We start from the raw sequence: 72,089 nt of genomic DNA, 5'->3' as shown, positions 1-72,089 counted from the left end.
TTATTGATGAAAATAGATGAATCCCAAAATGATACTAAATAAACAAGAAATAAAAGTCACTAATGGTCACTGGCCTTATTACATTTGGAAGGCGAGTAAACCTAATCTATTTGGCCTCAAAAGGACCTTCCTCAGGTTGAATGCTCTCGTTTATCAAATCCTCCAGCTCGCGTAGGTTCACCAGTAAAAATGCCTTTGCCAGGTGTTCTCCTTCGTTTCCCTCAGCATTCTGGCAGTCAGCGACTCTATTCCTCACTTTTCCTTCCATTTCCAGCAGATTGTATTCTAGATATTCCAAATTTTCGCTAGCTTTGGCGGCCCTCTCTTTCCACTCATTGATTTGGTCATTTGATGGAAGACTCCTCCACCAGTCTAGTAAGAGTGAGGGTGTGCTAAGCTTACCGAAGCTGGGGACCTCGTTCTTCATTTTCTGCAAAACAAAAGGGTTAAGACCATACCCCCACCAGACTCAACTATTTAACATCAACAATTAGCATGAAGCATTTAGTTCTCCAATAAATGCATAGAACGTGATGATGTCCATTTGGGTTTAGAGAAACCCAGTGGACTTTTGGACAAGGCTATCTTAAGGATCATTAGGTTTGACCATGATGCATGCACAATTTAACAGAGTAAGGTTTCTAAGGGGTTTTAGACTGGTACCCTTGAGCAGACAACTCAAGGGGGAAGGCACGGAGCCGTCGACTGCACCGCTGATCGACTAGTTTTATCGCAAATATGCCTTTCCGAATTTAGGGGTAATGATATAGGAAGAGCACAATCACTCATCAAGCGTTGCTATAGTATTTGTTTGGCACGAATGAAGTATGATGTTGAGCATGATTATGCAATAATTAAAAGCATGTTGACATGTATTTGCACGTTAAAAAAATGATAAATACAGCAGTTTCATAATTTAAAGCAGTTATAAAGGAAGGAAACAAGAAAGATATGTCAGATTTGCTTTTGAAAACGAAATTAAACACTTAAAGGAATTAAAAAAGTCTAAATATCCCCAGCAGAACCAGATTTCGACTTTGGGAGAGGGGTACAAATTCACAAAAATGGTATGAAATGGAATGGTAAAAGCCTAAATATTCCCAGTAGAGTCGCCATGCTGTCACGCCCCCTTTTCCCTCCGCGGATATCAGGTTTATGACATTTTGGTATGGGACAACTCTTTCTTTCTGGGAAAGGGTGTGAGCACGTGATTTTTGCCTCACGAAAATTACTCCAAAATAAATAAAAAATAATAATAAAACAATTTTTGCTTAGTGTGCAATTTTTAGAATTTGTGTGGCTTTTATTAAATATTTGTGTTATGTCCGTAAATGTCTACTTTGTTTGTTAAAATGAAAAATAAAATAAAAACACACGTTGCATGCATAATTAGGATTTAATTATGCATTTAAGAGTTAATTTAAAGAAAATCACAAAAATAGACATTTATCTTATTTTGGTCATTTAATTTTGTCATTGTGTGATTAATGTTTTGTCTATGTATTAATAAAAGGTAATTAATATTTTAAAGGGTAATTTAGATTTTTTATAAATTAAAATTAGGAATTAAGGTGTAAAGAAAAACGGATTGGGCCGTTTTAATTATCAAAAAATTCAGGCCCAAAGAAAAGCATTTACCCAGCCCAGATCTGTCAACCCAAAAGACATCAAACGACGTAGTATAGGGCAGAAACTACGTCGTTTTGATGGTACCCATTCAGCTGATTCCCAGACAGTCAACGACGCCGTATTGGTATGTTTATCTGGACCGTTGATCAAGTTGATCTAACGGTCCAGTTCAGCTCTTTCACTAAACCAAACGGCGACGTATGGTCATATTTAATCAGATCCGTTCAGTGTATTTGATCCAAGGGCTCTTAGAGTTTTGACCATACCCGTAACCCTTACCCGACCCATTGCCCTGACTCAGCCCGACCCTGACAATAAACCAAACGACATCGTTTGGTTTAATGAACTAATCTCGACCGTGAATCTTGCTTGATCAGACGGTCAATATCCATCCACCCATTCCCTATATAAATCCTAAACCCATACCCCGGCCCCCTAACCGAACACCCCCCCTTCCTCTCCTGTTCATCATCATCTTCAAACATACCCCTAACCCTAGCCGCCCTAATTCCCCATTGCCTGAAACCCGGCGACAACAACGCCGCCGGTCACCACCTGAACACCCTCGACTCCTCACAAACCCCTCTTCACAGATCTAGTGTTAGTTTCCTTCAAATCAGGCCCCAACTCTTCGAATCTTAAATCGAAGGTTGGTCTGAAAACTCAACACTTTCCGATGACTTCCAGATTAACACCGTAGCTTCCCCTAACTACCCTAGCTACGGATCTGGTGTTGGTTTGGTTCGAATCACCTTAGAGTGCTTCGAATCATCTTTTGAAGGTTCGAACCAAATATGAACTCACTCAGATTCCTTCCAAATTAACACCAAATGACCCCTAGGCTTCCCTCACCCTTGTGTCATCTTTGGTTCCCTTCGAATCTGCCTAGAAGTGTTCGAATTTAAGATCCTCAAAATCTGAAACCCTAAAAAATTTCCAATCTTGGAATTTTTTCAATTCAAGCGAGGGATTGATGTCTAAGAGACTTTAATCGAGGTATTCTCAACTGAGAATACTTCGAATAAAGTCTGTTCAGCCTAAAAAATGTCCGAATCCAAGTTGAGTCTGTGTCTGAATAAATTTGAAGATTCAGAGGTATTTTTTCTATTTCTTTTGTGTATTCTAAGTGTATTTTATGATTGTTTCATTAGTCTGTGTAATTTTTCATATTTTTCTAGTCAATTCTCTGATTCTGCCCTATACCCGTCTATTTGATCCTAATTATACTATTGTTTCTGTTAATTATGATTGTTTATAATATGTGTAATCGACTCGATTAAGTTCGTCGATTAGTTGTTTTGTAAATTCTTTTTGTCTTTAATGCTGATTGTAATACTCTGTTGTCTGTTTTGGTTGTAAACATTTTGTTGAAGTCAGTTAATTAGTTCTTCACAACTAGTTATTTCTTGTTTAATAATTCAGAAAGATTGTCGATCATTTATGTATTGATTTCTGGGCAGTTGGTTTCAAAACTGACAATGCTCCTGTATTTGTTTGATTTTAGTCCAATGTTGAAATTCAGTTTGATTGATATGCTGAATTCAGTATAATGTTGTTGTGATGTTAGGTTTAAATTCAATTTCACAAATGTTGGGTTGATACAACTGTGTTAGGAACTTAAGAGAATTGGTATTAGCTGTTTTAAATCAGGTTGATAATTAGGTTTGAACAGATTTTTAAATCTGTTTCGTAATAGATTCTGATTTTTGTATTAATGGGCAATAATAACAGTAGGATTTTAGGGCATTTCTGGGAATGAAACAGTAAAAAACAGTGTTAGTGCTAGTGTGCTAGAAATGGAATGTTAGTGGCTGTTAATCTTATAGGATAATAGGAAACCAAAGGAAGTGGTGGGGCTGAAAATAAAGTAAAGGTATCCTTAGTGCTGTTTGAATAAGAAAAAGCAGTTCAGTGGCAGATTTTAAGGGAAAATCTGCCTTAGATAACAAAAGGGGGGTCCAGGCAGCACTTAAGGGAAGAGGGACAGACCTGTATAAGATAGAGGGGATTGGAACTGATTTTAGGACTCAGATATTAAGGGAGATTTTAAGAGAGATTTTAAGGAAGAAGAGATTTTAGAGCAGATTTTTTTTAAGAGAGAGACTGAGATTTTAATACACACAGAAATACATATACATAGAGAGAAAAATCTGGATAGAATTTAAGAAAGGAAAACAGAAACAGTAAAACAGAATTCTACATCGGAAACTAGTATTGAAGCTGATTCTGTGTTTTGAAATTGAAAGCTTTTCAGTCTGCTTTGTCCTAAGTCTCAAAATCAGAAATATTATTATTTCATTGAATCTGTCCGTATTTATTTGATCCCATTGTTCAGTTAAAAATCTGAAATTTCTTAAAAATACTGTTACTGTGCATCTGGGTTCCTCGGGTCCTATTATTGCTCAAATCTGTGGAAATACTGGTACTCTGCTGATTTTGTTACTACTGCTACTGCTGAAATTTATTCCTTCTACCTTCATTTCCTGGTACATATCTTTTAAACTCATGTTGTGAAGAGCTTCAACATGACAAATAAATGAAGCTTGGAAATTATAATTCTGTTTTCCATTCGTCTAAGTTCATTAGTTTAAATTTCAGCTTTGTTTCATGTTGGTTAACTAGTAGTGAGTTCGACACGATGGCTATAAGTTAATTGTCTTATTTTGAAATTCGTATAAAAGCTTTGTAATAATGTTATCCATTTCGAAATCTCATTAGTTTAGTTATATTTGAACTGTCAAAATAAGGAACATGGTAGAAAGTTGGCCATTATTCAAACTTTATGGTATTATTAGTTAGGTACAGCATAATATGGAAATATCAAGGAAAACATACATTATTGGTTTATTTTGTTAGTTAGTTAGTTGTTGTTTAAAGCTAGGTGATGTTGGTTGCATTTTGCTATATTGTGGCATAACAATGGTTATGTTTACAATCAATAGTTGAAAGTTGCATTAGTAAAATCCGCTATGTTCACAATGTCAAAATATGGCGAATAATGTTGTATACAATATCATTTTATTAAGTCAACAGGTAGATTTGTTCTCTTTCTTAATAAAATGGCCTAGGAATTTTACAATGCGAAAGTCAGCGTTCGTCAATAGTTCGCGTAGGTTGAGAATAGAAATCGTTTCGATTATGTATATCCCAAACTCAATCATTAGCAGAATTAACCAAAACAATCATGCATATCGGATTAAGAACAAGTGATATAGAAGTAGATTAGATTTATAACGTGTAACAATTTTAAGAGTGTAAAAATAGCATTCGTTGCAAAAAGAATAATGAGAATTCTTCGAAAATATCATTTCCTTTCAAGAATTGATTTTTTTTAGTTTCATGCGCTATTCACATTTTTAGTATACATATGTTGTATTTACTAAAAGATAGTGTTAATTATATGTTTATTCTTTTCTTTAAATTTGAATAGCTTAGAGGAATGTAATTCATACGCGAAAAATATAATCAGCGGTCAACATTTAATAAATTGTGAATTCTTTTCAAAGAATTTAAGGGCACCTTAAATGGGGATTTCTCACGATTTTTACATAAAAATGTATGGATATAATAAACAATTTGTGGAAAATATATACTACCATTAAGAATATTTTGCGTAATTAGGGATGCGTTCGCGTAACCTGATTATATTTCTAAAAGCAATTCGAATTATGCGTTCGCGCAACTTCGAGGGAACATTTTAATAAAAAAAAGGGGTTTCTCCGAGGATGTTGAAATAATTTCACATAACTCGAGATGTGCAGTTCATTGTTTACATACAAGGGCGACGATGTTCTTAATTTTATTTCTAACTTCGAACGTATGATTTTTTTTATAATAAAAAAAAATATAAAAAAATATTATCAACCTTTTTATGTACATGTATGCGTGGCATGATTCTTTATGATTATAAAAAATATATAAGGCGAATATACGTACGCGTGATTCGTTTCAAGAAAATCTCTAATTTGGTAAACAATCTAAACGAAAGCGGTAACCAAGTCATGCAATGAAAGTGTATTTAATAAATCAAGATAATTAAGGCCAAAAATAAAAAACAGTTAAGCGACCGTGCTAGAACCACGGAATTCGGAAATGCCTAACACCTTCTTCTGGATTAACAGAATTCCTTACTCAGGATTTCTGGTTCGCAGAATAACAAACAGAGTCATATTCTCCTCGATTCAGGGATTAAAACCGGTGACTTGGGACGCCTTAAAATTCCCAGGTGGCGACTCTGAAACAAATAAATAAATCCCGTTTCGAGTGTCCTTCAATTGGAGAAAACTCCCTACGCGCCCCGCGGGCGCGGGAAAAGGATGTGTGACAGCTCTGGCGACTCTGCTGGAGATATAAGTGTAACCCAGAACCACTAGTTCAGGGTTTAAAGAATTCGAGCTTAAAATAACTGTGATAATTGGCTTTATTTATTATATGATTTTCAACTGTTTATATGCTTAATATGCCAAATGTTGCTTTTTAGCGCTTTAATATTATTTGAATTATGAATATATACAATTGCTACGAAACCCCCTTCTTTCTGAGTCTTCTGAATTTATGGTGTACATGTGCGCGTGGCCCACCTTTCTGTTAAAGTCATACCCAATAAGACGAAATTGGGACAAGTAACTAGGCCGGGTAGACTTTCGTGCTCCCGGTACGTTGCCCCCACTTCGGCTCAAACTGTCCGTTTGGGTAGGCCAGGTTTAGAACAATCAACCTCAGGTTTTTCACTTAGAATAACTCAGCCATGTACCGGATCCCTAGTAGGAGCGTATATTTGCATCATATGCATTTGGCCTTGGAGACTCAACACAGGGGTTGAGTCTGTCTAGGACAGGTGAACCCAAAATGAAAAGACCATCCTGATGCATCCTACTTGCTACCTGTACATTCATTTGCCTCGGATTTGCTTGTTAACCAGCTTGATTGAAAAAAAAATCAGTGTGAGAGCCGAGGAATAAAATGGGTTATTTTTTTTAAAAAAATAAATAAAAATAAAAATAAAAAATATATTTTTATATATATGTATATATAGCGTCTATTTTTGAGTCTGATTTTTATTAAAATTAATTTCAGATACAAAATAAGCGCCACCCAAAATCAACCATGAGCAGATGATTCATTGATTGAAAAAAAAATGAGTTGTTAAAAGCTATGTCTTTTATTTGATTTGGGGTGTGTGTCGGGTTTTAAACCATTTTTCATATAATGTTTTCCAAATATAACTCCTGTTCCATCTTTGTATTATTTCAAGAAATAAATAAAAGTGATTGCCTTTTGACCGAACTACGCAAGGTCTGATTCATGCGGGGGCATGATACGTAGGCAATCTCTATAAGATTCACCACAATAAGGAATATAATAAATAAAATAAAAGTGAATAACAATAAAAATTTCAAGAAAGCTGGGACGACACAAGCAGCCGAGCAAATGCATAATAGAAAGGGGATATTTGTCTAGGAGCATTGCATCTCAACATGTAATTATATATGTGTTAAACTCTCAAAACTAACAAGTTTGTTCATTTCCAGAATTCAACCAGTTAGTTTCTCTAAAGAGTATACTGGCATATTATCATTATCACACGAGATCAAAAGGACCAATAACCGAAAGTATATCTATCCCAGATGTTGACACAGGTATTGAGCTAGAGGAGATGGATGTCGGGAAAATGAAAGAAGAGATGTTTAAACTCAAGCAGCAAATGGCTGAAATGTACCAGGCCTGGTCTACAGGCCAGTTACCCCCATCTTACCCAACTAACCCTGCTCCATCAATGACCCAAACTCAGGATAATATTACCACTGAATTATCCCCAAATTTCCCCATTTACCAACACTACCGATGAACCACCTCTCAGACACCGCAGTCTCCCCCTCCTAAACCAGTTCCATACTTTCCTCCACCTGTAACTCCTGTCTTTGTGGCACCTCCCACAGCTACACTCCACAAATCTCCTAGTGAGCCTACATTCCAAGCCCAGGACAACCAATATTACCCCCTGGAGCCCACCCTCAAAGCCTCCGAAATCCATTCAACTACTCCTCGTTTTGACCTCCCAACCGAAAGTGACAAGCCAGCCAAAAATGCTGAACAAGAAGAGATGTTCAAGAAGGTCAAAAGTCTAGAACAATCATTCCGAGACATGCGAGGGTTAGGTGGGCAAGTCAGTGTAGCATACAAGGATTTGTGTTTGTTCCCAAATGTACAATTACCAGTTGGCTTCAAAATGCCTAAATTTGACCTATACAATGGGCACGACGACCCAGTAGCCCACTTAAGGGGTTTCTGCAGCAAGATGCGAGGAGCCGGGGGAAAGGACGAATTATTAATGGCTTACTTCAGTCAAAGTTTAAGCGGATCAGCTTTGGAGTGGTATACACGCCAGTACCATGGGTGATGGTACACCTGGGATGACCTGGCACAGGCATTCGCATACCATTTCCAATACAATCTGGAAATCATCCCAGATCGACTATCTTTGACAAAATTTGAGAAGAAACACAATGAAAGTTTCAGAGAGTATGGCTTCCGGTGGAGAGAACAGGCAGCAAGAGTGGATCCTCCTATGAAGGAGAGTGAAATGGTAGACTACTTCCTCCAAGCCTTGGAACCAACTTACTATGCCCATCTGGTTTCAGCAGTAGGGAAATCATTCAACGAAGTAGTGAAGATGAGAGGTATGGTAGAGAAAGGTCTCAAGACAAATAAAATCATGAGATATTCAGCAATTAAGGCAACTACTCAAGCTATTCAAGGCGGAGTAGGAGGAATCGGAAGAAAAAAGAGAGAGGAAGCAGCGGTAGTTGATTCAGGAATTTGGTCGGGACCCAGAGGTTCACCGCCTTACTATAATCAACAACGACCTCGCCCATCAATTTACCACCACGATTCATCCCAACACTACTATCACCCTTCGGAGCCTCATTTTTCCATTAACCATACACAAGCATACAATCAGCCACCTGTTCACGCTAATTGGCGTGCTCCTGCCATACCAGGTACTTACCCACGAGCCTATCCCGGACCAGGTTTCAGGCCTAGGCCAGCATTCAGGGGAGAAAGGGAACAGAAAAAGAAAACCTACACTCCATTGGGAGAGTCTTACACTAGTCTGTTCCACAGGCTGAGACAGCTGGACATGCTAAGACCAATACAATCCAAGCTACCCAATCCTCCTCCAAAGAATCTGGACTACACCATTAGCTGTGAGTATTGTTCCGGTACACCAGGCCATGATACGGAAAAATGCTGGCATTTAAAAAATGCAATACAAGAGCTGATTGATACTAATAAAATCGAGGTTCAAACCCCCGAAGCTCCCAATATCAATAGAAATCCAATGCCAGCCCATCAGGATGCCAATATGATAGAAATCATACAAGTTGATGGGGAGACAAAGAAGCCGTCACAAACTGTCATGATGACCAGGTCTCATGAAGCCAAGACAGATAAGCAGTTAACAGAGAAGAAGCCGGTACCTAAGCAGAACAGAAATGGTGATGAACCATCTGTGGTAGACGAGAAGGGGTCTTCGAGCAAAGTTGCCACAAAGCAAGAAAGGCTGAAAGTGATAGTACCAGGGGTTGCCAGTAAACCTATTGTAGTCGTGGAAGGAGCCCGTATAGATTGGGTTATTATCAAACCTGTAACCCAGCTACCAGTGATCAACAACAAAGCTATTCCATGGAACTATGAACAGGTGACTGTAATGTACAAGGGAAAAGAAGTCAAGGAAGAAGTCTATGAGGTGTAAGGCTTGACTCGTTCGGGAAGATGTTTTACTCCCGAAGAATTAAGAAAAACTAAAAATAATCCAACACCAATAAAGAAAGCTGTGACGGAAGAACAAGCGGAAGAGTTTTTAAGAAAAATGAAACTCCATGACTATTCTGTTTTGGATCAACTGAAGAAGACACCCGCTCAAATTTCATTGTTGTCATTACTGATCCATTCAGAGGAGCACCGTCTGGCTTTGATGAAAATCCTGAATGAGGCTCATGTTCCTGAAAAAATCTCTGTAAATCATTTGGGAAGAATAGCCAACAGAATCTTTGAGGCAAACAGAATTACATTTTCTGATGAGGAATTGCCTGTGGAAGGTACTGAGCACAACAGAGCTCTTTACCTCACCGTGAAATGTGAAAACTCCGTAGTAACCCAGGTATTGGTTGACAACGGGTCAAGTGCAAACATCTGCCCTCTCTCCACTTTAAGCAAATTGAAAATCAAAGAGGAGAGGATCCAGAAGAATAGTATTTGCGTACGGGGGTTTGACGGTGGAAGCAGAGATTCATTTGGCGACATAGTGTTGGAACTGACAATAGGGCCAGTTGAATTCACAATGGAGTTTCAAGTACTGGACATAACTGTTTCTTATAATTTGTTGTTGGGTCGACCATGGATCCATGCTGCTAAAGCAGTCCCGTCAACACTACACCAGGCGGTCAAGTTTGAATGAGATCATCAAGAAATAGTTGTGCATGGGGAATAAAGTATAAATGCTCACAGTAGTGCCATTGTACCGGTCAAGGGAACAGAAAATGACCAGGGACCATGGGTATACCAAGTGTCCGACACAGTGTCGGTAGAGAAAATTCCAGAGGGAAAGTACCTTCCGAATCCAAAGATAACCTCTGCATCAGTCATGGTAGCCTATGAAATGTTAAAAAATGGTTTTATACCCGGCAAAGGTCTGGGCTCATCTTTGCAAGGAATTATACAACCGGTATCTCTCCCCGAAAACTGGGGAACATTCGGTTTGGGGTTCATACCCACTGTCACCGACGTGAAAAAGGCTAGAAAGCTGAAACACAAGGCATGGGTTCTTCCAAAACCAGTCCCACATCTATCAAAGTCTTTTGTCAAGACCGGTGCTAAAAATTGCCCGATAACAACAATTCCTATATCCCTGGTCAATCCTGAGGAGGAATTAATTAAAAATTTCGAGAAATTGTTTGACGATGTGAATATGGTGGAAAGAGGGGAAGGTTGTAGCAACGCAGAAGTTCAATTCGTTGGGCCAGAAACAAAGCTTAATAATTGGAAAGCCACTCCTCTCCCCATTCGAAAGGAGTCTTGGTAGTTTATTTTAATTTTCTTTCAGTTTGTTTGGGTTACCTCAGGGTTGTAATCCCAATACTTATCTTACAGTTTGTTTGAAGTGTGCAAACCTTGTTATCTTTCAGCATCCAATAAAATACAGTTTCCTTTTTTCATTATCATTCCTGATAGTTTTCTTTTCCTTTTCTTCTTTTTCTGTACAGTTCTTTTTACGCTGGCTCTAGTGATATGGCATGCATGAGGAATCCTCAGCCCAGTCTTAAAAATCAATCTGGTTCCGAAATAATAATTCAAGAAATATATTGTGATTATAAATCAGAATATGATGAAGATGAGGTCTTTGAAGAGATTAGTAAAGAGTTAATTCTCTTTGAGGAAAAAACCAAACCTAACCTGAGTGATACCGAGGACATCAATATAGGGGACACGGGTAATATCCGGGAAACTAAAATAAGTGTTCATCTCGAACCAAGGATCCGAGAAGAGTTAATTAAAGCACTCATAGAATTCAAAGATGTTTTTGCATGGTCATATGACGACATGCCGGGCCTGAGCACTGATTTAGTGGTTCACAAATTGGCCACCGATCCAACGGTGCCTCCTGTCAAGCAGAGGCTGAGAAAATTCAAGCCTGATATGAGTGTGAGAATTAAGGAAGAAATCACCAAACAGTTGGAAGCAAAGGTCATTCGAGTCACTCGATATTCTGTTTGGTTAGCTAATATTGTTCCTATACCAAAGAAAGACGGCAAAATTAGAGTATGCGTCGACTACCGCAATCTCAACAAAGCAAGTCCGAAGGATAATTTCCCATTAGCCAATATCTATATTTTGATCGATAATTGTGCCAAGCATGATATAGGATCTTTCGTGGATTGTTATGCCGGGTATCATCAAATTCTAATGGATGAAGAAGATGCAGAAAAGACGGCATTCATCACACCATGGGTAACTTATTGCTACTGGGTAATGCCATTCGGTTTGAAGAACGCCAGAGCAACCTACATGAGAGCGATGACCACAGTGTTTCATGATATGATACACAAGGAGATTGAGGTATACGTGGACGATGTGATCATAAAATCAAAGCATCAGGCCGACCACGTTGGGGATTTGAGGAAATTCTTCTTAAGACTTCGCAGGTACAACCTCAAGCTTAACCCTGCCAAATGCGCATTTGGAGTTCCGTCTGGAAAGTTGCTGGGATTCATAGTCAGTCGGCGAGGCATCGAGCTAGACCCATCAAAAATCAAAGCCATCCAAGAATTTCCACCTCCAAAGAACAAAACTGAAGTACTGAGTTTGTTGGGAAGGTTGAATTACATCAGCAGGTTTATTGCTCAGCTTACGACAACCTGTGAGCCTATTTTCAAATTGTTGAAAAAGGATGCTGCGGTCGAATGGACCGATGAGTGTCAGGAGGTGTTTGATAAGATAAAAGGATACCCGTCAAAACCCACCCGTGTTAGTCCCGCCAGAGCCAGGAAGACCTCTGATTCCTTACTTAACGGTCTTGGAAAATTCATTTGGTTGTGTATTGGGGCAACATGACCTCACCGGCAGAAAAGAACAGGCCATATACTACCTTAGCAAGAAATTCACAGCTTATGAGGTTAAGTATACTCATCTGGAGAAGACATGTTGCGCCCTGACTTGGGTAGCTCAAAAATTGAAACACTATTTGTAATCCTACACTGCTTACCTCATTTCTCGTCTGGATCCATTGAAATATATTTTTCAAAAGCCTATGCCAACAGGGAAACTTGCAAAGTGGCAGATATTGCTCACAGAATTTGACATCATCTATGTGACTCGAACTGCAATGAAAGCCCAAGCACTGGCTGATCATTTAGCTGAAAACCCGGTCGACGAGGAGTACGAGCCGTTGAAAACCTATTTTCCCGATGAAGAAATAATGCATATCGATGAGGTCGAGCAAATTGAAAAACCTGGCTGGAAACTTTTCTTTGATGGGGCTGCTAACATGAAAGGAGTCAGGATAGGAGCTGTAATCATTTCTGAAACAGGGCATCACTATCCTATTACAACTCAACTGCGATTTTATTGCACCAATAATATGGCTGAATATGAAGCTTGTATTATGGGGTTAAGGCTAGCCGCAGACATGGGTATCTAAGAAATCTTAGTCATGGGAGATTCGGATCTTCTGGTACATCAAATTCAAGGAGAATGGGAAACCCGAGATTTGAAGCTCATACCATACCGACAATGTCTACATGATCTTTGTCAGCGGTTTCGATCAGTGGAGTTTCGGCATATTTCAAGGATCCATAATGAGGTTGCCGATGCATTGGCTACCCTGGCATCAATGTTGCACCATCCGGACAAAGCTTATATGGATCCACTACATATTCAAAGTCTACGATCAGCATGCCTATTGCAATAGTATTGAGGAGGAATTTGACGGTGAACCATGGTTCCACGACATCAAGGAATATATCAGAATGGGGATATATCCAGCACAAGCCACAGGGGATCAAAAGAGAACCATTAGGCGATTGGCAAATGGATTCTTCTTAAGCGGAGGAGTTTTGTATAAAAGAATACCAGATCTTGGATTATTAAGATGCATAGATGCCCGACAAGCTACGACTGTCATGTCTGAAGTACATTCGGGAGTTTGTGGACCCCACATGAGCGGATATGTACTGGCAAAGAAAATCCTCCGAGCTGGTTATTATTGGCTTACCATGGAGCAAGATTGTATCAGTTTTGTGCGCAAGTGTCATCAATGCCAGATACACGGAGATTTGATTTATCCTCCACCATCCGAGTTGCACACAATGTCGGCACCATGGCCCTTCATTGCCTGGGGCATGGATGTGATTGGACCAATTGAGCCGGCAGCATCCAATGGGCACAGGTTCATTCTGGTAGCCATTGATTATTTTACCAAATGGGTTGAGGCTAAAACATTCAAATCAGTGACCAAGAAAGCTGTGGTCGATTTGGTCCACTCAAATATCATATGTCGATTCGGAATTCCAAAGGTGATCATCACAGATAATGGTGCTAATCTTAACAGTATCTTAATGAAGGAAGTATGTCAACAGTTTAAGATTACACATCGCAACTCTACCCCATATCGGCCCAAGGCGAATGGAGCAGTCGAGGCAGCCAACAAAAACATAAAGAAGATACTTCGGAAAATGGTAGAAGGTTCAAGACAATGGCATGAAAAACTACCATTTGCGTTATTGGGATATCACACTACTGTTCGCACTTCAGTAGGAGCAATTCCTTATTTGTTGGTATATGGCACTGAAGCAGTAATTCCTGCAGAAGTCGAGATTCCTTCCCTTCGGATCATCGCCGAAGCAAAGATTGATGATGATGAATGGGTCAAAACCCATCTAGAACAGTTAAACTTGATTGATGAAAAACGATTGGCCGCAGTATGTCATGGCCAATTGTATCAAAGAAGAATAGCAAGAGCATATAACAAAAAGGTGCGTACACGGAAGTTTGAAGTAGGTCAACATGTGCTGAAACGTATTCTTCCACATCAGGTTGAGGCAAAAGGCAAATTTGCCCCGAATTGGCAAGGACCATTCATTGTGACTAGAGTATTATCAAATGGTGCACTATACTTAACAGATATTGAAGGAAAATGCATAGACATGGCTATCAATTCTGACGCAGTAAAGAGATATTATGCATAACTTTTTGAATGTTTGTATTTAGCATTATTTCGAAGATTGGAATGACAAAGACAATTTATTCTGCTATCCAAACACTATACCCTTTGCTTCCCCTTTGAGCCATATTTGTTTTTTTTCCTACCCTCTCTTGGAATCAATGAAAATCAAATATGCAATAATTATTAAAAAAAAAGAGATCACTATTAATTAGTGAACTATGTTTGACTTGATTCCTCAAAGAAGGATACGTAGGCGCCTCACGGCTCGGTCATAGGGTGCACAATAAGAATAATGTGCACAAAAAGAAACATCAAAAGACCCCAATCAAGAAACTGGGGCAGGAATTGTATTGGTAATAAGAAAAGATTCCAAGAGTTGTAATTTTAAACCCATATCAAAACTGTTTAACTTTTGATACATTTCCATTTCCAACCACATACCAAAAAGACCTTTCGATCAATCTTAGAAAAATACTGAGTCAAGCAAATGAAGATGGTTCATAACACTCTGGTACAAACAAGAAAAGAAAGTAAAAATGAGAGAGTCTTATAGGTGAAAACCCACACGGGCACCATAAGATGACGGAAGTTGAGAGAAAGTAAAATGAGAGAGTCTTATTGGTGAAAACCTTCGCAGGCACCATAAGGCGAAAAGGAAGTAAGAAATGAACAAATGAAGAAGGTTTGTCGGTGAAAACTCTTTGAGATATTGCAAGTCAAACAGGTCTGTAAAATGGAAATATGAAGTTGGGATATGGAATTGTGGGAAAACAAAATGAGACAATTGAAAGGAGATTGATTAAAAGACTGGGTTGATTAATCCAAATTGCATACCATGATCATTGGCGCCAGTGACTCTAATCAGATAAGTCCTTTATTCCTTCTTCAACAATCATCCAAATTTGGATTTTTCTTTTCATTCTAGATTGTCGAAATCATCATGTTTTCGTCATTAATAATCTTACTCTTCTAAATCTTTTGAGATGGGTTTTGTTCCAAACAAACAAGAAAGAATGTCAAGGTATACTACCAAGATTCAAGGTTGCATAGGACAAAAATACGGCCATGATGGGCAGGAGGTAATAAAAAGTAATAGTATATGGGTGTAAGAAAAATCAAAAGCGGATCAGCAATGTCAGGAGAACATATGATTACGGTTAAAAAGGGTTTGAAGGAAAACATACAGATGGGGATCCTATAGTTAAGGATCAATTACAAGGACAAACAGTCTTTTCAACCATTCCAAGGCAACAAAACAAGACGAAGAAAAGCCCCACCGTCGGCAAGAATGCCCCAGTTAACCATCCTGTTTTAAAACTAATAAAGTTTTTTTTTGATTAAAAACAGGGGCAAAAACAACATTTGTGTCAGGCTTCCACCTGGAGAATGAGGATGGGGAATTTAAGAAGTAGTCAGGTGTCCACCTGAAGAATGAGGATGAAGAATTTAAGAATAAGTCAGGCGTCCACCTGGAGAATGAGGATGAAGAATTAAAAAGAAATCAGGCGTCCACCTGGAGAATGAGGATGGAGGATTAAAAAGAAGTCAGGCGTCCACCTGGAGAATGAGGATGAAGAATTAAAAGAAGTCAGGCGTCCACCTGGAGAATGAGGATGAAGAATTTAAGAAGAAGTCAGGCGTCCACCTAGAGAATGAGGATGGAGGATTAAAAAAGAAGTCAGGCGTCCACCTGGAGAATGAGGATGAAGAAATAAAAAGAAGTCAGGCGTCCACCTGGAGAATGAGGATGAAGAATTTAAGAAGAAGTCAGGCGTCCACCTGGAGAATGAGGATGGAGGATTAAAAAAGAAATCAGGCGTCCACCTGGAGAATGAGGATGAAGAATTAAAAAGAAGTCAGGCGTCCACCTGGAGAATGAGGATGAAGAATTTAAGAAGAAGTCAGGCGTCCACCTGGAGAATGAGGATGAAGAATTGAAGAAGAAATCAGGCGTCCACCTGGAGAATGAGGATGAAGAATTTAAGAAGAAGTCAGGCGTCCACCTGGAGAATGAGGATGAAGAATTTAAGAAGAAGTCAGGCGTCCACCTGGAGAATGAGGATGAAGAATTTAAGAAGAAGTCAGGCGTCCACCTGGAGAATGAGGATGAAGAATTTAAGAAGAAGTCAGGCGTCCACCTGGAGAAGCTGTGAGCACGTGATTTTTGCCTCACGAAAATTACTCCAAAATAAATAAAAAATAATAATAAAACAATTTTTGCTTAGTGTGCAATTTTTAGAATTTGTGTGGCTTTTATTAAATATTTGTGTTATGTCCGTAAATGTCTACTTTGTTTGTTAAAATGAAAAATAAAATAAAAACACACGTTGCATGCATAATTAGGATTTAATTATGCATTTAAGAGTTAATTTAAAGAAAATCACAAAAATAGGCATTTATCTTATTTTGGTCATTTAATTTTGTCATTGTGTGATTAATGTTTTGTCTATGTATTAATAAAAGGTAATTAATATTTTAAAGGGTAATTTAGATTTTTTATAAATTAAAATTAGGAATTAAGGTGTAAAGAAAAACGGATTGGGCCGTTTTAATTAACAAAAAATTCAGGCCCAAAGCAAAGCATTTACCCAGCCCAGATCTGTCAACCCAAAAGACATCAAACGACGTAGTATAGGGCAGAAGCTACGTCGTTTTGATGGTACCCATTCAGCTGATTCCCAGACAGTCAACGACGCCGTATTGGTATGTTTATCTGGACCATTGATCAAGTTGATCTAACGGTCCAGTTCAGCTCTTTCACTAAACCAAACGGCGACGTATGGTCATATTTAATCAGATCCGTTCAGTGTATTTGATCCAAGGGCTCTTAGAGTTTTGACCATACCCGTAACCCTTACCCGACCCATTGCCCCGACTCAGCCCGACGCTGACAATAAACCAAACGACATCGTTTAGTTTAATGAACTAATCTCTACCGTGAATCTTGCTTGATCAGACGGTCAATATCCATCCACCCCTTCCCTATATAAATCCTAAACCCATACCCCGGCCCCCTAACCGAACACCCTCCCTTCCTCTCCTATTCATCATCATCTTCAAACATACCCCTAACCCTAGCCGCCCTAATTCCCCATTGCCTGAAACCCGGCGACAACAACGCCGCCGGTCACCACCTGAACACCCTCGACTCCTCACAAACCCCTCTTCACAGATCTAGTGTTAGTTTCCTTCAAATCAGGCCCCAACTCTTCGAATCTTAAATCGAAGGTTGGTCTGAAAACTCAACACTTTCCGATGACTTCCAGATTAACACCGTAGCTTCCCCTAACTACCTTAGCTACGGATCTGGTGTTGGTTTGGTTCGAATCACCTTAGAGTGCTTCGAATCTTCTTTTGAAGGTTCGAACCAAATATGAACTCACTCAGATTCCTTCCAAATTAACACCAAATGACCCCTAGGCTTCCCTCACCCTTGTGTCATCTTTGGTTCCCTTCGAATCTGCCCAGAAGTGTTCGAATTTAAGATCCTCGAAATCTGAAACCCTAAAAAATTTCCAATCTTGGAATTTTTTCAATTCAAGCGAGGGATTGAGGTCTAAGAGACTTTAATCGAGGTATTCTCAACTGAGAATACTTCGAATAAAGTCTGCTCAGCCTCAAAAATGTCCGAATCCAAGTTGAGTCTGTGTCTGAATAAATTTGAAGATTCAGAGGTATTTTTCTATTTCTTTTGTGTATTCTACGTGTATTTTATGTTTGTTTCATTAGTCTGTGTAATTTTTCATATTTTTCTAGTCAATTCTGTGATTCTGCCCTATACCCGTCTATTTGATCCTAATTATACTATTGTTTATGTTAATTATGATTGTTTATAATATGTGTAATCGACTCGATTAAGTTCGTCGATTAGTTGTTTTGTAAATTCTTATTGTCTTTAATGCTGATTGTAATACTCTGTTGTCTGTTTTGGTTGTTAACATTTTGTTGAAGTCAGTTAATTAGTTCTTCCCAACTAGTTATTTCTTGTTTAATAATTCAGAAAGATTTTCGATCATTTATGTATTGATTTCTTGGCAGTTGGTTTCAAAACTGACAATGCTCCTGTGTTTGTTTGATTTTAGTCCAATGTTGAAATTCAGTTTGATTGATATGCTGAATTCAGTATAATGTTGTTGTGATGTTAGGTTTAAATTCAATTTCACAAATGTTGGGTAGATACAACTGTGTTAGGAACTTAAGAGAATTGGTATTAGCTGTTTTAAATCAGGTTGATAATTAGGTTTGAACAGATTTTTAAATCTATTTCATAATAGATTCTGATTTTTGTATTAATGGGCAGTAATAACAGTAGGCTTTCAGGGCATTTCTGGGAATGAAACAGTAAAAAACAGTGTTAGTGCTAGTGTGCTGGAAGTGGAATGTTAGTGGCTGTTAATCTAATAGGATAATAGGAAACCAAAGGAAGTGGAGGGGCTGAAAATAATGTAAAGGTATCCTTAGTGCTGTTTGAATAAGAAAAAGCAGTTCAGTGCCAGATTTTAAGGGAAAATCTGCCTTATATAACAAACGGGGGGTCCAGGCAGCACTTAAGGAAAGAGGGGCAGACCTGTATAAGATAGAGGGGATTGGAACTGATTTTAGGACTCAGATTTTAAGGGAGATTTTAAGAGAGATTTTAAGGAAGAAGAGATTTTAGAGCAGATTTTTTTTAAGAGAGAGACTGAGATTTTAATACACACAGAAATACATATACATAGAGAGAAAAATCTGGATAGAAGTTAAGAAAGGAAAACAGAAACAGTAAAACAGAATTCTACATCGGAAACTAGTATTGAAGCTGATTCTGTGTTTTGAAATTGAAAGCTTTTCAGTCTGCTTTGTCCTAAGTCTCAAAATCAGAAATATTATTATTTCATTGAATCTGTCCGGATTTATTTGATCCCATTGTTCAGTTAAAAATCTGAAATTTCTTAAAAATACTGTTACTGTGCATCTGGGTTCCTCAGGTCCTATTATTGCTCAAATCTGTGGAAATACTGGTACTCTGCTGATTTTGTTACTGCTGCTACTGCTGAAATTTATTTCTTCTACCTTCATTTCCAGGTACATATCTTTTAAACTCATGTTGTGAAGAGCTTCAACATGACAAATAAATGAAGCTTGGAAATTATAATTCTGTTTTTCATTCGTCTAAGTTCATTAGTTTAAATTTCAGCTTTGTTTCATGTTGGTTAACTAGTAGTGAGTTCGACACGATGGCTATAAGTTAATTGTCTTATTTTGAAATTCATATAAAAGCTTTGTAATAATGTTATCCATTTCGAAATCTCATTAGTTTAGTTATATTTGAACTGTCAAAATAAGGAACATGGTAGAAAGTTGGCCATTATTCAAACTTTATGGTATTGTTAGTTAGGTACAGCATAATATGGAAATATCAAGGAAAACATACATTATTGGTTTATTTTGTTAGTTAGTTAGTTGCTGTTTAAAGCTAGGTGATGTTGGTTGCATTTTGCTATATTATGGCATAACAATGGTTATGTTTACAATCAATAGTTGAAAGTTGTATTAGTAAAATCCGCTATGTTCACAATGTCAAAATATGGCGAATAATGTTGTATACAATATCATTTTATTAAGTCAACAGGTAGATTTGTTCTCTTTCTTAATAACAAATGGCCTAGGAATTTTACAATGCGAAAGTCAGCGTTCGTCAATAGTTCGCGTAGGTTGAGAATAGAAATCGTTTCGATTATGTATATCCCAAACTCAATCATAAGCAGAATTAACCAAAACAATCATGCATATCGGATTAAGAACAAGTGATATAGAAGTAGATTAGATTTATAACGTGTAACAATTTTATGAGTGTAAAAATAGCATTCGTTGCAAAAAGAATAATGAGAATTCTTCGAAAATATCATTTCCTTTCAAGAATTGATTTTTTTTAGTTTCATGCGCTATTCACATTTTTAGTATACATATGTTGTATTTACTAAAAGATAGTGTTAATCATATGTTTATTCTTTTCTTTAAATTTGAATAGCTTAGAGGAATGTAATTCATACGCGAAAAATATAATCAGCGGTCAACATTTAATAAATTGTGAATTCTTTTCAAAGAATTTAAGGGCACCTTAAATGGGGATTTCTCATGATTTTTACATAAAAATGTATGGATATAATAAACAATTTGTGGAAAATCTATACTACCATTAATAATATTTTGCGTAATTAGGGATGCGTTCGCGTAACCTGATTATATTTCTAAAAGCAATTCGAATTATGCGTTCGCGCAACTTCGAGCGAACATTTTAATAAAAAAAAGGGGTTTCTCCGAGGATGTTGAAATAATTTCACATAACTCGAGATGTGCAGTTCATTGTTTACATACAAGGGCGACGATGTTCTTAATTTTATTTCTAACTTCGAACGAATGATTTTTTTATAATAAAAAAAAATATAAAAAAATATTATCAACCTTTTTCTGTACACGTATGCGTGGCATGATTCTTTATGATTATAAAAAATATATAAGGCGAATATATGTACGCGTGATTCGTTTCAAGAAAATCTCTAATTTGGTAAACAATCTAAACGAAAGCGGTAACCAAATCATGCAATAAAAGTGTATTTAATAAATCAAGATAATTAAGGCCAAAAATAAAAAACAGTTAAGCGACCGTGCTAGAACCACGGAATTCATAAATGCCTAACACCTTCTTCCGGATTAACAGAATTCCTTACTCAGGATTTCTGGTTCGCAGAATAACAAACAGAGTCATATTCTCCTCGATTCAGGGATTAAAACCGGTGACTTGGGACGCCTTAAAATTCCCAGGTGGTGACTCTGAAACAAATAAACAAATCCCGTTTCGACTGTCCTTTAATTGGAGAAAACTCCCTAAGCGCCCCGCGGGTGCGGAAAAAGGAGGTGTGACAATTGGGTTTGACTGGAAGAGTCGCCACCTAATGATTAAGGTGCATTTGGACACCAAGAGGGTTTGATTTGAGTAACCAGAGGTTGGGTAAGGGCTTGAAATTATCCCAAGGGGAAGGTGTTAGGCACCCCTCAGGATCGACTAGTGTGGTTCCCGGTTAGACTATTCTTGTGAATTTAGGTGCCAATAACATGTAGGCAAATGAAACATCAAATAAGAGGGGATTTTCACGTAATGGCTTACAAATAAACAAAGTTGGAAAGAAAAGAGTTACAATCTAAAGCATGCTTATGAATGTAAAGCGTTGTCCTAGGTTTGCTTGTAATATGGATCATATCAATGCAATACCCGGTACGACACTCCTCAAAAGAGGGGCTATACGTGGTATTAGCGCACAAGTCATCATATCCATATCTACCCTTTCCAGCCAGTGAAGGTAATTAAAGCGAGGGTTGTTCTCGATCCCTATTGCATGCTGTTACCTGTCCCTTCCTATTAGTCCCGAAGGAATTTAGGACTTCTATCCTATACAAAGGAGGTTCTAGGCAGACCCTCAGGTTTAAAGGGGCAAAATACTAAGGCGACATACAAAACAAGTAGGACTGCATTTAAAGGGGAAAACATAGAAACAAGTAGAAAGCTCAGATATACCTCCACAAATAATGCACATAGACAACATGACCCATACACAATTAAGGTCCATATTTGAATTCTAAAGCATGGTATCTAAGTGATAACAGCAGAACCAGATTTATTACATGACTCAGAAAAGAAGTCCGAGTCAGGTTTGCCTACTGATTTTAATAGTTGATAATTAAACAAAGGCGGTTCTAATTTTATTTAATTTATTACCTACAGCTTGCCAAGGCATAAAACAATGTGCAGTAGTTATTCAGAATTATTGAGAGAGGGTTTGGAAATTATTTTACCCTAAGAGCATGTTGTTCTAGTCAAATGCAGAGATTATTATCAGCTAATGTAAACGGGATAATCAAGTGTGAAGCTGTTTTTACCTCTTTTATAATCAACAATTTACAGTAAGTGTGAATGCAAGTGCGAATAAGATCCTACAACATGGTATCTAATATGCATGTAGAAAACTCATGACGCAGAATTCCTAGAGCACGATTTCTTAATGCATATGGCAGGATTGCAGAATTTCCTAAGAGTAGGATTTCTAGATACACATGGCAGGATTGCAGAATTTCCTAAGAGCAGGATTTCTAAATGCATATGGCAGGATTGCAGATAATAGTAAAGTGCTAATTATTAACAGATTTTAACACATGATTTTGAAAGGGTGCACATGCTGAAACAATAACATGAGACCTAAAGGCATGATTTCTAATGTATGCATGACCCCTAAGCATGGTTTCTATTGCACAATTAGAAATATAAACCTAATAACATATTTTCTACCCTTAACAACTATAACATGCATATTTACCCCATCCCTTTTTACTAGCAAACCCCAATACTTGTTTACAACAAGTTATTATAGACCAATATTGAAATGAATTATATAATAAAAATAAGAAGTTACACTATAGGAAGCCTGATTAGGACTTCCTCTCTGAGTTATGTAATAAACCACCTTAAGTGCCAATGTTATTCCATAACCCTTCTCATATCTAGGTGTGTTAGAGTTCCCTAAGGACCTCAATGGATCCCGGACAGTGCTTACACCTAGATTTCATAATCAAAACAGAGTGAGTACAGTGTGGAAGGGCCAACTTTTATGTGTCCAGGTTTAGAGGGAGCTCAAGGGTACCAAAGCAAGGCTCATATGTAAGGGGAAGAACCTAGTGGTCTAAGATGTATGTGAGAGTGCTTGACATAGATTTAAAGGAGTTGAGTTGGAAAACAGTTTTGAAAATAGTCTTATTTGAAGTGATTTTGCAAAAGACAACAGAACATTTTTTGAAAAGGAGAAGGGAATAAGAGCAATAATAACTTGGAACAAGACAACACACATAGAACAAATCCAAAGAACAATATCATTCCAGCATTCACAGGCAGGGAAGTAAGGGGTTGGGGACATAGAGAAACCTAATAAAAAAATCACACAAACATGGCTGAGAAGAGATGCATATAGACCAGCAAGTGCAAAGAACAAGTATGGACTGGTTGGCCTTTAGAACACAAGCAATTACTTCAAAGAGTTAACAAGAGAATCATGCTTGAAATTAGAATTGTAATAAGACATAGGGACATGGTATGATAGTAATTGTGCAGGGGTCTATTACATATAATTAGCCAGGACTTAGTATTAATCAAGTACATTAGGAGATATACTAATTGAGGGACATAACAAACTCAAGTAGACATGCTGGTTAAATTTGAACAAGAGAGGGCAGAACTGAAACATGCTGAGTAAAGCAGTGAACAAGAAGTGCAATTAAACAACATGAGCCATTAAGTTAATGCAGAAAGAGACATGTACTTACAAACAATGGGGGGGCACATAGAATTGAGTTTCAAAATTGAACTAGGAACATATTGTTCGTGTGTTTAAAGAAGAGAGGGTAGAGTATTTATAGTTTTTGAGAACATGCAGGAAAATAAAGTAATAAGTACTGACTTAGCATAATTATAGAAATAATACAAATCATAATCAATTAAAGACTCGGATTCCCTTCAATTAGGGAGTCATAGTTCAAACGAGTACAAGTTGTATCAAATAAGGAAAAGAATTGCTTGTAAGACTGATTTTACCATAGTAGGAATAGTAAAAGAATGTAGCATGTAATAAGGTCTAAGTACAAAATAGTTTCAACATAAGGAAAGTGCACGTTAATTAACAACATATTTGTGCACATAAACAAGGTAGAGTACAATTTGATTCTGAAAGTTAGCTCAAAGAATCACGGATGAGATTGAAAATCACAGGGAATCAATACTAACTAAGGAAAGTATCACAAAAGTAAGGAAGCAATTTCGAAAAATTAGTACAGAATTACAAGGAAAATACCCAACATCAAAGATGTAGGTTTAAGGATATTGCACAGAATCAACATAAATTATGTGAACGATCAATAAAATAAATAGTCGTACTTATTAATCGATAAATAGTATGGGTTTGGACAAAATCAAAGAAACCTTAAGAACAAATTACAACAGGAAGCACAAGAGCATATAGAACATACATAAAGCCTAGAACGTTCATGATAGTCATGCAAACACATCGCAAATAGATTCAAACATCGAATCGAACCCAGAAGTATTAGGGTTTCTTGACAAGAATGAATCGAGCAAAAAGGAAAGACTTAGGTGGTGTTTAAACATGATAAAAATCAAAGTAATTGCTAATATCAGAAAAAATCGTTTTTTGCAAAAAGGGTTTTGAAACCCTAGTCTGGAAAATGAAGAAATCATTTTGAAATCGAAGAAATATTTTGAAAAAATAGGTGAAAACCTTATAAACCCATAGATCCATCACATATCGGAAGATTTATAGCTAGGCTTTTCAGAAAATAGCAGAGACGAAGTAAAAATCGGTTCAAAATTCATGGATACACTTAGATCTAAGGCAGATCTAAAGAAAAAGTGAAAAATCTCAAGAGTTAGGGTTTTAGAGAACCCAAAAACCCTAGTTCGATACTGATCGATTCTTCTCAGATTTTTATAGATCTGATATGATTCCAATATTATTAGGCATTTTTCTCTAAAAAAATATCCTGTTTTAACTAACTATTTCGATTTTAGTCATTCTTTTCTAAAACTAGGGTTTCTCGAAATTCTTTTACGCATGTTCTAACTGATTTCGCTATGATTAAACCCTTTACCTTTTCGTTTTGACCGATTTTGTGCTCTTACTGCTTTTAACTTGACTCTGTTAAAATCCCCCTTTTTAAGATTTTCTTTACTTTATTTCTATAATTTTCCTTACTTTGCTTCTCTCTGTATTAGCATGCTTTCTTTATTTCGTGTCTGTGTGTTAGCCTACTTACGTGAGTCCTATGATTACTCTACTTCGAACATGTTTTCCTGAATCCCTAGCTACTTATGTCGCTTTTATACGACTATGCTCACTTTGTTCATCTTTTGCTTTTTTCTTGACTATGCTTCAAATATGTTTTTCTTGCTACATGTGTGAACCTCCTCTATTTATATGATGAAAGTATAGAGTTATGACTCCCTTTTGATCAAGTCTGTTTTCCTTAATCGATGGTGATTGAAAATTTTCTTTCAAAAACCCTAAAAGCTTTGCCCCGTCTGTTAGGCTGACTGATTTCCTTACCTTATTTTGCTATGATACTTATTTTTTCTACTAAGTTGTGTCATTACTTAGGGCTTTATGAATTTGGTCTTACTCTATGCTACTGAATCTCGACTTCTACTTAATTTGATTAGTTGCTTACCTTAATTAATTCCCCTTGCCTTGTCTGCATTACTACTGATTGTCTCCTTAGTTCGAAAACTTTCTTAACCTAGCCTCAATTACCTGTTATATACTGGTACTATTTTTGAAATCTTTCCTTATTTGTTATACTCCAGCCGTGTATGATTTCTTTCCTTATTTGTCACTTGCCCTTTACCATTCACACTGACTCCCTTAATCAATGGGAGATTCGAACCAATTTTATATGCTGAGTTCTATAATTACTGAAAAATTTATTCTTGCCTTATTTTAACCAGTTTCCAAACTACTATATAAATGACTCTCTTCTACAGTCTTAAAACACGAACAATAGTTCAGAACACTCACTCATACTCAAATCACTCTTCTCTCTCTGCTACTTGTCTAGCCGGCTGCAAGCCAAGGCTAGACTGTGGAACTCCTCTTGCTTTACTTTTTGCATTTTGCTTCCTTAATTAGTATGTTCCTAGTTCAATTCTAAAACCCAACTCTATGTGCTCCATGTATGTTAGTCCATGTCTCCTTCTGCATTGGCTTAATGGCTCATGTGTTTAATTGCCCTTCTTGTTTACTGCTTTATTCAGCATGCTTGAGTTTTGCCCTCTCTTGTTCAAGTGTCATCAGCATGTCTACTTGAGTTCTTGTTTATATCCCTCAACTAGTATGTCGTATTAGTATCATAGGCCTCTAATGTACTTGATTAGTACTAAGTGGCATGATCAATTATGTGAAATAACTCCTGTCGTGTCTCTATGTCTGATTGCCTATTACTATTCTAATTTTGAGCATGATTCCCTTGTTAACCCTTTGAAGTAGTAGTTTATAGGCCAATCAGTTCCTACTTATGCTTTGTGCTTGCTAGTCTATATGCTTCTCTTCTCATCTATGTCTATCTGATTTGAGCTCTCTATGTCCCCAACCCCTTACTTCCCTACTTGTGAATGTTGAAATGATACTACACTTTGAGTTTGTTCTATATGTGCTGGCTTGTTCCAAGTTATTGTTGCTTCTATTCCCTTCTCCTTTTCAAAATTGTTCTATTGTTTTTGCAAACTTATTTCAAACATGCTGGTTCAAAATTTCTTTCCAATTCAACCCTTTTTTTTAAACCAAGACAAGCACTCCCACATATACTCTTAGACCACTAGGTTCTGCCCCTTTTGTGTGAGCCTTGCCTTGGGACCCTTGAGCTTCCTCTAAACTTGGACGCATAAAAGCTGGCCTTTTCCACACTGCACTTACTCTGCCTTGGCTATGAAATCTGGGTGTGAGCTCTACCCGGGATCCCTTGAGGTCCTTAGGGAAATCTGACACACCCAGATGTGAGAAAGACTATGGAACAATCTTGACACCTTAGGTGGTTTATTACATAACTCAGGGAGGAAGTCCAAATCAGATGCTGAAAAGTCTGGGCCTGTTTTAGATTCTCTATAGTATAATTTTTACTTTTGTCATGTAATTCATTCACATGGTCTGTAACAATTTTTAAACGAACATTGGGGTTTAAATAGTGAAATGGGGGGGGGGGGTAGCTATGCATGTTATAAATATTAAAAGGGGTAGAAGCCATGCTTTAGGTCTATATTTCCTGTATGTGCAGTAGAAATCATGCTCTTATATCTCATGTATACTGTTACAGCATCTCATTTTTGACATTCTTATCACTCAGAAATCCTGCTTTAGGATAAAGGGTCATTATAACAAAGATTGCTACTCTTGCATACTTGACAACATGCTCTATAATATCGTAACCTTTTTCTGCATTTAGAAATTTTGCTTTAGGAAATTCTGCAATCCTGCCGTGCATTTAGAAACCTTGCTTTAGGAATTCTGCATATAAACCATCATGAGCTTTATACATGCATATTGGATACCATGTTTTAGGATCTCATTCATACTTGCATTTACGCTTAGTGTAAACTGCTGATTATAAAAGAGGTAAAAATAGCTTCACATTTGATTATCCTATTTAAACTAAACTGGGAACAATCCCTGCATTTTATAACATCTAGAACAACATGCTCTTGGGCAAAAACGACTTCTGAACTTCTAATGGTTCTGGTAACTGCTTAAGCAAGTCTTAGGTATCTAATCTCTTATATAACTGGAAATTGCCTCTTTGTGTGTACTGCTTAATGATTAACAAACTTAAAATCAGTAGGCAAGCCTGATTCAGACTTCTTTTCTAAGTCATGTAATAGATCTAGTTTTGCTATTATCACTTAGATACCATGCTTAAGATCTGAATTCAGACCTTAATTGTGTATGAGTCATGCTGTCTATGTGCATTACTTGTGGAGGTGTATCTGAGTCTTTTATCCGTTTCTGTGTGTTTTCCCCCTAAATGCAGTCTTATGTGTTCTTATTTAACGCCTAGTATTTTGCCTTTAAACCTGAGGGTCCGCCTCTAACCTTCCCCTTTTTAGATAGGAGTCCTAAATTCCTCCAGGACTGATAGGAAGGGACGGGTAATAGCTTGCAATAGGGGTCGAGCCCAACCCTCGCTTTAATTACCTTCACGGGGAGAGAAAAGGTAGATATGGATATGATGACCGGTGCGTTAAAACCATGTGTAGCACCTCTTTGAGGAATGTCATACCGGGTATTGCATTGATGTGATCCATATTATAAACAAACCTAGGACACCCCTCTTTACATTCATAAGCATGCTTAGATTGTAATTCTTTTCAAAATCTTGCTTTTATTTTATTAATTGTACTTTTCAAACACTTGTATATTTAAACTTAAATCCCCTACTATTTGAGCCATAATTATTTGTTTGCTACTTGCACAAATTCACAAAAAAACTGTCTAGCCGGGAACCACACTAGTGGATCCTGAGGGTGCCTAACACCTTCCCCTTAGGATAATTTCATGCCCTTACCCTGTCTCTGGTTAGCAAACGTAGTTATAAATGAACCCTATAGGTGTCCTAATGCACCTTAAGTTGTTAGGTAGCGATTCTTCAAAAATTAAACCCCCCTTCCCAAAAGGAAAGAGTTGTCCCAACCAAAATATCATGAACCCGATTCCGTAAAGGAAAAAGGAGGCACGACAACATGTCGACTCTGCTGGAGATATTTAGGCTTTTACCATTTCATACCGTTTGTACCCCTCTCCTATGTGTAATTATTTGTTTAATTTCTTTAAGCGTTTAGTTTCTTCTTCAAAAGAAAAACTGACATATCTTTCTTGTTTCCTTCCTTTACTGCTGCTTTAAATTATAAAACTGCTGTATTTATCGCTTTCTTAATGTGCAAATACGTGTCAACATGCTTTTAATTATTGCATAATCATGCTCCACTCGTGCCAAATAAATACTAGAGCAACGCTTGATGAGTGGTTGCGCCCTTCCTACATCATTACCCCTAAATTTGGAAAGGCTTATTTGCGGTAAAACTAGTCGATCAGCGATGCAGTCGACAGTTCCGTGCCTTCCCCCTTGAGTTGTCCGCTCAAGGGTACCAGTCTAAAACCCCATCGAAACCTTACTCTATTTAAATTGGGCATGCATCATGGTCAAACCTAGACAGGTCAGTTATGTCGTCCACATAATGATCCTTTAAGATAGCCTTGTCCAAAAGTCCACTTGGTTTCCCTAAACCCAAACGAACGTCATCACGTTCTGTGCATTTATATGGAAAACTAAATGCTTCATGCTAATTGTTGATATTAAATAGTCGAGTCTAGTGGGGGTAATGGCCTAACTTTGTTTGTCTTGTAGAAATATGAGGCACGAAGTCCCCAGATTAGGCATGGTCACCAATATTCACCCAAGATTGCTAAGTTGGTGGGAAGATCTACATTCTAGTGACAAAACCCTCGTCAGAAAATATCTGGGCAATCTACTATCCCTCATGGAGATACAGCCTAACAACATGATAATAGAAGCTGCTGCCTTATTGTGGGATTGTGAAACGGTCGTGTTCCGCTTTAGGGACATCGAAATGACACCTTTGCTAGAGGAGATAGGGGGACTAGCCGGTCTAGTGTGGGAAAATCCGGGTTTGCTGATGCCTGAGAACCGCAGAGGCAAGGGATTCCTTAAAATGATGGATTTGAAGAAGAATGCAGAATTGGTATGCCTAAAGGAATCGTACATCCCTTTTGACTACCCGTATGAAAGGTACGGTCACAGCAAATCCTACCGTACCTACCCTGACGAGCTTGGCATCATGTCCTTGGGATATATTCATCATAGGGTGTTCCTCTTCATGCTTTGCTTCCTGGGTCTGATCGCGTTTCTAATGAAGAAAGGGAGAATCCATACTAGGTTGGCTATGGTAACCAAGACCCTAATGAAGGGGATTGATGGGCAGACATTCAGCATTGTACCCATGATCATCGCAAACATATACCGAGCCTTAGAGAAGGGTCAACAAGGAGCAAGGCACTTCGAAGTTTGCAATCTACTACTTTAGCTTTGGCTAATGGAACATCTCCAAAAGGGTGAATACCGACAAGATATTCACTGAAGGGTCTGTGATGACCACATCACTTTCCACCATCCAAAGCGAATGAATTACATCCCGAACATGTTTGTTCAGCCTGAAAATGCCAAAGTATGGGTTGAGCTCTTTGATAATTTGACTGAAAAATAGGTTCAATGGATGTTTGAGTGGTTTCCGACAGAGGAGTTCATCGCTCGATCCATAGATGCACCTTTACTGATACTGATTGGTCTAAGAGGAACATACCCTTACGTCCCTCTTGGAGTTATGGGCAAGTAGGTAAGAAGCAAGTCATACCTAGGGTCGACAAGATGTACCATTTCTGAGATGACTTCCAAAATGATGATAGTTCCTACAAGTGCCAAGCCCAACACATGTGGCACTACAAGATCGTAATGGGGAAAGACACTATCGAGCTAGACAGATATCATACCGGTTGTACTCCTTTCTATTCAGGTTGGTTGGAAGACAATTGGGATGGTCTGGGCCAGCCAGGGTTCGTTCGAGGTCACAGAATTATATATGAAAAAGCCTAGGTGCAAGTCAAGTACAACCAGCTGCGCAAAAGGATCCGTGAATGTGAGAGCGAACACCGTGAGATACAAGAGTCCAACCAGAAGCTAATTGAGGAATGGAAAGACATGGCTATCAGTGCCAACAAAAGTCTAGAGTACTTGGAGCGAGGCATAGTAGAACTAGAGGGGAAATTTCTCAAAATGGTTGAAGACTGTTAAAAGGCTAAAGGGATCGAAGGTAGACATCTAGCTAGAGTATACCTGTTGCTGGGACTTCACAAATTGGGGAAGTTGTTCGACGGAGCCAAGGATGTTGAATCTGGGGAAGGTCCTTGTGGGACCAAATAGATAGGAATTTACTTTTTCGCTTTATGAATGTAATAAGGCCAATGGCCATTAGTGACTTTTATTTCCTGCTTATTTAGTGTCGTTTTGGGATTCACCTATCTTTATCATTAAAATGAGGCATTTAGCATTAAAAGTTCTCCAAATATATTTGTTGCCAGGCCTACCTCTGGCACAAAGAAGTTCCCAAATTAGAACACGCTCTACATTCTCGCACTATGTGTTTAAATATTGCAATACTTTTCATAATCCTCACTGACTTGGTTACCTTTTGTTTTCTATTTATTTTTATTTTTATTATTCCCTTCCCCAAAGGTTAGTTCGTGCACTCTGGCATCATCACCTTATTTCACAAGATCCAGGGGCCCTCCACCCACTCCTCCTCTTAGTCCCATTAAAGGCAAGAACAAAGGCAAAATAGAAGATTTAAACAACATCAGGAAAGAGAACACGGCTTAACGAGTAGAGGCCACTAATAGCCAGGGTATTCGGGTTCCTAACGAGAATGTGTCACAACTTGAACAGAAACTATTGAAATTCCAGGAAGAGCTCGATCAGGTTCAGAATCTGGCAAGCCTGTCTTTTTCCCTCAACACCCCAGATATCAACTTCCCTAATGCTCCAAACCCTACACCTCCTCAAAATATCCCAAAACAACATAATCATCCCGCTCCTCACCTTCACGCTGCTCCCCCAAAGAACTAATGCAACACCTGCCATACCCCAAACAACACTCCACTACTCATCCCAGAACCTCAAAACTCTGCAAACGACCATTTCCACACCCATACACCAGGCCACCAGAACACTTCTATCTACGTGGAGACCATGCCACACTCCACCCAACCTATCTCATGCACACCTGAATCTGATGAAAAAGATCTACTTATCAGGAACTTGGCTGAGGAACATAAGAAATTGACTAGCCGGATTCAGGGCATCGAGGGAAGCAAAGGAATTGAGGGCTGAACTACAAGGACATTTGCATACAACCTGATGTCGAACTGCCTTAGGGGTACAAACCTCTTAAGTTTGAAATGTTAAATGGTACGGGTGATCCAAGGGTCCATCTAAGGACATATTGCGACAAGCTGGTTGGAGTAGGGAAGGATGAAGGGATCCATATGAAGTTGTTCATAAGGAGTTTGAAAGGAGATGCATTATCTTGGTACATCAGCGAAGATCCCAAGAAGTGGTCAAGCTGGGTGGGCATGGCATCTGACTTTATGGACAGATTCATGTTTAATACAGAGAACGCACCAGATGTGTTCTATATCTAGAACTTGAAGAAGAAGCCTACGGAGATGTTTTGCGAGTATGCTAGTCGCTGGATGTCTGAAGCTGCTAAGGTCAGACCTGCCTTAGAAGAGGAGCAAATGAACAAGTTCTTTGTTTGGGCTCAGGACCCACAGTACTATGAACGGCTGATGATGATTGAGAACCACAAGTTCTCCGACATTATCAAACTGGGTGAAAGAATTGAAGAAGGTATTAAAAGTGGTATGGTTACAAACTTCGAGGCCTTGCAAGCTACAAATAAGGCTTTACAGTCCAGTGGTGTGTCCATGAAAAGGGACGTAAGGGCCATGATGGTTGCACAAAGGACCAAGTCTCCCCTCAAATACCAAACTTACCCAACACCTCCACTCACATACAAGCCAACCCCAAATTACCAAGCACTCTCACCATCATACCAAGATCCGCCACCAACTTATCAATCATCTCCACATCCTACATATCAACCTACTTCACCCAGATAATTACAACCCGTTCATGTCTACCAAACCTATAATGCTCAACCATCCGACTATCAATCACTCCCTGCATGCCAAAATTTCCCTAGACCCCGACCTAATTTTGATCGCAGACCTCCAAAACAATATACAACCATCGCTGAACCCATCGACCAACTGTATGAGAGGCTCAAAGCTACTGATTATGTCACCCCCAATCCCTGCTGCCACCCCTGAGAATCCTTCTCAATAGGTTAACCCAAACATGTCCTGTGCATACCACTCCGGCATGAAAGGGCACACCATAGATAAATGCCACTCCTTGAAAGAGAAGATATAATCCTTGATTGATAACAAGATCATTGTGGCAAAGGAGCCCGCTCCAAATGTCCGCAACAACCCTTTACCAGACCAAAAGGGTGGAGGTATCCATATGATTGAAGTAGAAGATGATTGGGATCCCGAGGGATTAATCGGGTTGATCGCAGAAGGCGATGACCCAAAGAAACCAACAATTACTCTCAATCCGATCATAGTACAGATCCAACCATCTAAGGACGCTGAGGTGAATATGTCTGTACCCCTTGAGTTTGAAGCAGCACCATCCACAAAGACACCAGCACCAATTGAGGTTGAATTCGTGTCTCTGGCACATGCACCTGCACCATTTGAGGTTGCAGTCTTACCAACCAAGGCACATGTTCTGTTCGAAGTGAGGATAGCTGCGCTGGTCCAGTGGCGATGTCAACCATGCCGCCATTCAATACAAATGTTGTACCCTAGGACTATACAGCCGAGGCGCGAAGGAAATGAAAGGTCAGGATTGAAGAAACTATCGCAGCACAGGGTATGACAAGAACTGGAAGAGTCTATACCCCTAATATCTAGCTGAATCAAGAAAGCATGCCTCCAATCGGTCACCCCTCATTGAGACAGGTCCGGACGACCTTTGGAGAAAGATACAAGCCAAGGAATATTCGGTCATCGACCAGTTAAACAAGATGCCAACCCAAATATCCATTCTCTCTTTGCTGCAAAATTCTGAGGCACGTAAGAATGCTTTGTTAAAGGTGCTGAATAAAGCGTACGTACCAAGTAACATCACTAGCGGGGAAGTGGCTAATATGGTAGGACAAGTGATGGAAAGCCATAAGATCACCTTTCATGAGGACGAGCTGCCACCTGAAGGGCTTAGGCACAACAAAGCACTACACATCACCGTGCAATGCGAAGATTATTTCATCACCAGAATCCTAATTGATAGAGGTTCCAGTCTTAACATTTGTCCAATGGTAACACTCAAGAAGCTGGGTAAAGGGTTGCATGAGATAAAGGATGGAGAAATCAATGTGAAAGCCTTCGATGGTTCTCAGAGGTCCACCAATTGGCGAGATTAGTCTACGCCTGCAGATGAGACCAACCTGGTTCGAGGTCAATTTCCAGGTAATAGATGTACCAGCATCTTACAACTTGCTACTAGGACAGCCATGGATTCATGCCGCTAGGGCCGTAGCATCAACGCTGCATCAGGCAGTAAAGTTCGAATGTAATCACCAGGAAGTGATCATTCACGACGACGGTAGTAACCCTATATACAGTCGCCAGACCATTCCAGAAATCGAGGGAAGAAGGAAGCTGGTGGAGAAACTTACCACCACATTGAGCGGGTCAATGCTATCGACAAAGTCAAATGGTTGGATAGCAAAATCGAGAGTATACTAAGTTGGAGTGGGTACGAACCTGGCAAGGGGCTCGGCAAGAACCTCCAAGGAATTTCTAAACTCATAAAACTCAAGAAACATGGTAGTACCTTCGGCATAGGATATGAATACACTTGGGAAGCATTCAATAACTGGTCGCCACCATGGAGTGGTCCTTATATCCACTAGAGCAACCGATACCGCATCTGGAGCAGACCTTCCAATAGGCCAACATTATTTATGGGTTAAATGAAGAAGAAGCACTTGCAGTAGTGAAGAACTTGTTTCTAGAGGACGGTGATATGGACTGTTACGTTATTCTCAAGGAGGAGGGGGAGGAAGGCCCTTCCATATAGGTTATGAGCAGAGGGGCACATCTCAAGAATTGGACCATCAGGACAACCTAAGCCCGACGAGCCTCGGGGTAGCAAGGCTAAAACAAGCATTATTCACTGTTTTATTTACTAAATAATTTTCTTTTCCCATTTTCAATTCCTTCAATAAGATCTCCAATGTTCAAAACAGTTATTCAACTTATCAAAAGCATTTTTCTTACGAATTAATATTTATTGCTATCATTTTCTCTCCTTGCTTTACCAACACAACATTACTATTACTTGTCTTGATGAACAATGACTGTGACATGCAATGAGACAACGCAACAAACGGACATGGATTCAGAGGAAGATAACATACCTGACGAGATTGTCAAAGAAGTTGAAAACTTTGAGAATAGACCTAAGTCCAACCTGGAGGAGACCGAAATTGTCAACTTGTGATATGCAGAAAACGTCAAGGAAACACGAATAAGCTTTCACTTATCGCCATTGGAGAAGAAAGAATATATAGAATTTCTAAAAGAATATGAGGACATATTCGCCTGGTCGTATGATGACATGACTGGTCTGAGTATGTCTATTGTGGATCACAAACTGCCAATCGATCCAATGTGTCCACTGGTAAAGCAAAAGCTCAGAAAGTTCAAGCCTGATATGAGTTTGAAAATCAAGGAAGAAGTCACCAAGCAAATCAAAGCTAAGCTTCTCAGGGTAGTAGAATACCTGACATGATTAGCCAACATTGTGCCCGTACCAAAAAACATGGGAAGGTCAGAGTCTGTGTCGACTACTAGGACCTCAACTGGGCCAATTCGAAAGACGACTTCCCTTTGCCAAATATACACATCCTTATTGAAAGTTGTGCCAAGCATGAGCTATAATCATTCATATATTGCTTCGCTGGTTATTATCAGATCTGGATGGGTGAGGAAGATGCTAAGAAAACGGCTTTCATTACGCTGTGGGGAGTGTACTATTACAAAATAATGCCATTCAACCTGAAGAATGCAGAGGCCACCTACATGAGGTCGATGACTACCATGTTTCATGATATGATACATAAGGAGATAGAGGTATACATGGATGATGTTACTATCAAATCCAAGAAGGCAATAACCATATAGAAGATCTGAGGAAGTTCTTCAATAGACTGCGGAGATACAACCTGAAACTAAACCTCGCAAAATGCGCATTTAGAGTTCTTGCTGGGAAATTGCTTGGGTTCATTGTGAGCCGCCGAGGAATATAACTGGATCTATCGAAAGTCAAAGCCATTCAGGAACTACCACCGCCGAAGAACAAGAAGGATGTGATGAGTTTCTTGGGAAGGCTTAACTACATCAGCCGATTCATAGCACAGTCTATAGTTATCTGTGAGCCAATCTTTAAGATGTTGAAGAAGGACGCCGCCACCAAATGGATCGAGGACTGCCAAAAAGCCTTCGACAAAATCAAGGAGTACCTATCAAAACCACCAGTCTTAGTCTCACCCGAGCCAGGTAGACCCTTATTACTCTACCTTGTAGTGTTGGATGGAGCTTTCGGTTGCGTTCTGGGGCAGCATGATGAAACAGGAAGGAAGGAATAAGTAATTTATTATCTCAGTAAGATGTTCACCCCGTACGAGGCCTAGTATTCTCTATTGGAATGCACCTGTTGTGCCTTGACTTGGGTAGCTCAGAAGCTGAGACATTACTTTTGCGCCTATACTACATATCTCATATCGAGGGTGGATCCTTTGAAGTACATATTTCAGAAGCCTATGCCCACTAGCAAGCTAGCCAAATGGAAAATCCTGTTGAGTGAATTCGATATTGTTTACGTAACTCAGAAAGCGGTCAAGGGACAGGCACTGGCAGTCCACCTTGCTGAAAACCCCATGGATGGAGGATACGAATCCCTGAAAACGTATTTTCCTGAAGAAGAGGTATCATTCATAGGAGAAGACATTGCAGAATCCTATGACAGTTGGAGAATGTTCTTCAATGGAGTAGTAAACTTCAAAGGAGTTGGCATAGGAGCAGTCCTGATATCAGAAACCGGTCATCATTATCCGGTGTCTGCCAAACTCAGGTTCCCCTGCACCAACAATATGGTCGAGTATTAAGCCTACATCTTAGAACTCAAAATGGCCATTGACATGAATGTTCAAGAACTGCTAGTGATCAGAGATTCAAACTTACTTATATATCAGGTACGAGAAGAATGGGTAACCAAGAACTCCAAGATACTCCCGTATATGCATCACGTACATGAATTGAGAAAGAGGTTCACGAAGACAGAATTCCAGCATGTTCCCAGAATCAAGAATGAGTTTGCCGATGCATTGGCTACCCTATCATCTATGATACAACATCCAGACAAGAATTTTATTGATCCCATTCTGGTAAAAATCCATAACCAGTCAGCTTACTGTGCTCATGTTGAAGAAGAAGCAGACGGAAAGCCGTGGTTTCATGATATTAAGAAATATTTGGCAAAAGGAGAGTACCCGGAGCTTGCAAATCCTACTCAGAAACGCACACTTTGGAGAATGTCCAACAACTTCTTTCACAACGGAGGAATCCTGTATAGGAGGACTCCCAATTTAGGATTATTAAGGTGTGTTGACACAAAGGAAGCATCCAGGCTACTAGAGGAAATTCATGCCAGGACCTGCGGTCCATACATGAACGGTTTTGTCTTAGCAAAGAAGATACTCCGGGCTGGTTACCTTTGGATAACTATTGAAACAGACTGAATCCAGTATGTCCGGAAATGCCATCGCAGTCAGATACATGCAGACATGATATAGGTACCTCCAAGCGAGCTCAAGACAACAAGCTCATCGTGGCTATTCGCCACCTGGGGAATGGACGTTATTAGACCAATCGAGCATGCTGCTTCCAATGGACACAAGTTTATCCTAGTAGCCATCGACTATTTCACCAAATGGGTCGAAGCATCATCTTACAAAGCAGTGACTAAGAAAGTCGTGGCAGACTTTGTCCGCGACCACATTGTTTGTCGATTCGGACCATAGTCAATCATTACTGATAATGGCTCCAACCTTAACAACGACTTGATGAAAGCTATGTTGAAACTTTCAAGATCAGACACAAGAATTCCACATCCTATAGACCTCAGATGAATGGAGTTGTAAAAGCCGCCAACAAGAATATCAAGAAGATATTGAGGAAGATGATAAAGAAACACAGAAAGTGGCACGAGAAGTTATCATTTGCTATACTGAGATATCGTACCACAGTCCGCACATCAACCGGGGTAACCCCTATATGCTGGTTTAAGGTACAGAGGCTGTCATTCCCACTAAGGTAGAAATTCCTTCCCTAAGGATCATACAAGAAGCTGAGCTCGACGACGCGGAGTGGATAGAAAGTCGTTATGAGAAACTAGCCATTATAGATGGAAAGAGAATGAATGCAGTCTGCCATGGTCAACTCTATCAGAACAGAATGTCCACAGCCTTCAACAAAAGAGTCAAGCCAAGATAGTTCACACTGGGATAACTGGTGTTGATGAAAAATTTTCCATATCAAGATGAAGCCAAAGGGAAGTTGTCTCCCAATTTGCAGGGTTCATACATGGTTCACCGGGGTTTGATAGGAGGAGCCCTCATACTTGCAGAAATAGACGGAGAAGTCTGGCCAAAGCCGATCAATTCAAATATAGTCAAGCGTTACTATGTGTAATCTTTATGCTTTCCTTATATGATGTAAATTGAACTACGCCTAACCTGATTCCCGTTTAAGAGGGGATATGTAGGAAGCCCTATGGGTTAGGTCACAATTCAATAAAAAATTCATTTCCCCCGCAATTGGAAACTGGGGAAAATTTTTGAGGAGGACCCTCAAAATTCCAAAGTAATTTTAGCCAATCGCCATACGAGCAACACTCAGAAGCGTCAACCCATCAAACTGGGGCAGAATTTTGAGGAGGACCCTCAAAATTCCGTAGCAAAAGAGGTTACAATGTCCCGAACCATGTCACAGTCGTCGGTTCATATAAAAGCTATTTTAACTATACATTAATGTCATACTTTTACAAAATCATGCATGTTTAATATTGAAACTGCTTTGTTTAGCAACTCTACCCCAATGATACAGACGGTATCACCAGATCAAAGTCAGACGAGTCAAGCAAAGCCAGCGGGGATACGAACTAACCTTCTCCCTTACAAAACTCACAATTTTTCTATGGATGCAGGCACTAGGATTGCAAAATCATTAAACATATTGTACGCCCATGGAACAAACATTGGTAAAAAAATATGACTCTCCGAATCGTTGCACTTGCCAACATTTGCTATCAGCATGCACCAGTGATGTCCCGTATGTCACAATGCTCCCATTGTCACACCTCCTTTTTTACCTACACCCCCGTAAGGGTGTATAAGGGAGTTTTTCCAATTAAAGGACAATCGAAACGGGATTTATTATAAAGATTCAGAGTCGCCACTTGGGAGATTTATGGTCTCCCAAGTCACTGGTTGAATCCTGAATCGAGGAAAATATGACTCTATTTAAAAGTCCGTGATCCAGAAATCCGAGTAAGGAATTCTGTTAACCCGGGAGAAGGTGTTAGGCATTCCCAAGTTCCGTGTTTTTAGCACGGTCGCTCAACTGTTATTATTGGCCTAATTATTTGATTTTAAAACACTTTTGGACCTATGTGCGTTTTAACCTTTGAAAACCGCTTTTACTTATTTAAAGAATTAATTCAAAGTTATTTAAAACATATCGCAAGCCACACTACATGAAATGCACCTGTGGTTCACGACACGCTCTATTTAACCTTATTGTAATTAGAACCGGGTCACATGAAATGCACCCCCAGATTTTAGCATGTTTAATCTTTAATATTCAAAATTATGGTATGGTCACATGAAATGCACACCCAATCCCCTTTAATCTAATTTGACGTAGTTCAGTTGATGAATAACAACCCAATATCTATATTGTGACAACATCGTGTTCAGCTATAACCAATTCGAGTAAACATACGAGCAAATAACTAAGCGGGCAAATTCGAAATTACAACGAAACTGTGACTATCCAGCCAGAGGCAAAGAGCAATCTGTGTTGCTTGCTACAAAGAAAACCGAGAAGCAGAACAAGCCTTCACACTTGCTAAACGAATTTGCAATGAATAAAGGATTCCACCACATGGCCAAGGCCGTTTCCAACAGGTTGCAAACAACTATTTGTGATGCCATGTAATAGAAAATTTTCAAACAAACATGTAACTAGACTCAAAAGAGTAGAGTTTCAAAATAATCCAAACGTCCAAATGATAATATGTGATAATTACTAACATCATGGTTGCAAATACAATGCAACTTCAAAACGATAGCAATCAAGTTATGACAGCCAGGCCACAACTGAATGCTGTTCAAAACCGTAAATAAGAATCTGGGCATAGCTCGCATTTCATTCAAACACCAAATCCATATAATCTGTGTGAGCACGTGATTTTTGTTTTTCGCGACAATCACTCCAAAAGAAACAAAAATAATAGCAATTGGTCTTGCTGTATAATTTTTGGATTTTTACGTGGTATGTTGTTAATTATTCATGATTTTTGTCCATTTTATTTTTATTAAAACAAAATACAAAAAATGTGTGTCATGCGTAGTTTGAACCGTAATCCGGTTATTAAATGGAAAAATCATAAAATATGCATTTTTGTCATGATTTTTGTCTTGTTTAATTTTACCTACTTTAAATAATTTAATACGCGTGTAATAATTACATTAAGTGTTAATTAATGGTGTTTAATTTTATTTAATTAGGTTTTTGTGTTTAAGAAAAATTAGAAATAAAAAGAAAGGGGGAAATTTGTTTTAAATAAATTTGGGCTGATTCCCTATTTCAAAATCTGAGGCCCAAACGAGCAGCCCAAGCCACCAGTCCAAACAGCCCATCTCCAGGCCACAAAAACGACGTAGTTTGACACCAAAACTACGTCGTTTCAATGACAATCCATCTCGACCATCAAACCAAACTGATCCAACGGTCCAGATCTCTCACCCATAATCCGATTACCCGACCCGTTTACCCGAACCAACCCTGAACCTTGCTAAGCCAAACGACATCGTTTCGTTTAAGCCTTCAGATCCAAGCCGTTGATCCCGATTGATCCAACGGCTGAGATCAATCCACCCATTCCATATATAAACTTTCCTATCATACCCTGCCCCCCTATCCAAGACCCCCGCCTTCGTCCTCATCCCCTTTCCCCACGAAACCCTAGCCGCCCCCTTTCCCTTCACCATTAATCCCGGCGGCATGGACGCCGGTGACTCCCACCTTAACACCATAGGACTGCCTCACCATCCTGAACCCAAATCCACCAACCACTTAGCTCGAATCCCATCCCACCTTCTCGAATCTTCATTTGAAGATTCGAGTCAAGACTCGATCTACGCCGATCTGCCCTAGATTCATACCAGACAGTCCCCGGACCTCCCTCGTGACCAAACCATGCTTGGTTTGGTACGAATCTAACCGTGGAGACTCAAAACCCAAATCTGTCATCTAGGAACCATAGAAACCCCAGGGCCTGGTATGTGTCCGTTTAAACCAAGTGATTAGGGTCTAATGGACCTTAATCGAAGTGTTCTCAGTTGAGAACACTTCGATTAAAGTCCGTTCAACCCCAAGAAGGGTCTGTTCAAATCCGAGCTAAGGCTTCCTGATTTTTAAGGTTTTAAGGTAAGTTTGTTTTTCTTTTTTTTATTATTCAGTTCATGTGTGTTAAAAGTTTGTTCGCATGGCTAATTGTTTCAGATGATTTGCTTTAAGTTTTGTTGAATGTGTCCTGCCCACCTTGCCCGGGCCTCTCTACATGCTCAAGTTCTTTTTTCATTCGCTGATAATGTGTGTGTTTTGTAAACTGCATATTCGGTTTGAATTTGTAATTGGTCATTTAATTGGTTCCCAAGGTCATTTCTGTATTGACATTACAACCTGAACCCCTTGTTCGATACTGTTAGATTTCTGATCATTGTCTTTGATTGTATATGTTATAATTAGTATAGTCGATTCGATACGTGTCGTCGAATAGTTTCAGCTGTTTGAATGATAACAACTTGATTTGTTTTTCTGTTAAACATTGTTTGAATCAAATTGAGAATCAACTATAGCTACTTATAGTTGTTGATTTGAATCAGAAACTTAAGGAATTGGTTTGTAACTGCAGTCTGAATTGGTGGCATGTGCATTTGTGCACAACATGTGCACAAAAGCCCTTTTAGATTAAAATAGTTTGACAGCATATGTTGTCAGATTATATTCTTGTTGCCCCTGTCTGCTTTTTAGTTTAATAAATGTTAAAGGGGACTGTCAGGAATCTCATGGGAGGGTTTCATATTTTAAACATTGAGTGGGAAAACAGCAAGAAATTGAGGGGGTTCTGATGTGTTTTAACAGGCTGTTGAATAAATGATGTTAGGATATAAAAGGAAGAAGAACTTCCATTAGAAAGGAGGACTTATTTTTTTGGAGGGATAGATTTTGAGACTGATTTTTGGGAGGCAGACAGATTTTTTAGGCTGAAAATTAGACTGGATTTTTTTGGGGGATTTTTGAAAAGAAATATAGACAGAGAAGTAAAAGAAGGAAGGTATACACATTGAGGGACTTGTTCTGGATTTTAAAATACACATACAGAGAGAGATAGATAGGGATAGAAAGAGAGCAAGAAATAAAAACAAACAGGAAATCAAAAACTTTGGTTTTGTTTGTTTGAAGTTCATCTGTTGTCAATCTATTAGGTAGTATTGCTTCTTCTAAGTTTCAATCGAGATTACTGGTAGTGTTTGTTGCATTGGATTATCTCGGAATTGGATTGTCTGGAGTTCTATTTCTACTACACTGTGTGCTGCTATCATTTGGCCTTTTCCCTCGTCTATAATTGCATCTTGCACTGGAATTTGTCCTGCTGCTATTTATCTGTTACTGCTGCTGTTTCGTTTGCACTGCTGCTCAAACTGACTCTCCTGCTTTCTTCATTGTAAGCATCTCCCAGGTACACATTTCGAATCTGTCTGGTGTAACTGATGTAGCAATGAAAAGTTTGAATCGAAAGATCTGAAGGAATTATAATCATCTGTTGCTTCACTTACAAATTTTTATAAATGTTATTAAGCTGTGTAAATTTTAGTCTGTTAGTCCAATAGAGAATACATTAGTAAGTTTGTACTTAATTGAAGCTTATGCTGATCTGAAACCGCGACATTTGACTCGTTTAGTAGAATACAGGATGTAAATATAATTCATGGAATGTGCAACTATTTAATACGATTGTTAAATTTAAACTCATTCTTTTTAGCATGTTTTGAATAGGTAAGGGCGAATGGCTGTTAAATCTAGCCAAATATAATACAGTTTTAAATCTCCGAGTTTCAACTTCCTTAGGCAGTTTATAGGACGAGTTTTGAACATCATCAGTAACATCCTTTAATAAGGAATTCTATTAATCCTGTTTAAGCGAGTTAATTTAAATTCTACTTAAGGATGTTGTTTGGACTAAGTGTTGTATTTCGTCAATCTCGTATGTAATTTCTTTGTCAAATTAATGCATTTTCCATGAGGTATAACGCTTCTTCACTTTGTAAATAATTAATCAGAAACTAATAAGAATCCGGATTAGGCCAAAGCATATAATTGAATTAGCATGTATCTTTTTTTCTTCTATTTTTAGAAACAAACGCATTTGAAATGTAGTCGCTTTAGGATATCCTTTCTAAAATTGAGACGAGCCCCGACAAACAAAAATGCACAAGCTGCGGGGCCCTCCAAAGGTATATGTTAAAATTAGAATTCGGGGCAGGCCGTTTAGCGAATTTTACGGCCTTCCCCAAAATAACAATACGCTAGTTGCTTTAGGCGCGACTTATTCAAATTATATTCTTAAACTTGGGTGCACATTGATGTGACCCAAATCCAAATCTCAACGAAGTCAAGATGTGTTGATAACCACGGGTGCATTGACTGTGACGTGGTTCGAGATGCATTTTCACGACGTTGCAATTCTATAAAAATAAATGATAATAATAAAAGCGGTTTATACTTAATAAAAGCACGTAAGTCGTAACATGTATTTAAATAAGATATTTAGTCATTATAACAATTTAAGCGACCGTGCTAGAACCACGTGATTCGAGGGTGCCTAACACCTTCCCTCGGGTCAACAGAATTCCTTACTTAGAATTTCTGGTTCGCAGACTTCATTTGGAAAAGTCGAAAATTTTCTCGATTTGGGATTCAAGATAAACCGGTGACTTGGGACACCAAAAGCCAAACCTTTCCCAAGTGGCGACTCTGAATTAAATAAATAATCCCATTTCGAATATTGTCACTTAAATTGGAAAAACTCTCTTGCGCATTTAACCCTTCGGGGCGGGTGCACAAAAAGGAGGTGTGACAGCTCTGGCGACTCTACTGGGGATAATTATACCCAGAACCTCCAGTTCAGGGTTCAAGAATTCGAGCTTAGAATAATTGTTGTATTTGGTTTTATTATCTGATATTTATTACATGTTTTGACATAACGTGTTGCAATGTTTGTTTTTTACTGCTTTGATATTATCTGAACTGTATATAAACTGTGCCGAACCCTTCTCTCTTCACCTCCGGGGAGAAGCTCGCTGGTCGAGGCTCCCTATTCTGTTAGTGTCGATACCTGAAATAAGAAAGAGGACGGATAAGTTACGAAGCCGGATGGCCTTTTGGTTCCCGGTAAGTTGCCCCTCCTCGACTCGAGTTGTCAGCTCGGGTACACAGTCTAGAACATCTACCCCAGGTTATAAACCTAGTATAATGAAACCTCATGTCGGATCCCTAGTAGGAATGCTTATTTGCATCATGTTGCATTTGACTCTAGGGGGCTCAACACAGGGGTTGGGTCCGTCTAGGACAGGCAACCTGAAATGAAAAGACCATCCTGCTGCATCCTATTTGTTTTGCGCATTTATTTGTTTCAATTCCGCATGCTGACTGGTTTCTAAAAAGGAAAAATAGCAGCGTAGGGAGATAATTACTTATTTTTGGAAAAATAAAACCAACGTCCAAGTAGTGTCAAAACCTCGCCAGAATTTTTCTAAAAAATAAAAAAAAGAATAAAAACGAAATTTGTCTTCTAGTTTGATTTATTAAAAAAAAAACATATAAGAAAAATTTTCTTAATCACTTTCAAAATTCAAAAAAAGAGAGAATTTATTTAAAAGTAAAGTAAAGAAAAAAAATGGAAAATTCATAATTCAAAAAAAAAAATTAAAAAAATATATATATATATATATATATATATATATATATATATATATATATATATATATATTCTCCAATTGTGTGATGTATTTTATTCCGAAAAAAGGGTTAGTTTAGTTAATCCATTTTACCCGAACTACGCGGGTTTGATTCTCACCGGATGTGAGATACGTAGGCAACCCTCATCAGGTCCAACCCCACCTTTTGCTAAAAAGCCAAAAAAAAACAAATAAATAATAATAAAAGAATAAGAGTCATAAATAAGTCGGGTGACGCTGTTTTACCAAGACACGGCCGAATGTTCCCAAAAAGGACGCCGGAAGGCTGACTTTGCACAAACAGCCACCTCTTGGGTCACGCTTTGGATTTTTGTCCAATTGACCCACATAACCTTAAAATCTTCATCCCCGAGGCGCTGAAAGGTCGTGACTCGAAAATCTGATTTTTTTTCAAAAATATATCAAAAAAAAATCAAAAAAATAAAAATAAATAAGTAAATAAGTAAAAATAGTCAAATCTTTTGGGCCGAATCGTTTTGCTTAAATCAGCCTAATGAATGCGCAGGATGAGCCCTTTTGCTAAATGAACATTTGTTTCTTTATTTTTATACTTATTAGTTTCGAACTACGTAATGATCTGATTCACGCGGTGTCGTGATACGTAGGCAATCCTCATCGGATCCGGTCACATTTTTATTGCAAATATTGAAAACAGTAATAAAAAGAGAATAAATAGATAAATAAATAAAATAATAAAAAAAATATGTACAAAAAAAAAGGAGGAGCCTGAATGAAGCCGGAGCAACGCATGTCTTCGGTGCAGACATATATAAATTCATTTAACTGTATAGGTGCATCATGCCCCAACGTGAGATTGCCTATCCGTTATTTGTTTCGAACTAACCACTTGTCTGATGATGAGTCTTCCAGGTTTTAGAAAGGTAGTTGGTTTGGGGGAAGTCTGGCCTCGCATTCATATTTCACGAGGTCAAAAAGGAGTGTTCAGTTACCCGCTATTAAGACAAAAGGAAGTATTCACACTTACTTCACAAGGTCAAAGGGGAATATAGCGATGTCTTCGGAAATTTCTTTGCCGACAATTCCCGTCCCTGAGGAGAGTTCGATCTCGGCCGTCCCGACTTTCGAGTCAGCAACTGCTGAGGAAAACAGAATTCTGAGGCTCCGCATGATGGAGATGTTGGATGACTGGCATAATGGAAGGGAACCACCAAGTGTTATCCCTGGATTCCCTGAGTTGTTCCACAGAACGAGTGGAACTTCGAACATTCCCATAAGCTATCCAGCTACCCCGTTCGGGTACCCAGCTACTTCAGCCGACTCCGCAGGATCACCCTTTGAGTCTTGCCCTTGGATGTCAACAACGGATGTCACTACAAGCATTTTCACCGCACCGCCCTGTCCAATCATGGCACAACCCACTACACACAGGCCCAATTTTGACTCTTCCTCATTCACCTTTCCAACTCCCCCTTTCTCGTTGGAACCAACTCGACTTGCCACCAACACTCCCCCTCAACCAACTCGATACGAGTTGGCACCTGAGCAGGACCAAAGCTCCAAAATTGCTGAGCAAGGTGAAATGGCCAAGAGAATGAAGAGCCTTGAACAAAATTTGAAAAACATGCAAGGTCTGAGCGGACAGAAAAGCGTCTCCTATGCTGATCTATGCATGTTCCCTCACGTACGTCTCCCTGTGGGTTTCAAAACTCCAAAGTTTGAGAAGTACGACGGGCACGGCGATCCCATTGCTCATCTCAAAAAGTATTGCAACCAACTACGGGGAGCCGGAGGCAAAGAAGAATTGGTGATGGCGTACTTCGGGGAAAGTTTGGTGGGAGTCGCTTCGGAATGGTATATGGACCAGGAAATATCTCGCTGGCATATATGGGATGATCTTGCCAGAGACTTCGTAGGGCAGTTTCAATATAATATTGACATCACACCAGATAGAAATGCCTTGTCAAACTTAAAGAAGAAACCCTCGGAAAGTTTCAGAGAATACGCCATCAAATGGCGCGAGAAAGCGTCAAGGGTAAAACCTTCCATGGACGAGATAGAGATGGTCACTACTTTCCTCCAGGCTCAAGAGTCCGACTATTTCCAAAACATGATGTCGGCCATGGGAAAGCCATTCGCAGAAGCGATTAAGATTGGAGAGATGGTGGAGAACGGTCTGAAAACGGGAAGAATTTTGAGTCAGGCAGCCATAAGGGCAACCTCCCAAGCCGTCCAAAGCGGGTCTGGAGGGATGGCAAGAGGGAAGAAAAAGGAGGAAACATCCATGACGGTATCAGAGGCGGGAGAATATCATAGTCCCGGGCTTTGTTCTTCGAAAAGAACCTCGCAACATTATTTCCCCCACCAAAATGCGACCTACGCTCCTCAGCCCTACATGGTCATGAGCACCCAGCCTTACATCCAGCGGTCACAGCCAGTCAATCGGGGGCAAGCTCCACATCCTAGGAATCAGCTTCCTCACCGAAACCACCACAATCCTCGACCTCCTCAGAATAATTTCCGTCCTCGGGAACCACCCTGGAGACCCAACTACACACCAATCGGTGAACCCTATTCCACCGTATTCCCTAAGCTTGTCCAGATGAATTTGTTGCAGCCCATACCACCAAACGGGTAGAACCCGGGATCACCATCATATCAGCGGGGTGTCAGATGTGCATACCATTCAGGGGTAGAAGGGCACGACACCAACGACTGTTGGACATTGAAACAAGCTGTAGAGAATCTATTAGACCAAGGGAAGATTGTGTTGAAAGATGAGGATATCCCAAATGTGACCAATAATCTGCTGCCCGCCCACAACAACGGGCCGATAGTTGGGATGATTTGTGAAGAAGAGGAAGTTGATCCGGCGCTTAAAGCCATAATTGCTATTGCTGATACAGAAAAGGGACCCAGGGCAACTCCGGAGCAAGAAAAAGGAATAAGTGATTTATTCAAGCAGGCCTCCATGGTATGGGGGACGATCAAACCACCTTGGCCGAACGAGCCAGTGTTTGTCGGACGCATACCACATAAGCCAAAATACAACAAAGAGGAAGATGATAGGGTGTTCCCGCTCGAAGAAAGTGAGGAAATATGTGAGGCGACGAGGGAAAAGCTATGCGAAATACACATGGTCCAGCCAGGAGAGGGCACTAGCACCGCTGAGGTATCGTACATAGGACCAAGCACCAAGCTTCAAAACTAGAAGGCTACGCCATTCTTGATCAAACGGAAGTCCTATTGAACTTGTCTTGCCACTTTCTCTACATCACGAGCTACCCTAGGGTGTGACCCAGATGTTTTTCTTTAGTTTCATGTTTTTAATTTCCTGAATGTCAACCTTTTTCTTTATCTTCCCCAAAATGCCAAGAAATGAAATCGTGTTTCATCGCTCACTTTCTTCTTCTATGTTTTCCTTTTGTGTTCTCTTCAATTCTGATAAATGCAGCTTTAAATAACATGACATGCTTGCGGACTTCATGCCCAGATCACGAGAACTCCGTCAGATTTTAAATAATAGTCAAAATTTGAGATGTAAGAGAATTTGAAAAGTAGGAACAACTAAAGAAAAATTGGTTCATAGTTTGGAAAATGTCTGTCACTAAAGCAGAGTTTGAGGGCAATAATTGGGTTTAGACCCGTACAGAATGTTAACCTTAATGACTACGGTTTGTCACGAGCAATTGTTCCAACAAAGAAGGGTCCATACGTCATTTAAAAAACATTGCCAAGAGGAGCATTTGTATCTGGGCGACGTCGAAAGAAATGACGTTAGCCCTGCTTGGAAAGCAGATGCAGTGATATGTCTATATCGCTCTGGCGATATCTTTGGACGATTTGAGATGACGAAGGCTTTCATTCTCGCTACCCAAACACTATCAACCCCTTGCAAACCCATTTGAGCCGGTTACTCTCCTTTGATTAACCTCTTTGGAACCTGAAAATATTATTGAAAATAAAAAAAAAAGTGAAAGAAAGAAACTGAAATGAAAAGAAAAAATGAAAAAAAAAGAAGAAGAAAAGAATTGGAAAAAGAAGAAAATATATAAAGGGACAATGAAAATGAAAAGGAAGGGAAGTGAGGAAAAAGCAAACCAAAAACAAAAAATGTGCCTGAACTACGTTCGACTTGAATCCGAAAGGATACGTAGGCAACCTCTCCTTGGGGTTCAGTCACACCAAAACAAAAATCCAAAATTCCCCCGAAAGTAAAACTGGGGCAGAAGTTATAACGATTCAGCAATAATCCCGCCCAAAAGGTTCCAAAGTTGTAGTTCAATCCAAATTCTTTTCACCCCAAACCTTGTTCAAGTCCTTCTGATCAATCAGCAAAGCGTTTCAAAATGGGAAGATGGAATTATTTGGGTCCGATACAACAAAATGAGGAGAATAAAGATGAGAGAGTCTTGTCGGTGAAAACCTTTGGGCACCGTGAGGCGACGCGAGAAGAGAAATTGAAAATGAGAGAGCTTGTTTAGTAAAAACTCGCAAAGGGTGCTATCAGGCAACGGTAAGAAGAGAAATGAGAGAGGTCGACTAGCGAAAACCCGCAAAGGGCATTGTCAGCTAAAAAGATGATTCCACCTCAGAAAGTCCTGGCAAGGTTCCCGGGTGTTGAAAACACATATCTGTTTTGATTCATGAGGAAATGCAAGTTCTTGGAGGTCGGGCATCCAGTCCAAAAAGCATGCCATGTCAGATTGAAGCTGGCATACACTCCAGATAAGTCCTTCTTTTTCTCCCCGAAAGGGGCACTTCTCTTTAAACTCATATGTTCTCCTTTACATAGTTTTCTTTGAGTTTCTTTTTTGATCTAACTCTTAATTCCGTAATAATCACGAAGAAAGGTGGCAGGACCGGTTTTACAGGGGCCCGTTTGGCAAAAGTCAAAAATGAACGGCCTTAGTGGCGCGTCAGTCCCATCCCGACTGGCCATGGAAGTTGATTTGCTTCCAAAGTAAAGACATTCTAAGAGCCTACGAAGGCAAAATAAAGTTGGAGAGTCCCACACGATTAGCCACTACGGTTCAGGTTTGAGGATCAAAATCCCCGACACAAAACCGACAAATCCCCACAGGGTCTCCCTTTGTTACAAATCCCCACGGAGTCTCCCCGTGTACAATTCCCCAAAGAGGTCCGCCCCAGCACATCCCCAGCAAGTCTGTTTGAAAAAAAAAAAATACTCACAGAGTTCGCATTGGACAAATCCCCACGGAATGTCTCTTGTACAAATCCCCACAGAGTCTCCCTGATAAAATCCCCACCGAAAATCCCCAAGCAGAACGGGACGGAAAAACCAAAGCCTTACAAGGCAAATCATCACGCAAGTCTGAGTAGTCCAAAGGGTTTCGCATGTGAATCTAATCAATGGCAGAGTTTCTCAACAAGAATTAGGCTAAGACAAAGCAATTGGAACGGTCAAGGCCCCCAAAACCAACCGCCATTTTCAAACTGACAATGTTTTCTTTGTTTAGGAAATTGAGACAGGCGCGACCCAAAGCAGCCATGCAAGAAGCTGGTGTAGCCCAAAAGAAATGGAGCACGCAAGCATTGAAACAGCCTTGCATCGGGAAAATGACCAAAGGTAAGTTTCCCCATAATTCTTTCGTGCATTTTTGATAAATAAAAGGAAATTAAAAAAAAAGGGGAGAACCAAAGAAAAGAAAGAAGACAAGGAATAAAAATGAACATCCCAAAAGAAAAACAAATCATGGTAGCATAGGACCTCGTTCCTCAACTATCCCGATATAAACCCCGGATCTCCATGGCATAACCCGAGGAGCTTTTTCTATCGAAATTACCGGCATAACCCGAGGACTCTTTTCCTTTTTTCGGCAAAATCCGATGACTTCCCCGACATAACTCGAGGACTCTTACCTTTTTTCCGGTATAACCCGATGAATCTTTCGGCATAACCCGATAAAACTTTCTGGCATAACCCGATGAATCTTTCAGCATAACCCGATAAAACATCCCGGCATATCCCGATGAATATTTCCGGCATAACCCGATGAACCCCCCGGCATGTTCCGATGAATTTTCCAGCATGTTTCGATGAATCTTTCGGCATAACCCGATAAAACTTTCCGGCATAACCCTTGAATAATTTCGACATAACCCGATGAATCCTCCGGCATAACCCGATGAATTTCCCGGCATGATCCAATGAATCTTCCGGCATAACCCGATGAATCTTCCGGCATAACCCGATGAATCTTTCGGCATAACCCGATAAAACTTTCCGGCATAACCCGATGAATATTCCCGGCATAACCCGATGGACCCCCCGGCATGTTCCAATGAATTTTCCGGCATGATCCGATGAACCTTTCGGCATAACCCGATGAATCTTCCGGCATAACCCGATGAATCTTTCGGCATAACCCGATAAAACTTCCCGGCATATCCCGATGAATATTTCCGGCATAACCCGATGAACCCCCCAGCATGTTCCGATGAATTTTCCGGCATGATCCGATGAACCTTTCGGCATAACCCGATGAATTTTCCAGCACGATCCGATAAATCTTCCGGCATAACCCGACGAACCCCCGGCATGTTCCGATGAATTTTCCGGCATGATCCGATGAATTTTCCGGCATAACCCGATGAACCCTCCGGCATAACCCGACGAATCTTTCCGGCATAACCCGATGAATCTGTTCGACGTAACCCGAATAGTTTCCAGCATAACCTGGCAGCCTTCCCAATTTAGGGCTCTGATCCCTAAGTTGAACTCTTTCCATTTAGTCAGCATTAGGGTTTTAAAACCCTAAACTGAACTTTTTCCTTTAGTCAGCATTAGGGTTTTTAAACCCTAAACTGAACTTTTTCAGTTAGTCAGTATTAGGGTTTCAACTCTAAACTGAACTTCTCCCCAGCTAGTCAGTATTAGGGCTCCGACCCTGAACTGAGCATTTTTACCTTATGGCAATATTAGGGATCCAATCCCGAAGTTGCATTTTGTGGTCCAATCCCTTCATCAACTTTGTAGACTTCCCGGCAACTGACTCACGAAATTTTCCTAGTAGAACTGGGGCAGAAAATTTCGTTCGTTTGTTTTTCCCCGCAGGTCTGAGCTCGAGACACATGGATGGAGACAACCCACAAGATGAGTCTCAACTCGGAATAAAAGAAGAAAAGACAAAAGAAGATGTGTCGAGATATTCGAAAAGGCGAAGGGCGGATCGTTCAAAGGTTTAATCAAGGTCCCGAGTTCTACCAACCCCGTCTTACTCAGTGTCGCAGAAATAAATAGGCTCCTACAACTTGCAAGCATCAAGATTCGGATCGAAGTCTACAAGTAGAATCAGCTAAGACCCAAGATCAAGTTGCAAAAGAATCATAGATAGGAATCTTGTAACTAGCGGTTGACACGCATACGTAGTTAGTTCAGTTTCAATTTTCCTTTTGTTGTAATAAGGGAGTCGGTAAGCAGCAGTGGCAACAGCAATAGCAGTAACAGCAAGCATTGCAATCCCATGGTAGTCCCAGCTACCAAAGGTTTCCCGAACTACATTGACCTGATTCCTGTTCAGCCTAGGATATGTAGGAAATCTTTGAAGCAAAGATTCGGTCAAATCTTTCGAAAAAAAAAACATGCTTCACACGGAGTAGTCCAATAGGAAAAAAATCGCTCATATCCGCTCACTTTATCTTTGCACGAAAACTCTTCGTGTTTCCGAACAAAGAGGGGCAGCTGTGAGCACGTGATTTTTGTTTTTCGCGACAATCACTCCAAAAGAAACAAAAATAATAGCAATTGGTCTTGCTGTATAATTTTTGAATTTTTACGTGGTATGTCGTTAATTATTCATGATATTTGTCCATTTTATTTTTATTAAAACAAAATACAAAAAATGTGTGTCATGCGTAGTTTGAACCGTAATCCGGTTATTAAATGGAAAAATCATAAAATATGCATTTTTGTCATGATTTTTGTCTTGTTTAATTTTACCTACTTTAAATATTTTAATACACGTGTAATAATTACATTAAGTGTTAATTAATGGTGTTTAATTTTATTTAATTAGGTTTTTGTGTTTAAGAAAAATTAGAAATAAAAAGAAAGGGGGAAATTTGTTTTAAATAAATTTGGGCTGATTCCCTATTTCAAAATCTGAGGCCCAAACGAGCAGCCCAAGCCACCAGTCCAAACAGCCCATCTCCAGGCCACAAAAACGACGTAGTTTGACACCAAAACTACGTCGTTTCAATGACAATCCATCTCGACCATCAAACCAAACTGATCCAACGGTCCAGATCTCTCACCCATAATCCGATTACCCGACCCGTTTACCCGAACCAACCCTGACCCTTGCTAAGCCAAACGACATCGTTTCGTTTAAGCCTTCAGATCCAAGCCGTTGATCCCGATTGATCCAACGGCTGAGATCAATCCACCCATTCCATATATAAACTTTCCTATCATACCCTGCCCCCCTATCCAAGACCCCCGCCTTCGTCCTCATCCCCTTTCCCCACGAAACCCTAGCCGCCCCCTTTCCCTTCACCATTAATCCCGGCGGCATGGACGCCGGTGACTCCCACCTTAACACCATAGGACTGCCTCACCATCCTGAACCCAAATCCACCAACCACTTAGCTCGAATCCCATCCCACCTTCTCGAATCTTCATTTGAATATTCGAGTCAAGACTCGATCTACACCGATTTGCCCTAGATTCATACCAGACAGTCCCCGGACCTCCCTCGTGACCAAACCATGCTTGGTTTGGTCCGAATCTAACCGTGGAGACTCAAAACCCAAATCTGTCATCTAGGAACCATAGAAACCCCAGGGCCTGGCCTGTGTCCGTTTAAACCAAGTGATTAGGGTCTAATGGACCTTAATCGAAGTGTTCTCAGTTGAGAACACTTCGATTAAAGTCCGTTCAACCCCAAGAAGGGTCTGTTCAAATCCGAGCTAAGGTTTCCTGATTTTTAAGGTTTTAAGGTATATTTGTTTTTCTTTTTTTTATTATTCAGTTCATGTGTGTTAAAAGTTTGTTCGCATGGCTAATTGTTTCAGATGATTTACTTTAAGTTTTGTTGACTGTGTCCTGCCCACCTTGCCCGGGCCTCTGTACATGGTCAAGTTCTTTTTTCATTCGCTGATAATGTGTGTGTTTTGTAAACTGCATATTCGGTTTGAATTTGTAATTGGTCATTTAATTGGTTCCCAAGGTCATTTCTGTATTGACATTACAACCTGAACCCCTTGTTCGATACTGTTAGATTTCTGATCATTGTCTTTGATTGTATATGTTATAATTAGTATAGTCGATTCGATACGTGTCGTCGAATAGTTTCAGCTGTTTGAATGATAACAACTTGATTTGTTTTTCTGTTAAACATTGTTTGAATCAAATTGAGAATCAACTATAGCTACTTATAGTTGTTGATTTGAATCAGAAACTTAAGGAATTGGTTTGTAACTGCAGTCTGAATTGGTGGCATGTGCATTTGTGCACAACATGTGCACAAAAGCCCTTTTAGATTAAAATAGTTTGACAGCATATGTTGTCAGATTATATTCTTGCTGCCCCTGTCTGTTTTTTAGTTTAATAAATGTTAAAGGGGACTGTCAGGAATCTCATGGGAGGGTTTCATATTTTAAACATTGAGTGGGAAAACAGCAAGAAAGTGAGGGGGTTCTGATGTGTTTTAACAGGCTGTTGAATAGATGATGTTAGGATATAAAAGGAAGAAGAACTTCCATTAGAAAGGAGGACTGATATTTTTGGAGGGATAGATTTGGAGACTGATTTTTGGGAGGCAGACAAATGTTTTAGGCTGAAAATTAGACTGGATTTTTTGGGGATTTTTGAAAAGAAATATAGACAGAGAAGTAAAAGAAGGAAGGTATAAACATTGAGGGACTTGTTCTGGATTTTAAAATACACATACAGAGAGAGATAGATAGGGATAGAAAGAGAGCAAGAAATAAAAACAGACAGGAAATCAGAAACTTTGGTTTTGTTTGTTTGAAGTTCATCTGTTGTCAATCTGTTAGGTAGTATTGCTTCTTCTAAGTTTCAATCGAGATTACTGGTAGTGATTGTTGCATTGGTTTATCTCGGAATTGGATTGTCTGGAGTTCTGTTTCTACTACACTGTGTGCTGCTATCATTTGGCCTTTTCCCTCGTCTATAATTGCAACTTGCACTGGAATTTGTCCTGCTGCTATTTATCTGTTACTGCTGTTGTTTCATTTGCACTGCTGCTCAAACTGACTCTCCTGCTTTCTTCATTGTAAGCATCTCCCAGGTACACATTTCGAATCTGTCTGGTGTAACTGATGTAGCAATGAAAAGTTTGAATCGAAAGATCTGAAGGAATTATAATCATCTGTTGCTTCACTTACAAATTTTTATAAATGTTATTAAGCTGTGTAAATTTTAGTCTGTTAGTCCAATAGAGAATACATTAGTAAGTTTGTACTTAATTGAAGCTTATGCTGATCTGAAACTGCGACATTTGACTCGTTTAGTAGAATACAGGATGCAAATATAATTCATGGAATGTGTAACTATTTAATACGATTGTTAAATTTAAACTCAATCTTTTTAGCATGCTTTGAACAGTTTTAAATCTCTGAGTTTCAACTTCCTTAGGCAGTTTATAGGACGAGTTTTGAACATCATCAGTAACATCCTTTAGCGAGTTAATTTAAATTCAACTTAAGGATGTTGTTTGGACTAAGTGTTGTATTTCGTCAATCTCGTATGTAATTTCTTTGTCAAATTAAAGCATTTTCCGTGAGGTATAACGCTTCTTCACTTTGTAAATAATTAATCAGAAATTAATAAGAATCTGAATTAGGCCAAAGCATATAATTGAATTAGCATGTATCTTTTTTTTCTTCTATTTTTAGAGACAAACGCATTAGAAATGTAGTCGCTTTAGGATATCCTTTCTAAAATTGAGACGAGCCCCGACAAACAAAAATGCACAAGCTGCGGGGCCCTCCAAAGGTATATGTTAAAATACTTAGAATTCGGGGCAGGCCGTTTAGCAAATTTTACGGTCTTCCCCAAAATAACAATACGCTAGTTGCTTAAGGCGCGACTTATTCAAATTATATTCTTAAACTCGGGTGCACATTGATGTGACCCAAATCCAAATCTCAACGAAGTCAAGATGTGTTGATAACCACGGGTGCATTGACTGTGACGTGGTTCGAGATGCATTTTCACGACGTTGCAATTGTATAAAAATAAATGATAATAATAAAAGCGGTTTAAACTTAATAAAAGAACGTAAGTCGTAACATGTATTTAAATCAGATATTTAGCCATTATAACAATTTAAGCGACCGTGCTAGAACCACGGGATTCGAGGGTGCCTAACACCTTCCCTTGGGTCAATAGAATTCCTTACTTAGAATTTCTGGTTCGCAGACTTCATTTGGAAAAGTCGAAAATTTCCTCGATTTGGGATTCAAGATAAACCGGTGACTTGGGACACCAAAAGCCAAACCTTTCCCAAGTGGCGACTCTGAATTAAATAAATAATTCCATTTCGAATATTGTCACTTAAATTGGAAATAACTCCCCTCGCGCATTTAACCCTTCGGGGGGGGGGGGGGCGCAAAAAGAGGTGTGACAATCTGAATACTAAATTAAGATTAATCAGGATGACAGAAGAAACGAATTGAGAAATATGAACCTGAACTTTCGATGAAACACAACTTCACACACGAGCACTGTTTCGACGCTCGAATAACAGACACAGACTCGAACAAAATGTAGCAGCATCGGAACCTCGCTAGAAATTCAAAACAGATGGAATCTCGGACAGCGTATCAACGAACACCTCGACGGAATTGAACAGATTCACTCGACCTGGATTTGGGTAGCGTCTTCGAGCTGACTTTCGCACTGATTTGAGTTAGTTTCAGGGAGTTTTGGAGCAAGGTTTACCGCTGGGTTCGAACCCGGTTCGCCGGGTTCTATGGTAAGTCATTTGTGACGTGAAGCTTCGCCAGAAATGGCAGCTTCGCAGTGAACGGAGGTCCAGCGATGATGTTGAGCTGGGTGAGGTCGCTTGGTTCTGTTTGTTGCGTCTGGAACTCGTTGATCCGATGAGCAGGTAGAGCTTGTTTTTTCGGCGAGTTTCAGGCAGAGACGAGGTTGTTGGTGTTTTCTCCGGCATGCATGGGGCGTTCCTGATTTTAGGGGCTGTTGATCGAAGAAGAAGAACGGGGAAGGGAGGGTCGTTGAAGAAGACGACGTGAGAGGGGTGGGGGTCGTTCTGGTTCACAGCCTTTTAGCTGCGTTTTTCTAGCCTATTTCGTTATTATCATGCACAGCTTTGCTGCTTTCTCGTTTCAGCTCCTCCGTTATTTTTTGTTTTCTTGTAATAAAATAAAGTAAAAGAGTCAAAATTACTCAAAATATCTATAGTATGCCTAAATTAAATATTTTACGCTAATATATAAAAAATATTGGGGAGGGTCAAAAATCACATGTCTACAGCTGCCCTTCTTTGACTAGAAACGTATAGAGTTTTCAGACAAAGACTGACTAGACAGGTTTTTGACCCGACCCTTATTTGGATAGACTAAAGCTAAGAGAGAAGGGAGTGTGACCGAGCCCTGGTATCTGGGCTGCCTACATATCCTTGGCTATAAAGGAATCATGCCACGTGTAGTTTAGAGACGAGTGAGGTGATGGAGTATACCGAAGTGGAGATCCGGTCGAGGTGCCGTTCCGTCGAGGTTCCGATCCGCAGTCCTGCTATTACATCAAAATCAAAACATGAAAAAGACTATCTAAGCCTATCAACTACGAGTTACAAGATTCCTATCTATAAGTCTTCTGAAGCTTGATCTTGAGTCTTGAATGATTCTTCATGCAGACTTTAGATTTGAAACTTGGCGCTTGCCAGTTGCAAGTGCTAGCTCGTTCTTCTACAGCTTTTGGGTCAGGACCGGACATGTAGTGCTTGTGACTTCCACCACGTCTTAAGCAGTTCACATCTTTCATCAACTTCTGCATTTGGATTCACTTCTTGCCTTTCTCTCTTTCCTTTATTGTGACTAACTTCTGTTGATCACCTCGGACTATTGACTCGCATTCTTGCCGCGAGATTCTTTTGTTGCTGACTTGAGTTGCAATCTGAGATGCTTTTCATTTTCTTCAGGTGGACGCCTGACTGTTGAACTCGAACAGTCTTCTCTTGTTACTTGACACTGTTTTCCTTTGCACCTTGAACCATTTTCCCCTGAAACTTGAACTGTCTTCCTTCGAAACTGTTTTCCCTTGAAACTCGAGTTGTCTTCATTTGACGCTCTTTTTCCCTAGAAACTTGAGTTGTCTCCCCTTGTTCTCGATGTGGGTGCCCGATTACAACAAAATAGACAAAATAAAGAAATTTTATGCCCTAGTTTGCACTAGGAAGATTTGTGAGTTGTTAGCAAAATTCTAAACCACTTGTACTATTGATGCAGTGATGAAACTAAACTAAAGAATAGACTAGGAAAACTTTAAACTAAGCTTGACTAAAGTAAAAACTGAGCCTATTCTCCAGGCGAGGCTCCCTGACGGCTGGCGTGAGATGTTTTCCCTGCTTTTTAGGCGGGCTCCTGACTGCTGACCTGAAATGTATTCCCTGCTCTCCAGGTGGGCTCCTGACTGCTAAACTTGAAATGTATTCCCTGTTCTCCAGGCGAGCTCCTGACTGCTAAACTTGAATGTATTCCCTGCTCTCCAGGCGGGGTCCTGACTTCAACATAGACAAAACAAAGAAATTGAAAGATAAAATTTAAATTGTACTCCCTTGTTCTCTAGGCGGGCTCCTGACTGCTGCGCTTGAAAGTATTCCCTGCTCTCCAGGCGGGCTCCTGACTTCAACTTGAAATGTATTCCCTGCTCTCTAGGCGAGCTCCTGACTGCTAAACTTGAATGTATTCCCTGCTCTCCAGGTGGTCTCCTGACTTCAACTTGAAATGTATTCCCTGCTCTCCAGGCGGGCTCCTGACTTTAAAATAGATAAAACAAAGAATTTGAAAGCTAAAACTTAAATTGTACTCCCTTGTTCTCCAGGCGGGCTCCTGACTGCTACGCTTGAATGTATTCCCTGCTCTCCAGGCGGGCTCCTGACTTCAACTTGAAATGTATTCCCTGATCTCCAGGCGGGCTCCTGACTTCAACTTGAAATGTATTCCCTGCTCTCCAGGCGGGCTCCTGACTACAACAAAATAGACAAAGAAAATTTTTCTGCCCCAGTTTGGTGGCTGGGCATAGATGTGAGTGTAAAATTAAGTCATATTACCAAGTATTACTAAAAATTTGAAAGCTAGGTCCCATTATCCAGGGGGATCCTGACAACTCTTAATTAAATGATAATTTTAAATCTAAATTATATCTTCTAAAGGTGTGACTTCTGCCAAATCTTGCTATCTAAGAGAATCATTAAACTACTCTCCATTATCTAGGAGGGTCCTGAAAATAAAAGGTTAAATTTTATCTTAAGGGTGACAACTTTCATGTCTGAATTATACTACCCTACAACAGTTTACGCTAAATGTTGTTATCTAATCGAAATCTTAAAGTTAAGTCCCATTATTCAGGGGGGTCCTGGAAACTCCTAATTGAATCCTCTCTCGAACATGCAAACTTCTAAGCTAACTTATATTCTTTTGGGATACATTTATGCTAGGTTATGCTATTTCCGAACTTTAAACTAGGTCTCATTTTCTAGGAGGGTCCTAAAAATCAAAAATCAAACCTGTTTGGTGATTGCCTTTCTCCACGGAGGGTTTCTCCGAAACAACCAAAATTTCCTGCCCCTGTTTTAATCAAAGAAAAATTTTGTCAGTTTAAAATGTGGTGGTTGGTTTGTGGCCTTGACTTTGAGGACGGTTGCTCCTTCACTTCCCATGATAACTTTGATTTCTACTCGAAGACCTTGCTTGTTTATTGATTAACCACTTTCTCTGTCACCCTTATCACGGAAAATACTTCTGATCCATTCCAACCCAATACCCTTCATCTATTGCATTGACATGTGTGAACACCTAATTTTTGACAACATTTAATTTTTTTTATCACTTCTTTTATGTAAATATTTTAGGGAGTTTTAACCTAGTATTATTTTAGCTTTATTACACTTTTTATTATAGGATAAAAATACCAAAAAATTAAAAGCTGAATTATCACTATTAATATTTTTATTATTATTTTTTTTTTATATATAAAAAAATCCGAAAATATTTTTTTTTAAAACAAAAATAATAATTTCGGGAATGATTTAAAAAAATAAGAAAAAGGGAAGTATTGAATAAAAAAATATATAAAAAAAAATAGGTGGAATTCTCTTTTTTTAAAAAAGTAAAAGAATGTAGAGAATTTAAAAAAATAAAAAGTTTTGTGGAAATTTTAAAAAAATTTAAAAGTAAAAGAAGGTTGAAATTAAAAGATAAATATAAATGTATCTGAAAATTTAAAAAATTTAAAGTAATTGAAAGTAGCATTTTTAAAAGAAAAAGAAAAGATAGTGGTTTGTTTTTTTAAAGAAAAGTTAAATAAAGTGAGATTCTCTTTTAAAAAAATAAAAAGTGGGATTTTAAATAAGATAAAAGTAATTAAAGTTAAAATTTTAAAAATAAAAGTAATTAAAGGTGGGATTTCTTTTTCTAAAAAAATATAAAAGTAATTTATAAGTGGGATTTCTTTTAATTAAAAAATAATAAAAAATCAAATCTGAAAATTTCCAAAATTTTGCTATAAATAGAAGAGAAAATTTAGGAAGAGAAAGGTGGGAAAAAAGAGGAAAAATTAGATAGAGAGAAGAAAAAAAAGAGGGGGCGGAGAGAGCAGTATACATTCGATATACACTCTGGATACACAGAATATACAGGAACAAAATTCATTTTGGAGAGAGTAAAAAAGATAGAACCAAATTTTCTGAAATATTGAGAGCGGAAGAACACCATAGAGAGTTCAAATCTAGAAAGAAAAAATAAAGAGAGATTTCCACACTATTTTTCTTCTCCATTTTTACTAGTTTTCTCCGTGTTGCTGGGATTTTTGGATTGAGGTATTGAAGCTACCGTGTTGGGCTTTCTGCTGCTGTATGTTGCTGTGTTACATACTACTTTGTTGACCTTCTTCTTATTGTATTGACAATACCAGGTACACAAACGATACACTGGTTCATCTTGTAAGCTACTCGAAACATGAATGCAAAAAAATGAGAAAGATTTGAAGTTCTAGTTTAATGTAGTCTTTTCTTTCCTTTACTGTCTGTATGTAGAACATTCTATGCGCTGCCCATGTAAACTCTTTAAACGACTCACTTTCGAAACTTAACTATAATAACTCGAAAATATGTAAATAAAGTAGGACATTTTCTTCACTTATTTTAGAGAAAAAACGAAAAATAAAAAAAATGTAGTCATCTAAGATTATCTTTTTTTAAAAAAAAATAAATAATGAGACGAGCCTCGCCAAATAAAAATGCAAATTGCGGGGCCCTCAATAATTGGTCATAATAAATACTTAGAATTCGGGATGGACTGTTTAGTGAATTTCACTGCCTTCCCAAAGATAATAACGCGTTAGACTCTTTAGACGCGATTTAATTAAATTACATTCTTAAACTCGGGTGCACATTTATATGACCCAAATCCAAATCTCAACGGAGTCGAAATGTGTCTCTAATCACGGGTACATTGATTGTGACGTGGTCCGAGATGCATGTCCATGATGTTGCAAATTCCTTTAAAAATAAGAATGAGATGAGCCTCACCGAATAAAAATACAAAATTGTGGGGCCCTCGGTAAATATTTTCTTTAAAATTGCTTAGATTTCGGGATGGACCGTTTAGCAAAATTTCACGGCCCTACCCAAAGTAAATGATACGCTAGTCGCTTTAGGCACGCCTTTTAATAATTTAATTTTCTTAAAACTCGGGTGCACACTTATGTGACCCAAATCCAAATCACAACAGAGTTGAAATGTGCCAACAACCACGGGTGCATTGATGTGACGTGGTTGGAGATGTATTTCCATGATGTTGCAATTCTTAAAAATAATATATAATAATAATGACGAAAGCGGTTAAAAGTTAAAACTTGCATATGAGCTCATAATTGTATAAAATCAGATAAACAAACCGAATATGACAGTTGAGCGACCGTGCTAGAACCACGGAACTCGGGAATGCCTAACACCTTCTCCCGGGTTAACAGAATTCCTTATCTGGATTTCTGGTTCGCGGACTGTAATACAGAGTCATTCTTTTCCTCGATTCGGGATTAAATTGGTGACTTGGGACACCCTAAATCTCCCAAATGGTGACTCTGAAATAAATAAACAAATCCCGTTTCGATTGTCCTTTAATTGGAAAAACTCTTTCACCCCTCGCGGGGGCGGAAAAAGGAGGTGTGACAGCTCTGGCGACTCTGCTGGGGACCTAGTAACCCAGAACCACTGGTTCAGGGTTAGAAATTCGAGTTTAAAATAACTGTTATAGTTGGCTTTATTTATTATCTGATTTTTACATTTTTATGCTTAATGTGCTAAATGTTGCTTTTTATCGCTTTAATATTATCTGAATTGTGTATATAAAACTGCTACGAAACCCTTCTTCTTTCTGAGTCCTCTGAATTTATGGTGCACACGTGCGCGTGGCCCACCTTTCTATTAGAACTCTCACCAAATAAGACGAAGTTGGGACAAGTAACTAGGGCGGGTAGACTTTCGTGCTCCCGGTACGTTGCCCCCACTTCGGCTCAAGCTGTCCACTTGGGTAAGCCATGTCTAGAACAATATGCCTCGGGTTTTTCACTTAGAATAACTCAGTTTCATGCCGGATCCCTAGTAGGAACGTTTGTTTGCATCACGTGCACTTGACTTTGGAGGCTCAACACAGGGGTTGGGTCTGTCTAGGACAGGTGTACCAAAAAATGAAAATGACCATCCTGATGCATCTTACTTGCTGCTACTTGCGCATTTATTTGATTCGGACTTGTGTGTTGACTAACTTTTGAATATCAGGAATAATATGTTGAAATTGAAAAAAAAAAAAGAAATAGCAGTTAGGGAATTGATTGTTTATTTTTGAAAAAAACCCAATGCCCAAATACTGTCAAAACTCTGCCGAAATTTTGAGAAAATGAAAAAAAAATGTCTTATTAGTTTGTTTTATTAAAAGCAAAGGAAAAATAGAAAAAAAAAACGTTGTTCTGTCTTGTTTTTCAAAAAAAAAATAGTTTGTCTTGCCATAAAAATGAAAATGAAAAAGAGTCTTGTTTTTAAAATGTTTTTTTTATTTATTTATTTGTTTATGAAAATGCCAAAATAAAAATTAAAAAAAAGAGTCGGGCGTTGAAAGTGGTTTTATTATTTGTTGCAAATATATATATATATATATATATATATATATAAATCCAAAAAGTTTTTCTTTATTTCCAAAAAATGTATATATATCTTTATTTGTTGCAAAAATATTTGTCTTGCCAAAAAGTCTAGAAAAGTTTTTTAGACCCCCAATTTTCAAAACAAAAAATCCAAAAATATTTTCCATTATTGACTTCTTTAGAAAGTCTTTTTAATTATTTAAAAAAAATAAAAAATATATATAATAAAATAAAAAATAAATCCGAAAATATTTTCCTTCTTCTTTCAAAATTGAAAAGAAAATTCAAAAAAAAATACTTTTAGAAGCATTTCTTTCATTGAAAGTAAAATTCCAAAAATATTTTCTTAGAAATCCTTCTTTGCAAAAATGCTCCCTTTCTTCTTTATAGGTCTTTCCTTCAAAAAAAAAAGTTAGTTCATTTACTTATTCATGATCTGCCCGAACTACGCGGGTTTGATTCTCACCGGATGTGAGATACGTAGGCAACCTTCATCGGGTCCAACCCCCCCTTTTTGCTAAAATAGCCAAAAACCAAAAAATAAATAAAAAAACGTGTAAAAAAATTTTATTTTGTTATAAATAAGTCGGGTGGTGTCCAACCTCCCCTTTTGCTAAAAAATAGCCAATAAAAAAACATGTCAAAATTTTAATTCTGTCATAAAGAAGTCGGGTGACGCTGTTTTGTCAAAACATAGCCGAATGTTCCCGAAAGGGACGCCGGAGGGCTGACTTTGCATAAACAGCCACTTTTCGGGTCATGTTTAAGATTTGGTCTAGTGGACCCCCACAGCCTTAAAAATCTTCGTCCCCGAGGCGTTGAAAGGCTGTGTTTGCAATGTTGAGTTTTCTATTTTTGAAAAATGATAAAAAGAGTCATAAATAAGTCGGGTGATGCTGTTTTTGTCAAAAATAGCCGAATGTTCCCGAAAGGGACGCCGGAAGGCTGACTTTGTATAAACAGCCACCTTGGGTCATTTTGTTTTTTAGGGATTTTGGTCCAGTTGACCCACACAGCCTTAAAAATCTTCGTCCCCGAGGCGCTGAAGGGTCGTGTTTGCAACACCACGTTTTCATCGTAATTTGATAAAAAAAACAAAGAGTCAGCAGTCAGGTGAATACCGTTTGGGCTTTTGGTCAAAATAAGCCGAACCAACTTCGGCAATGTCTTAAACCGTTCTTGCCGAAATAGCCTTAGAGTATCTTTCAATTGTCGAAAGGTTATTTTAGTAAAAGAACGAACAAGTTTGTAAAGTGTCATAAAATAATCCTCCCCGGCCTCAAAATTCATGTGAAATTTGGAAGGGGCCACATTTGCAAAAATAACCGTTTGGTTGCATTTGTCAAACGCAAAAAGGGAGCTGGCCTTTTGTTTTTGAGTTTGTAAATCTTTTGATTAGAATATGTGGGTTGTTTGATTTTCGAGTTTCTAGGTCATCTTTAAACCTTTGAAACCCAGTTTTTTTTAATATGAAAATTGTGAAAATATGTTTATTATTGTTTATCTTTTATTGGTCCGAACTACGCAAGGTCTGATTCATGCGGGGTCATGATACGTAGGCAATCTCCATAAGATTCGACCACACAAAAAAACAAATATGAAAAAAAAATGGAAAAATCGAAGAAAAAAAAAGAGAAAAAAAAGGAAAAAAAAGATGTTGTTAATAATGAGGACCGACTGAGTCCATTCTAACCTGTTTTGTTTTGAATCACAAAGAAAGTTAAGGTGGTTGGTTTGTGGTAAGCCGGACACTGACACCCAGAACATCGCACAGAATCCCTTACCTGCACATAATGATGCACACTTTGCGGGGGCCAGGCCTGATAGCAGAAGCACTCAAATCCTATTGGGGAATTGTTGACTAAGGTTGATGATATTGAGGTTGGCAATGGTCTTGGCTATACTGATGCGAAGCTCAGTGGCTAAGATGCCAGTTTTGATGAAGCGGGAGGACGCTCCGTTCCTTGGTTAGCAAGAGAGAAGCTTTTGGTGGCTTATTTTGTTGTCATTTCTGTTGTCCGAATTATTCTTAAGGTTGTAATCCGGATATTGTCTTGTGTCAAACCTTCTTATCTTTCCATTTCGTCATAGCGGTCTGTTTAAGTTTTATCCAGTTTGTTTTAGGATTTTATTCTGGTTTGTTTTGGTTGTCTTGTTATTCAAACCATTTCACCGGTAGTCTAATGCAAAATCCGGTCTTTTATTATTTCCAGTCATCTTTTTGTTTAGTCCTTTTACCATTTTCGTCCAGCGTCGATTCTAGTGACATGACATGCGCACACAATTTGAGCCTAGTCTTTAAAGTTAATCATAAAACCCCGGAAAGGTGATCAAAGCATTTAAAGGAAATAAGGACGGTTTGAAATTATTCGGAGCTCGAGTCATGTGGAACTGGGGCAAGTAAAACATAAAGAAAACCGTTAAAGTCAAAATTCGCCAAATTAACATGAGGGTCGTTCATGATAATGAGAGTGAGAGTGTTGCCCAGCAGTGCTTTAGAGATGACAAATAAAAAGGCAAATGTGTGAACTGTGTTGTTTGCACTTGGCATGTTTTGAAGACTGGAATGACGAAGGCATTTTTTCTGCTACCTAAACACTTTATCCTTCGTTACCCATTTTGAGCCTTGTTTACTTTTCTTTCATACCCCTCGTTCGGAATCAGTAACAATAGGTTAGAAACACAAAACATGGAAGATAAAAAGAAAAAAAAAAGAGAAAGAAAAGAAAACAACAAAATGAAAAAAGAGAAAAGAAAAGAAAAATGCTAACAAAAAACAAAAACAAAAGAAAGTCAGAAGAAAACAGAGGAATTGGGAACTACGTTTGACCTGATTCCTCAAAGAGGATACGTAGGCGCCTCACGGCTCGGTCATAGGGTGCATAGTGTAACATAGTATAACAAAAATAAAAATCCCCAAACTAAAACTGGGGCAAGAGTTGCGCTTGTTGTAAACAAATATGGTTCCGAAGGTTGTAATTTTGAACCTCAAATTGATTTGTTTTTTGAGCCTTTAATACCCTTTCTTTCTAGCCTATCCAAAAAACCACATTACAGTCCAAAGAAAGACCTTCTGATCAGTCTTCAAAAGATGCCAAGTCAGATAAATGAGAGTCTTACCGGTGAACATAACACTCTGTTCCACAGCAGAAAGGACTCTAATCCCCAGCAGAAAGAGTCATACCGGCAACACCCAAATCCCCAGCTGAAAAGTGATACAAATGAGAGAGTCTTATCGGTGAAAGTCTTTACGGACACCATAAGGCGATGAAAGCTGAGAGAAAAAAAAAACCAAAATGAGAGAGGCTTGATAGTGAAAACCCTTCGGGCACTACAAGTCAAATAAGATTAAGAATCAGATGGGGAATCTCCAAGTGAAGATTGAAAGACGATTGACGGCAGAGGATAGGCCACATGTGCATGTCATGATTATTAGAGTCGGTATCGGTGTTTGATATGCTTTTATTTATAGTTTCTTTTGTTAAAGAGTCATCTTTTTTCCTTTATCTTTTATTCGGTTCCCCTTTTGTTTATCTTTCTCCTTTCATGGAAAAATTCCCCAGTAGAGTCTGTTTGGTCAGAACCAGTGGGAAATGACTTCAAAAAGGCCATCAGCTTTCCAATTATGCAAGATGAGATCTGACTAGTACATCCAAGTGGTATAGTCAGCAAGGAACAAGCGCGAGGCCAATGTCAAAAAAAAAAAGATATCCCCAGCAAGAGGGAATTGACAAAAGGATTGACGAGTGTCAAGAGGGAAACCCTTGCCAAAATCAAAGGTTATAAACCTCAAGGCTAAGGCCCGTGGACAAATCAAGGAGAGCAATGTGCATGATTTGGGAAATTCATGCGAGACTAAAAGGTCGGGAAAATGACAGTTTCCGAACTATGCCACAAAAGAAGAGGGATATCCCCGTCAGAAAGGGATCATTCCCAGCAAATAATATCATCCCCAACAAGTTGTGGAACCCAGAGCAAGGAAGGAGAAAGGGAAATCCATCCCCAGTAGGAGTATCACAACCAACCACCGCGTTTTAAACTAACAAATTTTGTTTAATTTGAAACAGGTAAAGGAAATGACATTGATGACAGAAATGCATACCATAAGGGAGACTGTCAAACTGGGGCAGAAAATTTTCCTTTCATTTAGAAAATTTTCTAGAAGTCAGGTACCCATCTGAGGAAGAATAAAGATAACATCAGCCTCAAGGGAAGTGGTCTTTGAACCGGTGTTATCCCCAGCAGTGTTGAAAGAAAGAAAATAATGAGTTTTAACAAAAGGAGTTGTATCCCCTGCGGACAAAACCAAAGAGATGAAACTGGTGTTTAGAAAAAGCAAAAGCCATTATCATCCCCATCAGCTTCCAGAAGAATGAAGCATCGATTTGAAGGAATAAAATTCCCCAACAGCGTTATCCTCAACAACGTTATCCCAAGAAGATAACACTTTTATCCCCAACAATGTTGAGAGAAAAAAAAAATTGAATGAGGGGAAGAAAGGAGACTCCCCCAGTGGTATTATCCCCAGCAAGCAAGTAAGTAATTCCCCAACATCATTATCCCCAACAGTCTCGTGGGAAGACAACACCAGCTTTTAAAGGAGGAAGCCATCCCCAGCAAAGCCACAAATCGGCCACCATTTTAAAACTGATAAATTTTTCTTTGCTTGAGAGTTGAAACAGGAACAAAGCAGTGCAAAGGAAAAAGAAAAGAAAAGAAGAAATTACAAAGGTAAGTTTCTCAAATCATTGATCTTTACATTTTCCTCCTAGGATAAAAAGTCCTAATTTGATGAATTTCCCTCCCGATACAATCTTAGTCTGATGAAATTTTCTCCTAAGATATCAAATCTTAGTCCGATGAATATTTCTCCTAAGATATCAAATCTTAGTCCGATGAATTTTTCTCCTAAGATAGAAAACTTAGTCCGATGAATCTTTCTCCTAAGATCACAACAAAATGGACCTAGTTTGATGATTTATCTCCTAGAGTCACAATCTTGGTCCGATGGAATTTTTTTCTCCCAAGATAAGATATCAAATCTTAGTCCGATGAAATTTTCTCCTAAGATACCAAATCTTAGTCCGATGAATTTTTCTCCTAAGATAGAAATTTTAGTCCGATGAAATTTTCTCCTAAGACATCAAATCTTAGTCCGATGAATCTTTCTCCTAAGATATCAAATTTTAGTCCGATGAATTTTTCTCCTAAGATATCAAATCTTAGTCCGATGAATTTTTCTCCTAAGATAGAAATTTTAGTCCGATGAAATTTTCTCCTAAGATATCAAATCTTAGTCCGATGAATCTTTCTCCTAAGATCACAACAAAATGGACCTAGTTTGACGATTTATCTCCTAGAGTCAAAATCTTGGTCCGATGGAATTTTTCTCCCAAGATAATATAATAAAATCTTAGTCGGATGAATCTTCTCCTAGGATCAAAATCTAGTCTGATGAATTTTCTCCTAGGATAATTTGAAAAAAGAAGAAGTTTGAATTGGAAAAAAAGGGAGTCATTTTTTTTTAGTTTTCTTAAGATTATCAATGTTCAGTTGTTGTTGAGGTCAGGAGCCCGCCTGAAGAAAGGAATGACGTTTATTTTCAAAGTCGTTGTTGAAATCAGGAGCCCGCATGAAGAGAGGAAAGACGTTTTATTTTTAAAAGTTGTTGAAATCTCGTCAACCTAAAGAAAGGAATGACATTTTATTTTTAAAATTGAAGTCAGGAGCCCACCTGAAGAGAGGAATAGCGTTAAATTCCAAGATTGTTGAAGAAGTCAGGAGCCCGCCTGGAGAATAGAGGTTGTGTCATCTTTCAAAAGTCAAGGTGGAGTCAGGAGCCCACTTGCAGAACAAGAGAATACATTGAATTTTGAAGTCAGTAAAGCAGATGGTTACAACAAAAATCCCCAGCAGAAATCAGAAGGAAGACCACAAGTCGAGCTAGAAGTAAAGAAATACCAGAGGAAACACAAAGCAACAAGGCAACAACAATCACATGACCAAGCTCGAGAATAAATCTTTGTAATTCATAGATCACAGCTTAGTATAACTTCTTGTTTTCTTTCTAGCAATGGTGTAATAAGGAGATCGAAAAGTAGTGGTAACAAAACGCAACAACAGTAACAGTAACATCACAATCCCATGGTAGTCCCAGCTACCAAAACTTTCTGAACTACACGCGACCTGATTCCCTTATAATCAGGGATATGTAGGCTGTCCAAAACCAGGACTCGGTTGCGCCTTTCCTTTTTTATTTTCTTCCTATTTTGAATAACGATATGATCAAAAATTAGTCGCATTGTTCACTTTATCTTTGTCCGAAAGCTCTTCGTGTTTTCGAGCAAAGAGGGGCAGCTGTGAACACCTAATTTTTGACAACATTTAATTTTTTTTATCACTTCTTTTATGTAAATATTTTAGGGGGTTTTAACCTACTATTATTTTAGCTTTATTATACTTTTTATTATAGGATAAAAATACCAAAAAAATTAAAAGCTGAATTATCACTATTAATATTTTTATTATTATTTTTTGTTTTTTTATATATAAAAAAATCCGAAAATATTTTTTTTAAAACAAAAATAATAATTTCGGGAATGATTTAAAAAAATAAGAAAAAGGGAAGTATTGAATAAAAAAATATATATAAAAAATAGGTGGAATTCTCTTTTTTTTTTAAAAAAGTAAAAGAATGTAATTTAAAAAAATAAAAAGTTTTGTGGAAATTTTTAAAAAATTAAAAAGTAAAAGAAGGTTGGAATTAAAAAATAAATATAAAGGTATCTAAAAATTTAAAAAATTTAAAGTAATTGAAAGTAGCATTTTTAAAAGAAAAAGAAAAGATAGTGGTTTGTTTTATTAAAGAAAAGTTAAATAAAGTGAGATTCTCTTTTAAAAAAATAAAAAGTGGGATTTTAAATAAGACAAAAGTAATTAAAGTTAAAATTTTAAAAATAAAAGTAATTAAAGGTGGATTTCTTTTTCTAAAAAAATATAAAAGCAATTTGTAAGTGGGATTTCTTTTAATTAAAAAATAATACAATAATAAAAAATCAAATCTGAAAATTTCGAAAATTTTGCTATAAATAGAAGGGAAAATTTAGGAAGAGAAAGGTGGGAAAAAGAGAAAAAACTAGATAGATAGAGAGAAGAAGAAAAGAGGGGGCGGAGAGAGCAGTATACACTCGATATACACTCTGGATACACAGAATATACAGGGACAGAATTCATTTTGGAGAGAGTAAAAAAGATATAACCAAATTTTCTGAAATATTGAGAGCGGAAGAACACCATAGAGAGTTCAAATCTAGAAAGAAAAAACAAAGAGAGATTTCCGCACTATTTTTCTTCTCCATTTTTACTAGTTTTCTCCGTGTTGCTGGGATTTCTGGATTGAGGTGTTGAAGCTACTGTGTTGGGCTTTCTGCTGCTGTATGTTGTTGTGTTACATACTACTTTGCTGACCTTCCTCTTCTTGTATTGACAATACCAGGTACACAAACGATACACTGGTTCATCTTGTAAGCTACTCGAAACATGAATGCAAAAAAATGAGAAAGATTTGAAGTTGTAGTTTAATGTAGTCTTTTCTTTCTTTTACTGTCTGTATGTAAAACATTCTATGCGCTGCCCATGTAAACTCTTTAAACGACTCACTTTAGAAACTTAACTATAATAACTCGAAAGTATGTAAATAAAGTAGGACATTTTCTTCACTTATTTTAGAGAAAAAACGAAAAATAAAAAAATGTAGTCATTCTAAGATTATCTTTTTAAAAAAAATAAATAAATAATGAGACGAGCCTCGCCAAATAAAAATGCAAATTGCGGGGCCCTCAATAATTGGTCATAATAAATACTTAGAATTCGGGATGGACTGTTTAGTGAATTTCACTGCCTTCCCAAAGATAATAACGCGTTAGACTCTTTAGACGCGATTTAATTAAATTACATTCTTAAACTCGGGTGCACATTTATGTGACCCAAATCCAAATCTCAACGGAGTCGAAATGTGTCTCTAATCACGGGTACATTGATTGTGACGTGGTCCGAGATGCATGTCCATGACGTTGCAAATTCCTTTAAAAAATAAGAATGAGATGAGCCTCACCGAATAAAAATACAAAATTGTGGGGCCCTCGGTAAATATTTGCTTTAAAATTGCTTAGACTTCGGGATGGACAGTTTAGCAAAATTTCACGGCCCTACCCAAAGTAAATGATACGCTAGTCGCTTTAGGCACGCCTTTTAATAATTTAATTTTCTTAAAACTCGGGTGCACATTTATGTGACCCAAATCCAAATCTCAACAGAGTTGAAATGTGCCAACAACCACGGGTGCATTGATGTGACGTGGTTGGAGATGTATTTCCATGATGTTTCAATTCTTAAAAAAAAATATAATAATAATGACGAAAGCGGTTAAAAGTTAAAACTTGTACATGAGCTCATAATTATATAAAATCAGATAAACAAACCGAATATGACAGTTGAGCAACCGTGCTAGAACCATGGAACTCGGGAATGCCTAACACCTTCTCCCGGGTTAACAGAATTCCTTATCTGGATTTCTGGTTCGCGGACTGTAATACAGAGTCATTCTTTTCCTCGATTCGGGATTAAATTGGTGACTTGGGACACCCTAAATCTCCCAAGTGGCGACTCAGAAATAAATAAACAAATCCCGTTTCGATTGTCCTTTAATTGGAAAAACTCCTTCACCCCTCGCG

The sequence above is a fragment of the Nicotiana tabacum genome, chromosome 16 (genome assembly GCF_000715075.1).
Source record: "Nicotiana tabacum cultivar K326 chromosome 16, ASM71507v2, whole genome shotgun sequence".
Classification (NCBI taxonomy): domain Eukaryota; kingdom Viridiplantae; phylum Streptophyta; class Magnoliopsida; order Solanales; family Solanaceae; genus Nicotiana; species Nicotiana tabacum.
Note: the sequence above shows the minus strand (reverse complement) of the source record.